The sequence below is a fragment of the Nicotiana sylvestris genome, chromosome 3 (genome assembly GCF_000393655.2).
Source record: "Nicotiana sylvestris chromosome 3, ASM39365v2, whole genome shotgun sequence".
In the NCBI taxonomy this organism is placed as follows: Eukaryota; Viridiplantae; Streptophyta; class Magnoliopsida; order Solanales; family Solanaceae; genus Nicotiana; species Nicotiana sylvestris.
This window is the reverse complement of record NC_091059.1, coordinates 210,361,811-210,432,545: the sequence shown is the minus strand read 5'-3', so window position 1 is coordinate 210,432,545 and position 70,735 is coordinate 210,361,811. Positions and strand designations below refer to the sequence as shown.

At 35.8% G+C, this 70,735-nt stretch overlaps 7 protein-coding genes across 9 annotated transcripts; 5 read left to right on the top strand and 2 right to left on the bottom strand.

Annotated features, from left to right (window-relative positions):
* Positions 1-4,953: 4,953 nt before the first annotated feature.
* Positions 4,954-10,966, top strand: LOC138888624 (uncharacterized). Its single transcript, XM_070170519.1, has 5 exons — positions 4,954-4,973; positions 8,160-8,289; positions 8,760-8,994; positions 10,390-10,830; positions 10,923-10,966. Exons 1-5 carry the CDS (start codon positions 4,954-4,956, stop codon positions 10,964-10,966), a joined length of 870 nt encoding a protein of 289 aa, XP_070026620.1.
* A 2,011-nt stretch (positions 10,967-12,977) lies between these two features.
* Positions 12,978-15,986, bottom strand: LOC104214779 (ACT domain-containing protein DS12, chloroplastic-like). Its single transcript, XM_009764494.2, has 10 exons — positions 15,443-15,986; positions 14,891-14,948; positions 14,661-14,783; positions 14,447-14,541; positions 14,284-14,368; positions 14,121-14,180; positions 13,710-13,765; positions 13,474-13,579; positions 13,316-13,384; positions 12,978-13,217 (listed from the first exon to the last, which is right to left on the bottom strand). The coding sequence occupies exons 1-10, from the start codon at positions 15,589-15,591 to the stop codon at positions 13,155-13,157; spliced, it is 864 nt and encodes a 287-aa protein (XP_009762796.2). The 5' UTR covers positions 15,592-15,986; the 3' UTR covers positions 12,978-13,154.
* A 6,131-nt stretch (positions 15,987-22,117) lies between these two features.
* LOC104214777 (mitochondrial protein pet191 homolog) lies at positions 22,118-31,126 on the top strand. Its single transcript, XM_009764493.2, has 3 exons — positions 22,118-22,235; positions 22,323-22,427; positions 30,694-31,126. The coding sequence occupies exons 1-3, from the start codon at positions 22,167-22,169 to the stop codon at positions 30,733-30,735; spliced, it is 216 nt and encodes a 71-aa protein (XP_009762795.1). The 5' UTR covers positions 22,118-22,166; the 3' UTR covers positions 30,736-31,126.
* Positions 31,127-34,171: 3,045 nt separating this feature from the next.
* Positions 34,172-44,224, top strand: LOC104214775 (protein FRIGIDA-like). Its single transcript, XM_009764490.2, has 3 exons — positions 34,172-35,266; positions 42,571-42,746; positions 42,894-44,224. Exons 1-3 carry the CDS (start codon positions 34,321-34,323, stop codon positions 43,935-43,937), a joined length of 2,166 nt encoding a protein of 721 aa, XP_009762792.1. The 5' UTR covers positions 34,172-34,320; the 3' UTR covers positions 43,938-44,224.
* An 825-nt stretch (positions 44,225-45,049) lies between these two features.
* LOC104214776 (uncharacterized) lies at positions 45,050-50,328 on the top strand. 2 transcript variants are annotated; one of them, XR_011406341.1, is made up of 3 exons: positions 45,051-46,613; positions 49,355-49,530; positions 49,628-50,328. XR_011406341.1 is itself a non-coding variant. In XM_070171438.1 (2 exons), exon 1 carries the CDS (start codon positions 45,235-45,237, stop codon positions 46,573-46,575), a length of 1,341 nt encoding a protein of 446 aa, XP_070027539.1. In that variant the 5' UTR covers positions 45,050-45,234; the 3' UTR covers positions 46,576-46,613; positions 48,076-48,590. The 2 variants fall into 2 exon arrangements, 1 of the variants encoding a protein (XP_070027539.1); XM_070171438.1 differs by lacking the exons at positions 49,355-49,530; positions 49,628-50,328 and adding an exon at positions 48,076-48,590 and having other exon boundaries at positions 45,050-46,613.
* Positions 50,329-59,434: 9,106 nt separating this feature from the next.
* On the top strand, positions 59,435-63,440 carry LOC104239324 (U2 small nuclear ribonucleoprotein A'). Its single transcript, XM_009793932.2, has 8 exons — positions 59,435-59,617; positions 59,739-59,779; positions 59,859-59,988; positions 60,107-60,312; positions 61,308-61,481; positions 62,363-62,413; positions 62,546-62,722; positions 63,108-63,440. The coding sequence occupies exons 1-8, from the start codon at positions 59,536-59,538 to the stop codon at positions 63,111-63,113; spliced, it is 867 nt and encodes a 288-aa protein (XP_009792234.1). The 5' UTR covers positions 59,435-59,535; the 3' UTR covers positions 63,114-63,440.
* Positions 63,441-63,650: 210 nt separating this feature from the next.
* LOC104239326 (chaperone protein ClpD, chloroplastic) lies at positions 63,651-70,307 on the bottom strand. Of its 2 annotated transcripts, none has more exons than XM_009793933.2 (12): positions 69,309-70,307; positions 68,060-68,217; positions 67,758-67,990; positions 67,515-67,623; positions 67,312-67,442; positions 67,113-67,214; positions 66,750-67,031; positions 66,538-66,641; positions 66,129-66,423; positions 64,654-64,887; positions 64,307-64,543; positions 63,651-64,161 (listed from the first exon to the last, which is right to left on the bottom strand). In XM_009793933.2, exons 1-12 carry the CDS (start codon positions 70,004-70,006, stop codon positions 63,835-63,837), a joined length of 2,910 nt encoding a protein of 969 aa, XP_009792235.1. In that variant the 5' UTR covers positions 70,007-70,307; the 3' UTR covers positions 63,651-63,834. The 2 variants fall into 2 exon arrangements, with proteins under 2 accessions (XP_009792235.1, XP_009792236.1); XM_009793934.2 differs by having other exon boundaries at positions 67,758-67,987.
* Positions 70,308-70,735: the final 428 nt, after the last annotated feature.

The window sequence follows — 70,735 nt, the reverse complement described above, 5'->3', positions numbered from 1 at the left end:
CAATATTTATCGGAAAATGTTTGGTGGTCCCTTAGAAAGATGCCTCGGACCTTCTCAGACAGAATACGTAATGATAGAAATACACAAAGGGCATTATGGGAATCACGTAGGAGGAAGATCACTGGTAAGGACACTAATCAGGGCAAGCTATTATTGGCCCAAAATAGAAGAAGAAGCGGAAAGTTTCGTGGCTAAATGTGATAAATGCCAAAAGTACAGTAATAATATGCATAGACCTGCAGAGTTGCTACATCTGATCACTACACCGTGACCGTTTATAAAATGGGGGATGTATATCGTGGGTCCACTACCACAAGCAAAAGGACAGGTAAAATTTTTGCTCGTACTCACTGACTATTTTACTAAATGGGTGGAAGCAGGAGCATTCAAACAGGTGCGTGAAAAAGAAGATAAAGATTTCATTTGGCGGAATATCATATGCTGATTTGGTGTACCAAAGGAAATCATATGCGACAATGGCCCTCAATTTATAGGCACGCAAATCACAGAGTTCTTTTAAAGTTGGCAGATCAAAAGAATTACATCCACACCTTATCATCCGGTGGGTAATGGGCAAGCTGAGTCAACAAACAAAATCATTATCAACAATTTAAAGAAACGTTTAGAGGAGTCCAAAGGTAATTGGCCAGAAATGTAACATGGTGTTTTATGGGCATACCGCACAACAACAAAAACAAGTACAGGAGAAACACCATGTTCATTGGTTTATGGAGCTGAAGCTTTAACTTCAGTTGATATAGGAGAGCAAAGTACAAGATTTACACAAGCGTCAGAAGAGTCTAATAACGAAGAAATGCGCATAAATCTTGATCTGCTTTAAGGAAAAAGAGAAATTGCACTGATAAGAATGGCAGTACAAAAGCAGGTCATAAAACGATACTACAACCGAAAAGCACACCTAAGATTCTTCAAAATTGGGGACTTCGTGCTCAAAAAGGCTTTTCAATCTATGAAGGCAGCTAATGCAGGGAAATTAAGTCCAACATGGGAAGGACCCTATATGATTCATGATATTGCAGGTAAAGGAGCATACGAGCTGGAAACAATGGATGGCAAGATACTACATTCACATTAGAATACTGTTCACCTGAAGAGATACTAGTTCTAAGAAATACCCACAGTTAGGTATCCGTATTTTAAAATTTAATTTTTGAATTGTTAAATTTTACTAACGATTTTAGATGATAGGCAAAAAGCTAACTCGTACTAAATGATGAGTCACGACCTGCAAGGCACATGGAATAAATTAAACTTCCCGGTCTAGAGTTACAATTATTCTGATAGAAATTCAAACGGGCTAAGCAGTCTTCATCTATAATCGTACCTCCGAGTCCCGTATGTTTTTCCTATTCAGGGAAAGGACCAAATGAGAGGAACAATCAAGTGCTCGAGGCTTCATACTTCAACGCTCAAATACTTGGGGGACTATATAATATACACAGGCATGTGTATAAAGAAAGCAAAGAAGATAGGGAAATAAACAAAGATCAAGCCTGAAAAGTTCACTCAATGAATGAGTCAAGTACGGAGCAAAGTCACGAGCTAAGCCTAAAGAAAGACCTTACCATAGCTAGAGTAAAGGCAATGTACTGAAATGGGTTATAAATAAAAACCTCGTGTTTATTTTTCTTTTAAATTTGTTATAAGAAAAACAGTTACGAGAAAGTTATAGATGTAATGCAAATACATGTAAAGTGTTATTCAAAGCTAGACAAAGTTCAAATAAAAACTTGTCAAAGTTATTTCAAGAAACATGTGTATTCCTATTTCTTTTATCGTATATTAACACCGTTATGAAGTTGAGACGTCTTCTTCATTAAGTGTCGAATATAAAAGGGGCCGCTTTTATAAATTCATGATTAATTTAAGTATTCATGAAGTTAACAGAAGCATTTTTTGAAGAGTAAAAATGCAAGTTATTTAGTAAGTCTTTAGAAATAAAGGTAAGAATAAACAAAACAGAAGTTCAAATAGTAACGAAAAATTTCTTAATTTTAAAAGGCTTAGACTAAGTATGAACTTAGTCATAAACTGAAAATTGTTTATACATATCGCCCCATAAAAGGTCTGGGGACTTAAGTTTCCAAAACAAACCCTCAAATGAGACCAAGGGTTTTAAGCACAATTTTCCAAAAAGGAAAAAAAAGACACAAAGGAATTCAAATAACTTAAACTTGTCACTGAGAAGATGAAGGAACTGAAGCTGGTACATCAACAACAGCGGGTTCAACTTTGCTTGAAGGAGTGGGGATACTCATATCATCTTCAACATTTGCGGAAGCTTCGACTAGGGGAGAAGGAAAATCTTGGTTCTGCTGAGTCTTCTTAATAGTTTCATTGATCTTAGCTAACTCATATTCCAAGTTAAAATTCTCTTGGCTAGCTTCAACAAGGGTATCACGGCGAGAATTCAAAAATGCCCAATTCACTTTAATGGCAGACTTATCTTCAAGGATCTCATAATATCTTTCCCAGTCAGCGATTTCGTTCTTTAGCTTTTCATTTTCAGCCAAGACAGATTCATAAGAAGCTTGAAGAGAGGCGTGGGAATTTTCTAAGGAACAAACCCTATTAGAAGAAACCTGGAGGTCTTCTTGGGCTTGAGCCAAATTCTGCACGAGTTCACCAGCATAGGCTTCTTTTGCATCCAAGAGATCCTTCAACTCTCTAATATCTTCACTCGCCTTGGAAAGATGCTCGGAAAAAGAAGCTTCAAGACGAGCCTTTTCCTTGTCTGCTTGACTGGAGAAAGCTTTTTCAACTGCCAATTCCGAAGTCAAAGCCCGCACCTGCTGCTCCAAGGTACTTTTGCTTTCTTCTAAGTACTCCACATCGATTTGAAGACTTTTATACTATTCCTTCCAATTATATGCCTCCAATTAATAATCACACACAAACTGCTCTGAGAGGGTAACCCTTTTCATCATCTCCGTGCCGATGAGATTGGCTTAAAAAGGGGGGAAAGGGAAGGAATGAGAATCCCAAAGATAGAAAAATGACAAAATAAAAGTTAGAAAAAAGGAATACCTTTAAAGAAGCATGCACAATGTCATTCATCAAAGTCAAAGAACTATGGCTCTCTAGCTTGGCTCTCTCAACAAGACCAATTAAAGGCTTTAGCCATACATCTGCTTGACCCGATTTCCTTAAAAGGTTGCCCTCAGCTGGGACTTCAATAATCACTTGCCTCATAGCACCACTCCTACTTGAGGAGACAACCTCAGCACGATGAGCAGGTGGAGGAGGAATTGTCGAAGGAGGAACAGTAGAAGTAGTAAAAATAGCCTGGGGAGGAACGGAAGCAGCCATAATTGGCAAAGTAGGAGTCACAGGCACGGGAGGAGAAAAAGAAGCCAAGGGAGCTTCATCAGAAACGGACCTAAACTTTCACTACCAAACTAGCGGTCAAAAAGCTGCTCAACAGAATCATGAGCAGCAACGGGAGCATCATCAACATCATCAGGGATCACTACCAGGGCTTCAACAGATTCGGTAAGAGGAATAGAACAGCGGGGGGATGCTTCTGCTTCATCATCGGAAATAATGCGTCTACGAGCCCGTGGCCTTGTTACCAAGGAACCCCCATCTTCCTCTTCTTCGGAGTCTTGGTCATCAACGGCTTTTCTTTTCGATGAAGAGCCCAGAATTATTTCTTGAGCCCTTTCCAAGGAGATACGAGAAGCCGCAACCGCCTCAGCAGTAACTCCTCGAATAGCAAATCCTGATAGAAAGAAGGATTGAGATAAGTTCAGGAAAAAAAATATGTAAAATAAAATAAAAGCTCTTACCATGAGTTTTTACTTTCCAACCAAAACGTTGGGAAAGGGTCTTCCAAGATTTTCCATCCATTGGTATAATACTCAACAGCTTTCCTACTCAATCACGGAAATTGGGAACATTTTCCACAACTCCCATGGTTGCTAGAAAAGAAAAGTAAAATTAGAGAAATCAACAAAATTGAAGAAAAAGGTACGAGAAGTTAGAAGACTCACATGCAAAATTCCACTTCTCAGGTAAGGGAACGTTCTCATCACCCACTAAACAAACAGTGGGGGCAGCAACAAACCTGGCATACCAGCCACGGTCTTTGTCATCTTTAGGGCTAATTAGAACTTTTTTGCTCCTGGATACTAGTGTAAAAACACTATTGTGAAAGAGTCTAGGGGAGTAAAGATGAATTAGATGTGGAAAAGTAAAAGGCACACTGACTGTGTTGGTCAAATGCCTCAAACAGGCAACAGTCCTCCATATTATTGGGCCAATTTGACCTAAGCAAACATCAAAGAAACGACAGAACTCGAGAATAACAGGATCAATAGCAGGTTTGAATCCTAATGTGAAAGGTACGTATAGACAAAGGAAAAACCAGTTAAGTAAGAGGTAATTCTTTGATTCGGATTGGGAATAATGATAGGAAAGTCATGACTCCAATGGCAGTCTCTATGAACTAAAGAAATCAAACCTTCAGTGATTTGAGTGGGATAGATATCGGCACGATCTAAAGAAGATACTTGATTTCTAAGAGATTCTCTGTCATTATAGAAAGATAGTTCCGCAGGAACTATCTCCTCTACTAGAGGTTCAGAAGATTCCTTACCTCTAGAAGAAGATATGTGTGAAAGAGAACCTCTAGTTCTAGAAGAAGGTCCAGAACTAGGCGAAGGAAGAGAAGAACCACGCAAGGATGAAGATCCTAAATTACGAAGCCTACCTCCTCTTCTGCTCCTACTGGGGGCATTAGGGAAGTTATCAACTATGGGGACCCTTCTAGGGTTAGGGTTTGATGAAGACATGATAGTACGAGGAAGAAACAAACAAAGATTCAAGAACTGAATATTTTGAGAACTTTATGTGATAAAGACAAAGAAGAAAACTATATTTATACTGCGAAGCAACCATCAAAGGAAAAGGTGAAATGATGGAAAAGTCATAATGAGAATTGACTCTTCATGGTTAGTGAAGCCGTAAAAAGCCCTAAAAAGTGCTACAAAGTTGCAGAACCAGTAAAAGGGGTGCCACGCGTGAAGAGCATTAAATAGAAGTGACAAATGAAGTGTTGATTCTGCTATAGCATTAATGGTGATAAAAATTCCCATTTTAATGAATTCCACTTCCCAAATATTCAATTGATGAATAAATGGCAAGTGAGGGGACTATCTGTATTGGGAAAAATTGAGTTTACATATTAAAGTGATTGGAAGATGACGTGTCATGATACGTAGACTGGTCAAAGAGTTATAATTGACAAAGAGGCACGAGTTGCAATAGATACGAGCAGAGGCATAAGAGGAGGCACGAGCGGATACTCAAAAGATTTACCTTCCGTATCTATTTAAGTCCAAGAATTAAGGAGAATGAATCTGACAGCACAAGAGAGTACATATATAGTATTTAATGAGCATTAAATACTAAAAACATTAGAGAATTTGTATTAAAATGCAATGATTATGTAACGTAGCATTTAATGTCTTTAATTGTCTATAATGGCCTTATTATGACAAAGGCAAAACGCATATTTCTAAGATAGCTATAAAAGGGAAAGAATGGGTCAATTGTAAGAAAAAAAAACTATCCGAATACATTGGTTTACCTTATCTTCTTCTAATTATCTTATTGCTAGCCAAATTACTTTCTCTTATACATTTTTTGATTATCAGTAACCCGGGTTCTTCTAAATTAAAGCTTTGACCGAAATTCCACTTTTTGGTTAAACAGTCGTATAGGAAGATTACTGTATTTTAAGGCGGAGGAAAAATATAAAAAGAAAAGAGGAAAAAAAAGGAAAAGGGTATAACTAAATCCCTTAATTGAAGGCACTAATAATGGATTGAGAGCATTTTAAGGTGAAATGTATATATTTTGTAAACAAAACTTGTGTAGGTAGGGTAATTTACTAAACATGAACATTTATGGTAATAAAGTTTCCAATAGTGTATAGGAATGAAAAAACTCCCTATTTATTAGCCTGAACGTTAAAACCGAAATAGTGTACCTTGACGAACCAAAAAGAGCGTCAAAATAATACGAGCTAGTCAGTTTTCGGACTGGTAATTGAAAAATAGTCATCGTTTACAGAGTCATTGAAAAGTAGCCACTATTTTGCTGTAACACGAAAAGTTTCAGCATAATAAACTGGAGATTGGAGCACCTGTGTATGAACTTCCAGCATAATACGCTGGACCGGTATATTATACTAGAACTCCAGTATATTATACTGGAAGTACAGTATATTATGCTGGAACTCGAGTATAATATACTGGACTTCCAGTATATTATGTTGGAACTCCAGTACATTCTACTGGAATATTTTTTGGATTTTGAACAGCGTTTTCGTTCATATTTATCTTTACATAAAAATGGCTAAATTTCGATTACTTTTAAAATTGTGGCTATTTTTCAATTATCACTTGTAAATCTAACAATTTTTGAATTTCGCCCGAAAAGATCCCAATCGTTAGACCAAATTCATCACCTGGCCCTTGGCAGCTGTACCAATTTAACCTTTAGGCTGTATGTAACGTAAAGCCTTTTTTTGGGTACATTTATAATAAAGAAAATATTTTGGGAATCTTACAGAAATATTTTTAAAAAGTCCCAACTTACCAACTTGTAACAATTAATCATAAACTTATTAAAACTAGTCAAACACATATAAAAATTAAAAACCTAAAGAAATAAGGTTCTTTCTCTCCAAGAATCACACACAAAGATCTCCAACCAAATTTTTAAGTGTGATTAGCAACATTAGATGCAAGACGGAAAGAAATTTTTATGAATAAGGTAGCAAATAAGGTGATGAAATACAAAAAAAAACTATATATATACAAGATTCCAAAAATTTAAGCAAAAGACTTTTTTCAATGGGTATGGTTGAGATTCATTGAAAATATATCAATGAGTCAATATACAAAATTTGAGGAAGATTGGAGGTGATTTGGACTGAATTAGTATCAAAATTCATAGTTAAAATCGAGTTCATAAAGTTATTCTGTGGCACATGTATCACACATGTATCTCACACACAGATATAAATGGATATACATGTGATACATATTTGATACAAAATATGATACATATATGATATACAAGTGATACACATATCATTTTTTCCATTTTCATCTTCTACTTCGAATTTCCAATTCAAATTACCTCAAAACTCCACCAAATCATCCCAAAAGTGAGATTCAATCTATTCTAATAACATCCACTCAAAGAAAGCAAAAATTTAATTTTTTTTTTGTAACAAATAGCTAATTGGCTAATATTAATAATATTTTATGAATTGACCAATTTTTGTAATAAACTACTTATAAAATGACATAATTGATATTTTTCCAAATATATTTTTATAACATTACTCTATTATTTTTTATAATGGGAACATCGAGAATTCATCATACGAAAATTTTATGCTTGCTTCAACCGATCACAGACCTCCTCCTTTATCCGATACATAATGAGCAACTTCTTCAATCACTTTCTCTTGACCCTTGGGGTAAAATAAAAGATTTACTGAAAATAGTACTTGATGTCGTGCTTGTGTTCATGTCGCACCTATTATTATTAAAACCATCATCATTATTGTTGTTATTGTTATTATTATTATTATTATTATTAATATTACTCTTAATACTTTTTTCGTTGTTGATAATACCATTTAAATCCTATTTAATTAATCTCGGTTGTAGTGAAAGTTCAATGTCTAAGTCTAATAATTAGGGGTGGGCATATATCAGTTTGAACCGAAAAAACCGACCGAACCAATTTTTTTTAAATTTCGGTTTCGGTTATTCGGTTTTTTCGGTCGGTTTCAAATTAAAATTTTTAAAATTCAGTTTTTCGGTTCGGTTGTCGGTTATTGATTTACATTTTTCGGTTAACCGAAAAACCGAACTAATACTAATATAGGCTAAGGCCCAAGTGAATTCAGCTCTTCCATACTTATATAGGCTAAGGCCCAAGTTTATGTTCCATTAAAATCAGCCCATCCCAAACCCAAATACCCAATTGCCCATCAGGCATATCAGCTGATCATCTCCTTTTCTTTTCCCATTCTTACTTTCTTAGGCAGTTCCGCAGTTAGGCAGCTAGGGTTTTTATTTCTCCCTTCTCTTCTCACTTCACTTCTCACTTCTCAGTTCGGCAGTTCCTCGCCGGCTCGCCCCCAATTCCCCAAATACGCTAGGGCTTCCATTGATAAACTGGTGGAGTGGTGGTTTTCCCAAATACGCTAGGGATCTATCATTGTCGTCAAATTTCTTGCGGAAGGTAAGGTTAATTTTTGTTATATTTCGCTCATTTCTTCTTTTTTTGTGTTCTCTACTCCTCGACCCTCGCCGATCTACTCTTCTTTCTCTCGTTTCAGTTTATTTTTTATTTTTTTCCTGTGAAAAGTAAGTATTTAAAGACTTAAAGATGCATGCAACATAGAAAGAAGTCTTGAGTCTTGACTCTTGAATGTGATGTCCATTTTCTTGTAATATTTGTTGATTTTAGTGTTGTTGAGAGGTTCTAAGTTCTAACTTGTTATTAAAACAAGAAAAGCTCACTGGTCAGTAATTTTTTTTAAGCAAGGTCATACTCATTACATTACATGGGTCATACTCACTGAGAGTTGTGTACTTGTGTTTGATGCAACATTGCATCAATTTCATCACCATCGTGTTGTTCAGTATTTTATTGTTATGTTTGTATCACTGCTCAGTATTTTATTGTTATGTTTGTATTCTTTTTTGTAGATGGAAGAAAATGGAAGTAGGGTAAGCGAAACCTGCGAAGGTGGGGGTTCGAATGATAGCTTACCTAATACTGAAGGTCTCAGTCCAGACAGTCCTGATGAAGCTCCAAAGAAAAGGAAAGTGATGCAACCTAGATCTGATGCTTGGAAACATTTTGAGAAATATGATGATCCTAGTGGAGCTAAAAGAGCAAAATGTAACTACTGTCAAAAAACTTATGCTGCTGCTACGAAAGGTAATGGTACTACATCAATGAACAATCATCTCATTAAGTGTCCCAAAATGCCCCGTATCATGGATAATAGTCAAACACAAATCAGTTTTCTACTAGCTTCAAATGGGGCAAATGAAGGGGTGCTTACCACTTGGAAATTTGATCAAGCACTTAGTAGGAAAGCTTTAGCTCAAATGATAATTTTGGATGAACTGCCATTTAGTTTTGTTGAAAAGGAAGGATTTAAGAAGTTTATGGGAGTCACAATGCCTCAATTTCAAATTCCTTCTCGTAGAACATTGACAAGAGATTGTTATGAACTTTATTGTGAACAAAGACATAGTTTGAAGAATTCCTTCAATGAAGCACGTCCTAAAATCTGTCTTACAACAGATACTTGGACTTCTATACAAAGAATAAACTATATGTGTCTTACTGCTCACTTTATTGACAGAGATTGGAAATTGCATAAAAGGATAATAAACTTTTGTCCTATCTCTAGTCATAAGGGTGATGATATGGCATCGGTAATTACTAATTGTTTGCTTGATTGGGGGTTGGAAAATGTATTTACTATAACTGTAGATAATGCTAGTTCCAATGATGTCACAGTAAGAGAAGTGTCTAAACAATTGACTACCTGGGGAACTAATATAATGAATGGTAAACACCTGCATGTTAGATGTATGGCTCACATACTTAATCTCATTGTACAAGATGGGTTGAAAGAAATTGGTGTTTCTATCAAGAGAGTTAGACAAGCTGTGAGATACATTAGACAATCTCCCGCTAGGATTAGAAAGTTTAAAGAATGTTGTGAATCTCAAAAGTTAACTTCTAAGAGATCATTATGCTTAGACGTTTCAACTCGATGGAACTCTACATACATGATGTTAGACACAGCACAACAATTTGAGCTTGCCTTTGACAAATATAGTTTCTTTGATATTGGATTGTTGCATCATCTTCGTACCTATGTTTGTGAAGATGGAACTAGTGCAGGTGATCTCACAAGTGTTGACTGGGATAATGTGAGAACAATGGTAAAATTTCTTGAAGCTTTTTATTTGCTTACTTTGAGGGTTTCTGGTTCTATTTATGTCACTTCCAATGTGCATTTTGTTGAAATTTGTGAGCTTGATCTTATATTGAAAGAGTGGATGGAACATGAAGATACTAGTTTGAAAGAAATGGCAAAAAAAATGAAAGAAAAAATTGTCAAGTATTGGGGTGAACCTGAAAAAATGAACAAAATGATCTTTATTGCATCAATTTTGGATCCCCGTATCAAGCTTGAATATGTTCCTTTTGCAATTGTGAGGATGTTTGGAGAAAACAAAGGGAAAGAATTGATTTTAGAGGTGAAAAATTATATGGATTCTTTGTTTGATTATTATGTTAAAAAAAATTCAATAGGAACATCATCTGCTTCATCTGGAAACACAACAACTACTGTCAGTGGTTATGGTAGCTTTTTAAAAAGAGGAACAATGAGAACAAAATTAGAATTTGAGAAACATAAGGAAGTGACCGGAGGTTTAGGTACTAAATCAGAGTTAGAAAGATATCTTGCTGAAGATCTTGAGCCTGAAACAGATGACTTTAAAATCTTAAAGTGGTGGAAAATCAATGAGCCTAGATTTCCCATTCTTGCGGAGATGGCTCGTGATGTATTAGCCATTCCTATTTCAAGTGTTGCATCTGAATGTGCATTCAGCACGGGAGGTCGCATTCTTGACTCGTTCAGGAGTTCGTTGACGCCTAAACTGGTGCAATCTCTTATTTGTCTTCAAGATTGGCTTAGAAGTGAACCTATTCCTATTAAAGTTGAGGAAGACTTGGAGTATCTAGAACTTGGTAATTATTTTGTGTCTTTCCTTTATTATATTACAAATAGTTTACTTAACACTGATGATGCATGACAAAGTTTTCTTCTATATTTTCCTTAGATCTGGCTGATAGTGCAAAAGATTCAACTATTATTGACATATAGTTGCAACATGTACCATGTGTGGTAACTGGTAAGTTGATAGCCTTCTGTATATTTGAAGATATAACATTGATATACTTTATTATAAATCAATTGTGTTTTTGACCTATAATTATGTCTTTTGTTGCAAAGGTTTGATCATGGCGCCTAGATGGAAGTGATGTTATAGTAAATAGACTTCACTTGTTTCATGCTACTTAATGTAATTATTTCTTTGGTTTTGAGACTTCAGTTGTTCAGCAGCATGAAAACTTTCTAACTTTTGGATTACTCTTTTGGTTATGTAATATGCTTGTACTAAACAATGGCAGCAGAGTAGCATAGATTCTAAGTTTTTTGTTCTCTCATGGGCCATGGCTGTAACTTGTAACCAGTGGCAGCAAAGCAGCATAGCTATTTTGGTTTTTTGGTTCTGTAATGTAGTGCTCTTTTGGTTGTAACTACTAACTACTCCCTACTCCCTAGTTTATATTTGTTTGTATGATTGTGGGATCTTGTAGTTGTATGGACCAAGTAGAGGTGTAAACCGTGTAATTAGCAGCACATTCAAAAATCCAGGCTTACACTGAAAAGAACATATTTATGACTTAACACATTCAAAAAGTCCAAAATTTTGGAAACAACCAACAAATTAGTCCAATTATTAAGCAGAATAAGCCCAGCCAATATGATAATGTTCAAACCGAAAACCGACCCAAAATTAACCGAACTGAAATTTAAAAAACCGAACTGAACTGAAATTATTTCAGTTCGGTTTCGGTTATCATATTTACAAAACCGAAAACCGAATAACCGAACCGAATTTATTCAAACCGAACCGAACCGACCGAATGCCCACCCCCACTAATAATGCATGCAGACCTAGTCTTAACAATATTCAAACTAGTAAGCTGGTCTAAAGTTCCAGCAATTTAAAATTTCAAGACATCGGTATATGGAAGAAATAAATAAAAGCTTTATAGTCTTTCAATTATAAACAAGACAATAATTAAAACATTGGTGCCTTGGCTTACATTATCAATTCGTTCCTCCAACGACCAGTTGATATCGTCAACAAAAATAAAATAAAATAAAATAAAGATAAAAGAGTTTTGGGATATGGTAGGAGAAGCAGAATATCTTAAATTATGAAGGCTGCTGTCTGTGCAATTTGCACTGATTCACTTATCCTTTTTCCATAAATAATATGTGGTCCATTTTTCTGTGCTTACTCTGCCCTCCTTATCCTCTCAAACTCCTCAAAATTCATTATCCCCCTTCCATTATCATAATTTAACAAGACTACCAATAAATTTGTCCGGAAAATAAAAGAAGAATTAACCCAAATAGTCGCACACTCTATCACTTAAATTAAAAATAGCTGGTGAATGTATAATTTTTCATCCGTTCACTTTTACTTGGCATATATACTAAAAATAGATTTTCATTTTTACTTGACACTTTACGCATATCAAAAGAAGACAAAAAGAAATCCTATTATACCCACAATATTTATTACTCATTTCAAATCATTTTCTCAAATCCAATAAAATATGCATCAATTAATATGGGTATCATGGTAAATTATGCACTTCATTTATTATTTCTTAAGGGGCGTGAAAAGTCAAAACGTGCCAAGTAAAAGTGAATGGAGGAAGTATATACATAATTTATGTATGATATGTGTATAATTATGTATATTCAATGTATAATATATGTATATGGCTAAAAAAGTAAATATTTAATATGGACGGCTATTTGTGTAAAAATCCCTTGGTAAAGAGCATTTTATCCCTTTAGTGAACTTATCCAATGCAACACGATAATTAATTGGATTACTGATTTTCAATACTATGCTTGTCTGAGCCGAGGGTCTATCAGGTACGCATAAGGTCTACGCATACACTATTCTCCCCAGACCCACAACGTGGGATTACACTAGGTTTATTTCATTGAATATCAAATAAAGATGAAAACTCAAATTTGGGCAGTGATGAGCCTTAACTGATAATGGGAGTAAAATGGCTCTTTCCACTTGTCGAAAGGTATATTCAAATTAAGTTGAGGTATAGAATGGTAGCATTTTACAATGTTAGCGCAGTAATGAGAACTATATTTCCAGATTTCATGCATGTTTCAGCACGCTTTTGCTGCGACAGTAAAAAATTGCATGGTTAAACCAACTGGTTATTTTCTCTCATTCTGCACTGTATTAAAAACTAGACTCTTCTGTTGTTGGTCTCCTCAAGTAATAGCGTAGACTGTTTGCCAGAACCTGAAATGTTACATATTGAAGTTTGTCACTGATTCATAATTGAAGACAAATCGCTAAATATGAGATTGGATTTGCTTTCGCACAACAACGCGAGTTACCTGTTGAAGGGGCTTGATGAGAGCTTTGTTCTTGTAGCTTACGTGAAATTTTGCCTTAGCTAGCAATCCCTGTAACAAAATCAATGTATTAATATACATTGCCGCTAAACATCCTGTAATATTTAATGATGAAACAACTCTAGTTGTAAAAGTCTGACCTCAGTATCAAACTCTCCTGATTCAACATCAATGTTTATTTCAGTAATGATCTTGACGAGATCAACTATTAATCCAGGTCTATCTGCTGCCTCTACATACAGTAAGCTGCAAAACAGCAATGTTTTTACTATCAGTCTTTCAAGTTATGCACGTAATGGCATCTTATGAGCACGCTGCGTGTTTATCAACATTAGTCTGAAGGCGAAAAATATCATAATAAACTGTATAAACGAACCTTCGGTCAGGACCATCGTCATAGACATGGATATGGGTTGCTATGTCCACATCAAGCTGAAACGATAAAAAAAAATATATATATAAATGGTTAATGTCAAATTAAAAAAGTTAAACTACTGTTTCTGCATCATTCATGTTGGCATTAAAAAAAGGGCAGCAAGGATGCACTAAGCTCCCGCTATGAGCGGGATTCGGGGAAGGGCCGGACCACAAGGGTCTACCGCACACAGCCCTACTTTGCATTTCTACAAGAGCCTGTTTCACGGCTCTAACCTATGATTTCCTGGTGACATGGCAATAACTTTACCAGTTGCGCCAAGGTTTTCCTTCATCGTTCATGATGGCATTAGGGAGAGGTATTGATGTGAAGTATTTAACAAGCATTAGGCAATGACAAAGTATTTACAACCTTTTGATTTGGTTGATAAGCACCAAAGACTTCACCCATAGCTAACAGGGCGCTAGATTCCTGCAGCAGAAATTATGCAGTAAGAAGAAGCAGCAAATAAAAGATACCACAGAGGTACTCTTAACAAGCATCCAATGTACGACGGTTGAAATTGCTGTGCTACCGGATGGAACTCAATCATATTGTTGATAATTGTCAAACGAATTGCTTCTAGTTGCTCTGGATCGTCGACCTTTCTACCAGTAGAACTGAAAAAATCGCCAAAAACAGAATAATCAGAATTTCCATAAAAGCATAAAAACATAAAGTAATTCAACATGACTTACGCATTTGTGATGCATAATGTAGTATGCTTCCCTGATGAATCTAGACAAACATTAGCTTTGACAACATTTAGTCCAAGATTTTTTAGTGCACTCATCTGTAAACACATTCAGCAATTGTTAGGCCCATACGCGAGAAAGATATGCTGCCAAATGACTCCAAATATTTACCAGCAATAATATTGAGTACTTGAATCAAGAAGAAAATGAATCCTACCGTGTCAACAAGAGCCCCAAGGCGATCACCAAATGTAACCTCCACTACAGTTGCATCAGGGTTCGAATCCAGATCTATTATGACTTTAGGCGTCGGGACTGCTGTATCTTGGGAACTTCCATCCTGATTCCCCAGTCCCATGAATCAAAAACAAATGTCTCAATTTTTGGAAAACCAAAAAAACAAGTACAATAAGCTTTTCCAATGAGTTATTGCTATATGTTATATACCTCAACAGCTGCAGCTGAGGATGCTTTCGGAACAATTGTGCTCTCAGAAAAAGCTAATCTGACATAGCAGAAAATGTTGGTTATATTCTGAGTCAGGGCACCAAAAAGTACATAGATTCCAGTATAAGGTAATTTATGAACTTCTTCCACTGCTAAATTTCAGCAAGTCCATGAGTAAAAACTCATCACATAAACTTCATTATGATTAACGACGGATTCCTGATTATTCCCATTGCATCTCCATTTTAATCAAACAGCCCTTTATTATAATTTGAATTATTTTACTTTACTACCTGTTTCAAATATCCGCGACAAGAACCCCGAGACAAAAACTTCAATACTGCTTTAAAGAGAAAACAAGATTCTGAAACTACCACTGAAAACAAATAAGCATCAAATTGCAAACAGAACATGAAAGATAACTAAATGAATGCACACAAAAACTCCAACTAAATGGATAATTTCAAATGTTTGGTATGCCAATTAATTAATCAAGTTTAAATAGAAACAGATAACAAAGTAGTGAGACTGAGGAAGGAAGTAATTAATTACCTCTTAGGAGCAATGCATATTCTCTGTATAGGTTCCAAACCAAAAGAACCCCTGAAGAGACCTGGACTTGATATTGGCAGTTTCTCAATTGCTTTTAAATTAGTGTGAATCCCAGAAATTATCCCACAAGAAGCCATAGCCACAGCCATTTTAGTTCAAGAAAATTAAGAAAAATAGTAGCTTTGAAATACTATATAAATACTAGGAACAGTAAAAAGTTATTATTCTTATTTTTTTTTAGAATGTGTTGCTTCTTGAAATAATATACTACTATTAGAGGAAGGAACCAAAAAGAATCACGGAAATGAGAATAGAAGAAAACAAGCTGGTTTTAAGAGAAGAAGCAATAACCTTGCTTGTTCTAGTAATATCCGCCATTATAATGGAGCTGTCTTTATAGTAGTAGTAATATTTTTTATGTAACGTGAACGGTACAAAATTATGGGCCTTGTTTGTCTTTCTTGATGAAAGCTGAGCCTTAGATTACTTCAATTTTATCTCACCTTTTTGTAGTGTGAAGCTGTGATTGATTGTGTTTGTGTGTGAGAGAGACAAGGCAAACCAAGAATGAGCAAGATATCAATGATCCTCAAAGCTACCTCCTCATCTTTTTTTATCTTTTATTTTTTATTTTTAAATTACCTTCTCATCTTTTACCTTCCCACTAAAAAAGAGTCTAATAATAGTGACACTATTGGCTATCAAAAATAGGACCTTCATTATCCTATCTATGACGTGTCCTATTTTAATCTTTCCCTTTTTTCGTTTTTTTTTTTTTTTTTTTTTGAGTCTTTTCCTCTCACCTGTAATTGGATGTTCACAAGGCACGTGCCAAAATATGTGTTCTACGCTGGAAAATTCTGGTTTTGGGAACTAATTTTAGTACAAAGGTATCTAGATAATGCACACTTTAGATTTTAACTGGATATATGTAGTTTTCAAAATATATTGTTTAAAAAAATTTGTGAACTAAAATATGCTTTAAATATTTATGTGAATTTGGAAACTTCAAACCCATTTTTTTCTGCCTATACAATATTTAAAACTTATTTACCACAATTATTCAAATTTATTTGTATATTACCCCTTAAACAAGTTTTTCTTATAATTTATATACAATCCATTATTAGTGCCTTAAATTAGGGAATTCTTTGTTTGGAAAAGGGCGTAACTTAAAGGAATGAAGTTCAATTGTCCTTCCATCTAAATAAAACTCCTTCCATATGTATGTTACTTATTTTAAGTCATAATTAGCGCAACCTTTCTCTCTTTGCCATAATTACATGTGTTTAAGAAAAGATTAATGTATGGTACAACACACGGGAGCAACTCTGCTCCGGTACATTTAGCTCCGGTAAGTGTCAATACTCTTTTAAATGGGCAAAACGTGGATTTTGGTTTGATATTCTAGTCAATTCAAGGAGTTAAGAACCGCAAATGTTTTTGGCAATAATATGCTTTGATTTATTCCAAATTTTCTTGGTTGTCGAACTTTGTTTTTGTGTGGTTGAGATTTTGATAAATTATTTCAAGAATATCATAGTATTAAACTATTAACTGTGAATGATATACAACCGTTACTTCGAGTAGGACAAAACATGAACATAATGTTATTAAACTATATTTGTAAAATAAATTTTGGAAACTTTAACAAAGAAAATAGAAATGAAGAAGAAGCAGAATTATATCCGAGCACATTGAATTCACAGTGTTTCATTAAGAAACATAATCCCCTTCGTATATCCGAGATTTAGGATTATTCCTCCCAAGATAGAACGGATAAATCACACTGGTATAGCGATACTTCACACACAAATAGTGGTAGTGAATCACACTTATTTTATTTTTGTAAGAAAACAATGCAAAAAGACAGAAGAGATTTAAAATTTTATAAGGAAAGTGTGAGAGAATGCCATGGTATTTATAGCGAATAGGTTGGGTTCAAACAAGAGATGCATGCAAGGCCTTTCGCGTAAATCGACTATAATGAAAATGGCAAAACCGAATGGAAACTTAAATTACCGTTACAGAAATAATTGATTTAGATTAAACTCTTAATATAACTTTAATATATAACAAATAAAGTTGGTCCAAAAAATTAATCAATTCGAAGTCGAGCAACCGACGACAGCGAGGCTTGACTTCTTCTCAACTCTATAAGAGCGAGAAGAAATACAATTATATATATAACAAATAAGTTTTTCTCCTCAAATATGAGATAATGCACCTTTGTAAAGGAGAAATATTTAAAATTTTATTTTCTCCCAATTTCCCATCCACGTTATTTTTTTAACTAAAAAATATAACTTGTCACGATCCGGAATTCACATCGTTGGGACCGTAATGGCGCCTAACATTGTACTCGCTAGGCAAGTCAACGTTAGAGTTTTAGTCACTTTTTTCCTTTACATTTTATAGTTAAAACTAACAAAGTTAAATCAAACGGAAATAATTGCAGAAGTACATAATTTACTAGTTATCCATATGCTATTAAAAACACCGAAAACTCATATCACCCAGAAATTGGTGTCACAACCCACGAACATTCTATGAATAACTACAAGTTTGGATTCGAAAGAAAAATACATCTGTCTCGAAAGAAAATAAAACAGAAAGGAGGTAAACATAGGAGGGGACGCCAGGGCCTGCGGATGCCTACATGACTACCTTAGGTCTCCTGGATGAATTCCTGCAACCGACCTCTCGATCAGCCACAACCAGCTCCAAAATCTGCATAGAAAGTGCAGAGTGCAATATCAGTACAACCAACCCCATGTACTGGTAAGTGCCGAGCCTAACCTCGACGAGGTAGTGACGAGGTTACGGTTGGGCATATACAATATAACCTGCAACAATATATAATAAAACAAAAGGAAATACGGAACGAATTGAAATAGTAACTTGCAGCAAAATAAATACGGGACTCAAATGTCTTGCCAGTACTCAGTTATAACCAATCCTTAAGAGAGTTATAATACTACAAGAATAAATCACAATAGAAGAAAGATACATAAACAACAAATGATGCGGCGCGAATCCCGGTCCCACTATATAATCAATAACAATATGAACATTCACCCTTATCACTCCTTGTTGAGGCGTGCAACCCGATCCCACCAGTCCACCCTTATTACTCCTCAATATATATCACCCTTATTCTTCATGTTGCGGCGTGCAACCCGATCCCACATGTCTACCCTTATTACTCCTTGTTGCGGCGCGCAACCCGATCCCACCAGACAATTACATTTTTCCCTTATTCCTCTTGTTGCGGCGTACAATCCGATCCCAACATATCGGTACCAATCACACAACAATGATAAGTATTTCACAATTTAGCTCAACCCTCCACAACATTTATGCCTCCAACCAAACCAAACGGAAGTCTATACATATATGAAATCTCATCAATTATCACTACACAGCGAGACCAACCAAAAAGTATCATGAAACACCAATAAACCAATTTAAATCAATAATGTAATATAATGAAACTACGGAATAATTGACACCTTCAATAAAGAAAATAATATCTAACAAGAAGCAATTAAACATGGAGGCATCAATAGGCATGAAACAGTTAAGACAGGAAGATAATATATTGGAAACGGGAAAGGGAACAGGCTAAACAAATAATTTGGCGGCACATAGGTACTCGTCACCACACCTATACACCACGCACATGGAATTTCACATAGCAATCAAGCCGGTGATCCCTAATTCTTTGAGTCAAAGTTAGACCAAACACTTACCTCAAGCCAACGGGCAATTCAAAGCTCAATTACTGCTTTACCTCTCGATTCCACCTCCATTCTACTCGTATCTCGTCATAATTAACTTAATAACATCAATTATTGCTAAAGAAATCGATTAAAATGTATAATTATAGGTTTCCCAATATTTTCCCCAAAAAGTCAAAAATCGACCCCAGACCCACTTGGTCAAAACCCGATTGTCCATTCACCCCCGAGCCCGAATATATATTGGTTTTGGAATCCGATCTCAATTTGAGGTCTAAATTCCCAAATTTCGAAATTCCTAAGTTCTACCCAAAAATCCTCAATTCCACCATGAAAAACCCTAGATTCCAGGATGAAATCTTGTAAAAAGAAGTGAAAGATTGAAAGAAATGAGGTAAGAATCATTTACCTATGATTTGGGGAAGAACTAGCCCTTGAAAATCGCCTCTTGAAGTTTAGGTTTTGAGAAATGAGAGAATGAATGAAAAATCCCGTCTAAGTCCCATCAACTGCAGATATCGCATTTGTGATTCGAAGAACCATCACAATTGTGAAGTCATCCACATTTCTGTTGCCTTCGCAAATTGCGAAGGTAAGTTTGCAAATGTGAACATGATCCTCTGCAAATGCGATGAAATGATCGCATTTGCGATCCCTGCCCTTCCAAGTTTAACTTCGTAAATGCGAAGAAATCTTCACAATTGCGAAGACTGCTTGGCCCAGCCTTCTTTCGCATTTGCGATGAAGGCTTCGCAAATGCAACCTCCACAGTAGTTGCAAATGCGAACCTTGACCTCGCATTTGCGAGGTCTGAGACCTGCAACACTGCTTAAGAACACCAACAACTTTTCTAAGCTCCAAATCATTCTATAGCATATCCAAAACTCACCCGAGCTCTCGGGGCTCCAAACCAAACATGCACACAAGTCTTAAAACATCATACGAACTTGCTCGCGTGATCAAATCGCCAAAATAACACCTAGAACTGCGAATTTAGCACTAAATTGCATGAAATTTTCAAGATAGTTTCAAAACTTCTATTTTCTCAACACAAGGTCTGAATCACGTCAAATAAACTCCGTTTTTTACCAAATTTCACAGACATGATTTAAATATTATATTAAACCTATATCGGGCTCTGAAACCAAAATACGAGCATGATACCAATGAGATCAAACATTAATCAATTTCCTTAATTCTTTAGATTTTTAGTCTTATAATTTTCATCAAAAATTCATTTCCTGGACATGGGACTTCGGAATTCGATTTCGGGAATTCGCCCAGGTCCCATATTTTACTACGGATCTATCGGGACCTTCAAATTACGGGTCCGGGTCCGTTTACCCAAAACGTTGACTGATGTCAACAAAAATCACTTTTTAAGCCAAAAATTGTTATTTCATAAATTTTCCAAATAAAGGCTTTCCGGAATCGCGTTCAGACTGCGCACGTAAATCGATGAGAAATAAGAATAAGGTTTTTAAGATCTCGGAACACGGATTCAAGTTCTAAAACAGAAGATGATCTTTTGGGCCATCAAAGTAACACATAGTGCACTGATTTTTTTTATTTTTACGTCGATATAAGTTTTATTTACTTTGAAATACCGTTTTCGAAATTGCTCGGAGATTTTGTACCTCTGTTTGCACAAGTATAAAGTAAGTGTCACTTTTAAAGGGTGCCTCAGTTCGTTCAGTTTATAGTATCAGTAAAAGATTATAACCAAAATAAGAAAAAAAAGAACATGTTAGAATAATCTCAGCCTTTCATATTTATAAGTCTACGTATCATCCATCTAAAAGCATATTAACACTTACTAGAGCTAAATGTATTGAAGCAGAGTCGCTCCTACACAACATACAAATTAAAAATAAATTTCATACATATTTAATACAAAAATTAATATATCTACAATAACATACATGCTAAAAATAATTTTCATGTAACTAATTATACAATATTCAACTTATTTATAACTTATCTATAACTTTTATACATCATTCTTACCCAGTTAAATACAACTACAACATTAGACAACTTAAATATAATTTTCATATAATTTTTTACAATATGTCTTTTGTAAGTATTTTGTATATAATTTGTATATATTTTGTATGTGGTGTGTTCTTCTACTTCTTCTTCGAATTTCAATATGAAAATCCAGCCAAATCAAATCTAATCTTCACCAACTATCCTCAAAATCAAAAAATAAACTCCATAAAATATTCTCAATCGTTTGCAACAACATCTAATCCAAAAAAAAAAATATTTTTTGAAAACCCAAATTCGAATTTAAAGCTTAAAAGCTTTTTAATGATTGTCAATGGTAAAGAGTCAAATACTTTCAAAATTTATTGATTGACAATTTCAATTCGAACACCAATTGTGCAACATGAAAGAAAATTGCCAAGTTAAAACTCTATATTAAAGCAATTAAAATTTATTGATGAATTAGAGAGGATAAAAAGTAGAGAAAAACGAAGGAGGAAAAATTGGAAAGAGAGAGATGAGTAAATAACTGATTCCCTATTTCATTTCTACATAAAGAGATTCTAATAAATACTAATTTGTATATAATTGATAAATTATATATGCCTATGTAATTAAGTTAAAACTTAATTACGAAGGATAAATAAGTTTCATATATAGTATAGATAGGTAAAAATCGCTAATTTTTAACTTTAGACCCACCTATTTGAAGTTAATTCTATGTCAGCTAAATTCAAAAAGATTTTGTAAATTTTAGCTATTCCTTAAAGGGTCCTAAAAAGGGCTATTTATGTACTTCGCCCTTTTTGTTAAGAGATATGGGCCATTTTCTGTCTCGGTTACCTACCGAAGCCCAAGACCGATGGACAGCCCAATTAAGCCTCTCATGAAGTTGCTGGGGGCCTGGCCCTATATAGACCGGAAACATAAAAGAGAGAACGGGGTTTTTGAAGGAGGGGGGACTAGCGGGGAGGAGTCGAAGGGGTTTAGTAGAAATGGCGAAGTCCTGTAAGGGCCTTGCTATGGAACTCGTCAAGTGCCTCAGCGAATCCGATTGCGTTAAGGTATCCTTTTTTGTTGTTTTCTCGTAAATATTTATTAATTTCTGTAGTTTCTGAAACTCTAAAGGATCATGTGGTTTAATCCTTTAGGTTGAGAAGAAGTCTTTCAGGGAATGTGCAAAAGAAAAGAGTCCATCAATTCCGAGTGAATGCGTAGGACTAAGGGAAACTTACTTCAATTGCAAGAGAGGACAGGTATACTTTATTTTCCCCTAAAAAATTTTGTAACTTAGAAGTTGAGATCCTTTTTCCCCATTCCATATAAAATATTACTGTATATTTTACTGCTCGTTTTTTCACCTGGCATGTGCTTTCCCGTACTATTATCTTTACAACTCTTCATGTATGCTATGATCAGATGAACTTGTCTTGCATAGCTTGTCTATGTCTGGACTTTTAAATTTTTGAAGAGTTATAGCTTGTTTGGTCAAGCTAGAAAAATCAGCTTATTTTGAGAAGTGCTTTGGGAGAAAAGTAGTTTGTGTTTGGCTAATCAATTTGTAAAACACTTTTGAACAATAATTTGTGTTTAGCCAAGCTTTTCAAAAAGTACTTTTATGTGTCAAATTACAAATAAGGACATGAAGAGATTTGCTTAATAATTAATATTATATAAGTAGATAACTAATTACAAATATTTATTATTAAAGATATAATTAAGTTTCTTATTTTATTTAAGTAAACTAGTATTAGTACCCGTGCGATGCGCGGACACAAATCATGTTAAATTGTGATGTTAGTTATTTGAATCATGTGCAAATAACCTTAAAATATAAACCTCTCAGATAAAAATTATATAACATTAGATATTAATTATGAAGTAGGATATGAAATTATTGTTCAAATCTCGTAGTGCACAACCTATTTTGTTTTTTATTTGTAGCAACCTAACTACTTGATTTTAGTACTTGCACTTCGTTTTGCTGTCAGTATCAAAGAATACTAAACATATCATGTTGCGATCTGTCTTGTTTGAGCACATTAGATCATATTATTTTAACAAACTTCTTACTATCACTTTGTTTTTATCTAAAAGTTAAATATGTCTTATTCATCACATTATTTTTATGCAAATTCTTTTTTTTTTTATAGTTATTGTATTATTTATTATTTAAAATTATTTTACTATCATATAATTTTTTATTATCTTAATTAATATCTTTCTTATTATTCTTTTAATAGTCTTTAATAACTATAAATATTTTATTCTTGAAATTTGGTATATTTTTATGCATTCAATTTTTTTTAATCATTTAAACTTATTGTAATATTTTTAAATATAATTAAATTTTTTAATTTATTATTTTTAAATTAATTTAATGTATAAGTATCCTCACACTATCTCTATTGTTTTACTACATTCTCTTCCCTACTATAAATTTTAATTATTTTTATATTAATTTTTTACCTTTAACCAGAATAATATCATATTTTATTTTAAATTGTAAAATTGAATTAGTCTAAAATATTAATACATATATTTGATGATTATGTTACAAATATATTGAGTTCTCTTATAACTATTTTTGTATTAGATGCAGTTATTTTTTTTAACTTTAAGATACAAATTTAATTTTTAATTTTCATTAGTAAAATTACCTATATTAGAAAGTTATTTATATTATTAAAATTTTATTTTAATCATAGAAAAATAATTTCTTAATTGTTTGAACATATTATATATATGTAGTAATATGTTTATTGTCATTTTATTTCTTTACATAATATTTTAAAAAATAAAAACTTATGAAATAAAAAAAATCTCATCTCAAATTCAAATAATTCTTATCATTCTATTTTCTAAATTGGACCGCATTTTTAAAATATTATACTATATATTCAAACTTAAACTAACTGCACTCAATTCAGATATTAATCATAGAAAAATATTTTCTTTGTTGTTTGAACACATTATATGTTAATGTTGTAGTAATATTTTCATTATCATTTTATTTCTTACGTAAATTTTCTTTCTTTTTTAGATTTAATACAAATTTAATCTTTAATTTTTATTAGTAAAATTACCTATATTAGAAATTTATTTTCTATTTTAATATTTTTTCATAAATAAGACTTCAATTTCGTGATATTATCCATAGTTTGGACATTCTAATCGTAGTTTTAACAAATTTCTAATTTCAAATTCAAATAGCCTTTCCCTTTCATTTCTAATAATAATTTTTTAATAATTTTGCTAATTTTTAATCTATTATATAGTCTTATTACGTTTTATGTGGCTTTTCATTAACTTATAATTTTTTTTAATATCATTATAATCTACTATTCTTTAATATAATATAGATAAATATATAATTTCTAATCATAAAATAAATATTTATTTTGTTTTAAAAATATTGCTCGAAAATTTTAAATTATTTAAATTTTAATAAGATTTTAAGCATTGTATATTTAATTTATTTTATTTTTTAAACTTATGATTTATAAATATCTCATATTATCTCTAATTTATTTCTATTATTCAATATTTTTAGTTTTTGATTTTATCCATTAGACTTGAGTTACGTGGACTTATCCATATTATGAATTTTCTTATCATAATATAAAAAACTTTCCCATCTCAAATTTAAATAAGTTTTACCCTTCTTCTCTATGATAAAAAATCTGAATTTTTATTTTTTCTCTATTTATTATTTATTTTTGATATTATATTATTAAATACCTAATATTATTACATTGTCATGTGGATTTTTATTAGCTTGTTTGAATTTAATATTTATTTCTACTACATTCATTCTAATATAATATAGATAAAAATTAAAAAACTTTCTCAAATTCAAATAAGTTTTATTATTCTATTTTCTATATTTGACTACATTTTTAAAGAATTATGTTATACTTTCAAACTTAAACTTACTGTACTCAATTCAAATATTAATAAAAAAATATTTTCTTAATTGTTTGAACACATTATATCTGAATGTTGTAGTAATATTTACGTATAAAATATTCGTTTGCCCGATTTATCAATATTAATATGACTTTATTATTCTTATTTTTAAAATATTTTTTTACTGATTATTTAAGTTTTTTCTTACCTTATAAATAATTTATATACTTTATTTAAGATCTTATTTTGCTGCTTGAATTTATTTAATTTTTAAACTCAATATATCTTTAATAACTTAAGTAAATTTTAATTTTATTTTATATTTTAACTTACTCTAATGTATAAATAGTCGTAGGTTATCTCAATTACGTATTTCTATATTTTTTTATTTTTTTCGATTAGAATTTTTAATTAATTTTTACCTCCAATATCTCTAGCTAATAAAAAAAATAATCTATGGGTGAATCAATATAGATATAAATATACTTATAAAGATAAATTTAAATGTAGATATATAGATTAAATTTGTCTAAGATCTATTTAGATTAAGTATAAGATTCATTAACTACTTCCATTAATTATGTTTCCATTTATGATTCAAATTTTTAATGTTGTCTTTAAATTGCCAAGTGGCTTCTTTTTAGCTTGCCACTTGGCTTAACCACATGCTTCACTACTCTCCTTTTAATATAATATAGATTATAAAAATAAAATTGAAAAGTACTTTATTCTTTCAAGATAATTTAAATATATCAAAAAAATATTTAATAAATATGAAAGTTCATCCCAAAAGTCATTTTATATTACTTAATAGTTTAAACTAAGTAAGGTTATGTTGGTATATATAATATTTTACAAAGGGTATTTTTGGTAGGAAAAAAAGTCAATACTACTTCTGCTTCTGGAGAGAAGCTACTTTTTTCTGCTTCTTCAAAACTGCTTCTAGCCAAAATCACTTTTTTTTTCTTCAAAAAAAAGCACTTTTGGCATGGTGAGAAGCTTGGCCAAATAGGCTATTAGTTATATACTAATCGTTAATGCAATTAATTCTCTATTTTAATCTTGGGAATGAAAGAAGGAAATGTTTTTTTTTTTATCGAAAGTTACCAAGTGCTGCCGGAAATATCATGTCTTATCCGAGGAAAGAATGCAAGGAAGTGATTAGAGTGGATTCATATAGTCAAATCTAACTAGCGCGGGCTTGATGATTAGTAAAAGCAAATTAATAAATAGATCTCTAGCATCAATTCCTCCTCCCTTCTCACTAGGTCCTCCAAAAATACTAGTATTATGTATTTGGTAAATTTTCATCATTTTTCCCGTCTTTTTGTGTATATAAAACTACATGTATTGTTTCTCTTTTCATTTCTGGTTTGGCGTTTTGGGTATAAGTCCTCAAACAATTAGAATATACCAGTACAAAAAGTTTTCTTTAAATAATGCATGAGTCTCAATTATTACAAGATCATAGAAGAATCAAGAGATTTTTTCTCGCGAAGTGATTGTAGAGGATATTTCAAAGACAGATATAAACAATTCTAATGGAAATTTTGAATTTCTCCATGACAACTCTTTAGATTACATTGAGGCACTAACAGATAATTTTTCTTTTCATCATCACACCATATTCACGTGCAAATTCATTAAATAGCCAAAAGATGTGTAAATGAGTTATCAAAGATAAACGATCTAAATATTCAAAACTTCTTTATGTACAAGAGTCTCTACAAAGAGAAATGCACTACATAGACGTAATGCTCATAGTTTCTCTAAATACATGAGTTTTTATATAAAGTGAGGTTTTACAAAAGCTATAAGATGGCCAAGACTACAAAATAGAAACAAATTTTACAGAAAGGTTTTTTCCTAATAACATTGGTATGTTGTATTTCATATCACCTTTGAAGTAGAGATATAGCTTCATTAACAAACATCAATATCACAATAAAGTTGAATAGTAAATTCATTTAGTTGTTGTTTCTTGACACTTTGTAGTTGTTCTCACCCTTAGCTTTCATCACCTCAACTATGCAAGATTGCAAAGCCAGAAGCATGTGTTTGAGTTGTTCCACTTTCATCTCATAAAAAGATGTTTCAATTGTATCGCCTTGGTGGTTGAATGGGCCAATTGATATTGAAGGGATTGAATAACTCTAAAGAATTTGAAGTTTAAAACATTTTAATCTTGACTATTAGGAGGTTTATAGCATAGCCAAATATCAAATCCACCTTTGTCGACTAGTTTTATTAATTTCAAATTATTGTCATTAATGTGAGGTCTTGGATTATCTTGTTAAATAAAAAATAGGAGCCATTCACCTAAAATTAGCCATTTTGATCTAATAGTTGAAAGAACCTTGTCTATTAAAACAAGCTTTAATGGTATCTTTAGTCATAGATTATTTGTCTTGTTTTCAAAGTTATTGCAACTCGATCTTTTGCTAATTCATTTAGTTGCCTCTTTGACCAGGAGGATTCTTATCTTTCCCAGAAACAATTCAATTTCATTTTGATCAGATTTAGGGCATGCAACAACAACTTTAAACATAACTTTTGTAATGAAATTCTCGCTTTTACACTATCTTAATGGTAAGAGCGCAGCGTGTGATGTATGGGTCAGGCGTACTTCACAATTTTGAATCCCGTTGTAGACAAAAGCTTAGTATTTAAGTGGAGAAAAGTAGCGGGGCAGACCTATTGTTCATCGAATTTTGAACCGTGAGGTACGCCTTTAGGGATTTCTCGGTTATATAAAACAAGATAGTACCTTTCATATTTGTATGAACATAATTAAACTATTTTAAAACAATGAATTTGAATAGAGTGTACGGCTCAATATTGATAGACATAATTGGAGCCTTAGCCTCTTGTTTTCCTCTTTCAAATAAGGCTTTGTAGCGTTGGTATGTATCCTAATGACACCTTCTTTGCTATGTCGAGAAAGAGTTGTCATTGACGTGTCTATAACACAAGCTAAAGTTTGAATATCTAGTCGAAGACAAAGAAGAGTTTCATTTTTAAGATTTTTCTTAAGGTAAGGTATTTATTAATTGTAGTAACAAGAGGGTACAACCAAATTACGAAAGTTGAGGAGCAAGCTCCCAACTAATTACATTTTATGAGAATTCAAAAGTTTCTTCATTTATCAGATTAATGTTAATTTAACTTTTTTTTCCTCCCAACTCTTCTTGTAACATTCGATATCATATCATCGAATCCTGCCAGTAAAGTTGGGAGGAAATGAGTTGAAACCGGTATCAATCTGTTAAAAAAAAAACTCTTCTTAATCGTCGAACAGATATTAGATCTTTAGCTTGTGCTTGTGCCATGGAAATGTCAACAACTCTTTTTGGCATATCAAAGAAGGTGCTATTGGGCAACATATGAATGCTATAAAGCCTAGAAAAAATCAAAAGGTAAGGCTCCAATTCACTTTATTAATAATTAAGCTGAATACACTCTATTCAAATCCAATATCTTTAGATATGTTTAATTATGTTTATATTGATGAAAACGGATTTTTCAACAGATTTGATATTAGTATCCTATCCCTGAAGAACAAAAGTTTGACTCGTGTGGATCACGTAAAAGTAAGAACTTCTTTATAATTGTTATGTTTATTGCTGCTATTGCAAGCCCTAATTTTTATCAAAATGGAGTTGGGTTGTTTTCAGTAGAAATATGAATTTTCTCTCGTGATCAAGGAGACAACTAAACAGAATAGTAAAATCGAGCTGTAGGTAGTTTGGAAATAAAACCTATTTTTCCTATGACTAAATATACCATTAGGGCTTGCTGAATTGCAAAATGTTCTTCAAATGATAAATGATTAGGTTAAGATGACCAATTTCATATTCAAATGTTCTTATCTTTATTCAACTAGATAATATTAGACGTCACATTAATGTCAATGGTTTAAAATATAATGAAGCTGCATAGCAATGTGATTTCTTTTTTATGAAGGCGTGACAAGGTAAATTTTATTTTCAGCTATGCGTTCAACTTCCCAATATCCAGATCTAAATGTTTTAGATTTTGGATTCTTTAGAGCTATTCAATCCCTTCAATGTCAATGACTCCTTCAATCATTGATGAATTAGTAAATGCAGTTGATACATCTTTTAATGAGAGGAATGTGGACTCAATCATGTGTTTCTAACTTTGCCTTGCATGGTTGAGTTGAGAATAGCTAAAAGGTAAGAGCAATAACAAAGTGCCACACATGTTGAAAGAATGACTAGAAGGAGAACGAAGTCATCCTATTCAACTTTGTTGTGATGTTAATGAGCTATTGTTCTACTTTAAAGATGATATGGGATACATATATGTCAATATTGTTAGGATAATTGCCTTTCGTAAAATGTATCGAACTCCTTCTTAAACAACATCGAATTAAACCATCTTTCCATAGAGTTTTCTTGCCCCCTATTTGCATGAAAATACAATAGATGAATAGTCATTTGCTATAAAATTATTTATGTGAATATCTTACTTACTATCAAACTAAGTAAGGAGAGTATTGAGAGAAAGTTCTGAATCTAGGGGAACACTTCACTATATATTAATATGTTGGAACCCCCTTTATATTATTAAAAATAATATAATAATATAATTTTTAATAAAGGGCGGCTTTATTCTGTAACCTTGGCCATCTTGTTGCTTTTGTATGACCTTTCTTTTTGTTTATGCTCGTGCATTTAGAATTTTGGAGAATGTATCAACATTAAGTCTATGTAATTTTATCTCTATTTGTAGAGACTCGTGTACATAAGAAGTTGTGAATATTAAGTTTATGTTTATCTTTGATGGTTTTACATTTACTCATCATTTGGTAATTTAATAGTTTTGCACTTGGATATAATGTGATTTCTGAAAGGGAAAATTTTTAGTTAAAATAATGTGATGGTACCTTACATACTAAAAAATCGTGATGAAAATTTACAATTTGCGTTTTGATTTTCTGTCTTTGGATACTTACCCTAAAATCATTCGGCCGGAGATAAACTTTTGTTGTTTGTATTCTATGATCCTGTAATAGTTGGGAGTTGGCCACTGTATGAGGAAAACTTATGTATGTTGATATTCAAGTTGTTTGAGGACTTATTCCCAAACCAGGAAGACTGACATGAATCATCTTCTAGGTACCAATTATTTTGTGGACAAGCTAGGAGAGTAGTTTTCCATGTTTGTGCATTAATTTATGATTTCTGATTCTGGATAATGTTGTGATGTGAACACTATAATGGTTTATCTTGGCTTGGTATATCATGCATTTGGTTAGGTGTGCATATTTCACTGTTGAGGTAGGTGCTCAAGTGCTTTAGTCTTACAATGACAATTCCAGAAGTTCTTCTTATGATGTAATGCACAATTGCAATGACATACATTGCATTTTTGTGTGGTATTACCAAAAACAAAGCTGATAGGAGTAAAACTTTGTTATGCTGGAGGATCTGATGCGCCATGTGAACTTCGGTTACTTATGCGTTGATTCCCATATAACCTTAAGTAACATTACATGCTTCCTGGCAGCTGGATCCGATATATGCACTGTGATATTGACCTATCTTGTGCTTGTCAACACACTGTCTGACCAACAATTTTCTGTTTCAGGTGGACATGAGAGCTCGAATTCGGGGAAATAAGGGCTATTAATTGGTAGTGCTGGTGCGAATTCCACATATAGGCAGTATGATATGTTCCTGACTGGTCTGCATGTGTTGTACTCGCAGTATCTTTGTACAAATTGCAATCGACTATTTTCTGTTCGATAGCCCATACACAAGCTTCTTGGATACACAATTTACTTGACAGACTTTATATTTGGTCCTTTGGACACTTCCTAATTTTGAATATCGTTGATATTGGATGAGAAGTTGTGGAAGAGAGTTTAATTCTCACTTCTCATCATGAATGATTAATTTGTTTTTCTTTCACTGATGTGCCATGCTGGAGAGACGATTTGTTTATCTATTTCTTAACAGAAGTTCTTTGTCGGATTATATGTCCTCAATTGAATAAAATGATCCTCTTCGTTGTTTTTAAAGTCTTACGAATGAAAATTTCAAGAAACTTATGTTTCCTTGGAAAGAATGTTATGCTTTCCCTGGTAAAGAGCCAAAGGTAGTGGGAGGAAGGGAAACGTTAGATAAATTATTGGATTCACTCTTCAAGATTCTAAAGAGGGAGATGCGAGTGTAGTCACATCATATGTTCTTAACAATGGGTGAGAGAACTCCCTCGTGTTGACGGGAAACAAAGGCTTGTTTTGGATCTTAGTTGCTGAGAATAGATGAGAAGTTATGGCATTGCTTGGCAAGCAATCCCCAATTCTTCTATCATATGGTGAAGGTCTTAAGTCATTATAATGGCTGACAAATTTTCAGACTTCAATCCAATTTCAGTATATAAGAAGTAATTTCTTGCACTTAATAAAATAAGTTTTCTTCAGCATATTATAAAAATATAGGAATATAATGCAAATAACTCCGGTGAAATTAAAAAATAGCTTGATTTACAAGTGGTAGTTGAAAAATAGTCATAGTTTCAAAAGTAATCGAAATTTAGCCACTTTTCACGTAAAGAATCTGAACTAAAATACTGTTCAAAAATCCGAAAAATATTCCAACATAATATACTGGAGTTCTAGTATAATATATTGCACTACTAATATAATATACTAGAATTCCAGCACAATATATATACTGGACTTCCAGTATAATATACTAGTCCAACATAATATGCTTGAAGTTCATACATAGATACTCCAATCTCCAATATATTATGCTGCAACATTCCGTGTGTTGGAGTTCCGGCATAATATGTTGGAAGTTTATACACAAGTATATCAATCTTCAGTATATTATGCTGGAACTTTCCGCGTTGCAGCAAAATAGTGGCTATTTTTAATGACTTTACAAATGCTAGTTATTTTTCAATGACTGATCCAAAAACTGACTAGCCCGTGCTATTTTTACAAAGAGATTTTTTTCATTCCTATACACTATTGGAAACTTTATTACTCCAAATGTTCATGTTTAGTAAATTACCCTACCTACACAAGTTTTGTTTACAAAATATATACATTCCACCTTAAAAGGCTCCCAATCCATTATTAGTGCCTTTAATTAAGGGAGGATTGACAACCTAAAAACTACTAATTGATAGATGCAAAATAGCTAGAACTGATGATCCATATCGTATGTTTTTTTTTTCGCTTATCAATATTAATCACATTCTCATTTAATTTAATTTAGTCGATCGTGATTTCAACTACAAGAAGCGTAATCTGAAGACTCTCCTAGTTGATAGGATCCAGATGAAAAATAGAAGAAGAAAGTACAACTGAAAATTTGTCAATAATTAATAAAATACAAAAGTATAGTAAAACTGAGCACTCTGAGAAAAATTTGAATATGGAAGTCCATCTTGAATTCAAGAAGAAGGAAATGTTGAACGTGAATAAGATGAAATGAATGTTTATTTTCCAATTCTGCCTCCCCCCGATAGTATTTGGTAAAATAATTGGTCTGCCTGCTTAGGCCAAAATTGCATTCTAAGATTAAGCTGAGTTTGGTCAAACCTACTTAATAATAAACTTCCAATCTTTGTCACATTCAGGATTGTCAACAAGTCCAAATACTGCAATTAGAGAATGAAAATTAAACAAGGACGGACAATTGGAAAATAGAGAGAACTTGTCGTTACTTCTCTTCCACAATATATTTTTAATTATAATCAAAGAAACCTCTTACAGTAAAACAATCATGTAAACAAAAGAAACAAGGAATCTGCAAATAGGAAGATTAGTCCTTCGACAGGGGCATGGATAATTTTACATAATACAAGACAATTTGTGAAAATTAAGGAAATTAGAGATCACTAAGTTGTTTAAGATTCACGGGAGATATATATTTGGGGTCACCCTCCAGCAATTGTTTGGCAATTATAAGGTTAGCAGCTGCGATCGGAAATCTATCGAAGATGGCGTCAAATCTGGATTCTCTCCAAAAGCTACACGTGAAGAAAGCAGTGTACGTCGACGAAGACACCTTTGCCAAAGCCTCTCTCACCTCCTAGTTATATACAACTACAATATAATACCACTTAAATACAATTTTTATACAAATTTTATACAATGTCTTTGGTATATTTTGTATCTAATTTATACATAGTAAAAACAAATTTCATACAACTAATTATATATTATACAATTTATCTACAACTTTCACATATTATTTTTATCCAGTTAAATACAACTACAATAACATACAACTTAAATACAAATTTTATACAATATGTCTTTTGTATATTTTGTATCTGATTTATACATAGTAAAAATAAATTTCATACAACTAATTATATATTATACAACTTATCTACAATTTTCGTACATTATTTCTAGTCAGTTATATACAACTACAATATCATACAACTTAAATATAATTTTTATACAATATAGTTCAACTTTCATACAATAGTTAAATAAATAAATAAAAAATATATAAACAACAGAATACAATTTTACTACAATATGTCTTCTTCTTCTTCTTCTTCTTCTTCTTCTTCTTCTTCTTCTTCTTCTTCTTCTTCTTCTTCTTCTTCTTCTTCTTCTTCTTCTTCTTCTTCTTCTTCGAGTTTCAATATGAAATTCAGCCAAAATCAGGTCTAATCTTCACCAAAACCCCTCAAAATTAAGATATAAACTTCAAACCATATTCCCAATTTTTTGCAACAACACCCAATCCAAACAAATAATGATTTTTGAAAACCTAAATTCGAATTCAAAGCTTCAAAACTTTTTAATGATTGTCAATGGTGGAATTGCTGCTCTCTTGTGCAAGATACGTGGGGAGGGGGTGGGATGTGAAGAGAGAAATATGGGGGAGTGGAAGATATGTTAGAGTAATTTTACGACACTAATTATTATTATTAATTCTCTTAAAATGTACATAAATAGTAACTGGGTATATAAAATGTAATTATACTAAAACTTGAGTATGAATGGTAATATAATTTGACATAATGTATAAGGAATGTAAAAATTCCTATTCATATAATGTAAAAATTCCTTTTACAAATAACTGAGTTGCTGTACCCGAAAGAAGCCCATGTAAACACACTAAAAGAAAATGACGAAGGCGTGGATTGCAGGAAGAGGATTGTGAATCAACAATCAGAGACGCATTAGGAATTTCTGATTCTTGTCGATTGTCAATTCTCATCAGTTCTACTCCGACTATGGCTAAACCAGCAGATACCGCCGCAGCTGCGACACCTCAATCACAACAAACACTTAACGATTCGCTGCAGAATGTAACCAAACAGTCGGAATTTCAGCAACCACCAACACATTCCCAGGATGACTCAATTTCCAATCTCCGCAAACTCACCGACTCCCTCTCAGCATTCCAACGCTGCTTCGCTGACCTATATCAACACATTGACTCAATTCGAACCATAATCGACTCTATGCTTCCCCCACTTACAACCAATACTACTCCTTTACCCACGTCATTACCGCCACCAGCCCCAGCCGCAGAGCCGGAACCATCTTGGGAATCTGACCCCTCTGAAGAAGAAGTAGAAGGAGAAGGAGAAGGAGAAGAAAAAGAAAAGGAAGAAGAAGTGAAATCCCCTCCTCATCCAGAGCTGAAATCCGCTCATCTTGCAGAGCTGGAGAGCCTCTGCAAAATGATGAGTGGTCGTCATCTACGGAGGTACATGGGAATGCATCTCTCAGATATAAAAGGACTGCTGGAACAAGTCCCTAAGGCATTGAGACTCTCCCCCAATCCAGCAAGGCTTGTATTGGAATGTGTCGGCAAGTTTTATTCTCAAAAGGGCAGTGTGTTTGTTAAGTACTCACACATGGTCCGTTCAAGGCTGGCTTCTGTATTAGTTTTGGAATGCTTCTTGTTGATGGGAATCAACGACGAGATTGAGAAAGGGGTGAAGCAAGAGGCGGAGCGGGCAGCTTTAGCTTGGAGAAAGAGGTTGATTGCCGAAGGAGGTGTACTTAAGGCTAAGGAAATTGATGCCCGGGGTTTGTTGATGCTTATTGCGTGTTTCGGGATTCCAGGAGGATTTAGAAATGAAGATATCAGGGATTTGCTTCAGGTAAGTTGCATCAAGCGGTATTATCGTGCCCTCCGGAGATCAAATGTCCTCGTGGCAAAGATTCCAGGTCCTTTTTCATGAATCCAATTTGTCATTAAGCTACATTTGCATTTCATCATTTGCTATTCATGTGAGATGGTGCGTGCTGTTGACAAGTTTAGTGCCGTTCCCTTTGATAGGGTCTGATTGAAGCAAAATTACGTAGAAGCAACAAATAAATGCCTAATGTACAGTGGTGATAAAAATCTAGGGCAAAACATTATACCTTTAGAAGTGGTTTCATTTGGTCGGATTGTCGTGCATGAAGCTTCCCTAACTCAGCATTACCTTAAAGAACTCTATGAAAGACTTCCTGAGCTCCTTGCATACTTAGAGGGAGAACACATCTGCTGTATTTTTGGAGACCATCAGCACTTGCTTGGTACTGTTCTTTTGGAGGGAAAAAACGCACTTATCAAACAAAAGAAAAAAAAGGTTTTCCTTGCCTTCTATTTACTGGTGCCTACCACAATTTTGTGTTGTTGCTTTCCTCCTGCTCCTGTCCTGCCCTTTTTATTCATCTCACTAGCTTCAAAGGCACTTTTGCCTTTTCCATCATCATGCCCCAAAGAGACACGAAGAGCTCCCACCATGTTCATTTATCCAATTTGAAATGCCAATTTTTGTTTGAGATTTCACAAACAGTTGTCTGAGCACCAGAATCCCCATCTTCTAGTACTTTTGGACCATAAGTAGGTCTTTGAGGACAACAGCTTCCCGGATCCTCTAAGGTCCTTCTACAGTTGGTCCACAATGAATCATAATCCATGATGATGATTATATTTTTGTATAAGAACGTAGCTATCGTTCATTTGATTCATATCTTTCCTGGCTAAGATTTCATGCATAGAACTTCTTAAACGGAACAATTATTTAGAATTGGTAATTATATTGAAACTAAGGAAATGCTAAAATATGTATATGCGAGCAAACAACCAAAAGAGAAATCTTTTCTAATCTTGCATGGATTCTAAAACTTTTTTAAAAAGATCTCGTGCATAAATGAAAAAATCATGCAAGACTGTTGACTCAAATATACGTGATAAGGTTCATTGGGAATAGTACTGTATTACACAGTTGCTAGTTGACCGGAAGGATCATGCTTACAATTTTATGATCCTGGATGGTCTAATTCACTGGTTATTTCTTCATTTGCTTCGTTTGTGTTTTTTGGTAGGTGTTAGAAGCAACTCAACTTATTGAGCCAACTTCAATGAGTTTATACATTTTGTTGTTGCTTCTGCTTCGTTTGTGTTTTTTCTTAAGTACTAGGAGCCACTCAACCATTTGAGCTAATTCGATGAATATAAATGTCTGTAAATACAGTTTTCTGATAAAAAAAGAAGAAGTTTGTATACAAATATTGAATAACACAACACCTTGCTTCATCGAAAAAAAATATTGAATAACACAATTGAATAAGTTGTTTATTAGTGCGATAAGTGCTTTTATGTGGAAGTGACTGGTTTATAGGCCAAAGCATAATCTGGTGCTGATAATATCAAGCAGGGATTTGAAGATGAAAAGGATGATCATTTGGTCTGGGGCAAGCATAATCTACAACAACAACAACATACCCAATATCATCCCACGATGTGGGGTTTGGGGAGGGTAGTGTGTACGCAAACCTTACCTCTACCTTTTTGAAGGTAGAGAAGTTGTTTCCAATAGACCCTCGTCTCAGGAAAACATAAGCACCACACTAATTAAAAGACAAGGAGGGACAACACCAAAAAGCCATGTAAAAGCAGCATAAAAATAACACGATAATAAGATGATCAAAATGAAAGAAAACTATGGGTGGTCAAAGAAACCTACTACCAACAAAATGCGAGAGTGCGTACTAATACTACCAATATGAACAATATAGACCACCTACCCTACTACCATAATCCTCGATTTCCACACCTTCCTATTAAGGGGCATGTCCTCGGACAGCTGAAGCTGCACCATGTCTTGCCTACTCACCTCTCCCCACTTCTTCTTCGGCCTACCTCTACTTCTCCGTAAGCCTTCCAATGTCAACCTCTCACACCTCTCACCGGGGCATTTGTGCTCCTCCTCACATTTTCAAACCACCTAAGCCTCGCTTCCCGCATCTTGTCCTCAATAGGGGCCACATCTACCTTGTCGCGAATAACCTCATTCCTAATCCTACCTAACCTGGTGTGCCCGCACATCCATCTCAACATCCTCATCTCTGCTACCTTCATCTTCTGGACATAGGTGGTCTTCACAAGCCAACACTCAGCCCCATACAACATAGTCGGCCTGACCACCATTCTAGTAGAACTTACCTTTAAGTTTTGGTGGCACCTTCTTGTCACACAAAACACCAAAAGCGAGTCTTCATTTCATCCATAGACCCAAGATACTTAAAACTTCTTCTCCTAGGGATGACTTGCGTCCAGACTCACCTCCCCTTCCCCTCCTTGTGTCTCACCACTGAACTTACACTCCAAGTATCCTGTCTTGGTCCTACTCAACTTGAAACCTTTAGACTCCAGGGTTTGCCTCCACACCTCTAACCTCGCGTTCACACTGCCTCGCGTCTCGTCAATCAATACAATATCATCTGCAAATAACATGCACCACAGTACCTCCCCTTGGATGTGGCGCGTCAGAACGTCCATCGCTAGGGCAAACAAAAAAGTGCTGAGTGTCGATCCCTGGTGCAACCCCATCATGACCGGAAAATGATCCAAGTCCCCTCCCACCGTCCTCACTCGGGTCTTCGCTCCATCATACATGTTCTTTTTTTTTTTGATAAGGCCCATCATACATGTCTTTATCACCTTAATGTAGGCAACAGGTACACCCCTAGCCTCCAAACATCTCCACAAAACCTCCCTCGGGACTTTATCGTACGCCTTATCTAAGTCGATGAACACCATATGCAAGTCCCTCTTCCTCTCCATATACTGCTCCATCAAACTCCTAACAAGGTGAATGACCTCTGCAGTTGAGCGTCCTGGCATAAACCGGAATTGGTTCTCAGAAATAGACGCACTCCTCCTCACCCTTAGCTCCACCACCCTCTCCCAGACTTTCATAGTATGGCTAAGCAACTTGATACCCCGATTGTGATTGCAATTTTGGATATCGCTCTTGTTCTTGTATAAAGGAACCATCGTGCTCCACCTCCACTCCTCGGGCATCTTCTTCGTTCTAAAAATGACATTAAATAACCTAGTGAGCCACTCCAAGCCCATCTTGCCCGCACTCTTCCAAAACTACACCGGGATTTCATCCGGCCCGGTCGCTTTGCTCCTGCTCATCTTACGCATAACCCTCTCAACCTCCTCAACTCTAATCCGCCTACAATACCCAAAGTCGCAATGACTCCCGGAGAGTTCCAAATCACCTAGTACAATGTTCATGTCCCCCTCCTCGTTCAAGAGACTATGGAAGTAGGTCTGCCATCTCCCACGGATAAGCCTCTCATCTAACAAAACTCTACCTTCTTCGTCCTTGATGCACTTCACTTGATCCAAGTCACAAACCTTCCTTTCTCTCACCTTGGCTAACCTGAACAACCTCTTACCCTACATCGGCCCTCGAGTTCTTCATACAAACGACCAAAAACTGCAGTCTTAGCCGCCTTAACTACTAATTTCGACTCATTCTTAGCTAACTTATACCACTCCTTATTCACCCTTCTCTCCTCCTCGTCTACATTTTCTACTAGCTTCGGATACACCACTTTCTTGATTTCCACTTTTCCTTGCACCTCTCCATTCCACCATAAGTCTCCTATAACAACACGATAGGGGATTCAAGAGTTACTAAAGAAAAACAAGAAAGTCGAGAAACGTGCGGAAGCTAAAAGAAAATAAAGAAACGAAAAAGGACGGAAAATTAAAGATAGATTGAATTCAAGAAAGGGTTTCTTGAATTCAAGAAGTCTATTCTTGAAATTGAATCCTAACAATAACAATTAGCTAATAAAGAACTAATCGCCTTTGGTAGAGAATTAAAAACAAGAGATAAAATTGTGAAACCCGACCCTTTAGAATAACAAGAACAACAATAAGCTTAAACTTATCACCTTTCTTGAATACCTAGAAGTGATCTAAGATTTCGAAAGAGTTTAATCTTACCACCTTAAGTTGAGTCTTGAAGGTTGAAGAATAAATCCAAGAGTAGCCACACACAAGAGTGCAAGAAAAATCTCACAATTTTTATTGATAATAGTCTGAATCATCTAAGTCTAAAAACAAAAAAGACATCCCTTTATATAGGTAAGGGGTCACGAAATTGAGCCTAAAAACAAGAAAATAAAGTCCTAAACTACTTTGGACAACAAGTCCAACTACCTTAGGAAAAGGAAAATTCTAGGAAGCAAAAACCAAGTCATTCTTGGAAAGTAATTCCAAAAATCTTAGTAAAAAAAACATAACCTTAACTAACTAGGAAAACAATAAATATAATCCCATAATATATGAAAATAAGTCCCAAACCAATCTTGGATAGAATTTTGAAAATCTTGAAGGAAATTTGCAAGCAACTTGGCACCAACTTGCACTCAACATCTAGCACGACTATTATATCCTTCTTGGATATCAAGTAAGTCCTTTTTATACTATAAAAACGTGGCTTTATGTAGGACTTCATGGGCTGCAAGTTTGGACACATTTTAGGTGCCAAATTGGTTCAAAAGTGGATTGACTAGGACCTTCTTCAAAGGATGTCTCTTGGGATCCAATCCTCCTCTTCTTGGACATAAATTTGAGCCATAAAACAATTGTAATATCTAGCCAATTCATATCCTTTATCCTTGAGCTCTTCATCCCAATTAACAACTTCTTTATTTGCACTTGAAGTCTAATGACCTTGTTTGGCAACTCTTTAGCTCGACATCTTGTTAAAGGCGCTCTTTGAGATTCCAAAGCTTCATTCTTGTCCTTGAATAGATTTGAGCTTCCTAGGATGTTATCATCCTCTGTATCCACCAGAGTAACCCTTCGAGATCCCTAATACCTCTCTAGCGGCTTCCCTAAATACACTGCGCAGTCGTGGTCCACATAGCACTTGCGTCCCCACTACTCCTCCAAGACCTCTAGTCATCAACTTAACCCCCAACTCCTGCACTTTGGCTTCCGTCAAGGCTCCCCACTTGATCCTAGGTTGGCTATACACCACCCTCTTCCTCGTGATCTCAAGGTCCATGACCATGAGCCTATGAAGGGTCGTGAGGTTCTCACTTGGGATAACTTTGCAATCTGCGCAAAGACCTCTATCGGACTTCCTACAGAGAAGATAATCAATCTGAGTCACGGCCACCGAACTCCGAAAGGTGACCAAGTGCTCCACCTTCTTCGGGAAACTCGAGTTTGCTATCACCAAATTAAACGCTTTCGCAAAGTCCAACAGAGAAGTTCCTCCTTCGTTCCTATCTCCAAAACCGAAGCCACCATGCACATCATCATACCCCCCAGACTTCGCTCCAATGTGGCCGTTGAAATCTCCTCCTATGAAAAGCTTCTCAGTGTGCGGGATACCACACACCATCTCATCCAAATCCTCCCTGAAACGCATTTTGACTTCCTCGTCCAAGCTTGCTTGGGGTGCGTACGCAATGCTTATGTTCAAAATAATTCCTCCAACAACTAGCTTAATAGTCATCGGTCTGTCGTTCACCCTCCTAACCTCCATCATTAGATCATGGAGGTCCTTATCAACCAAGATACCTACCCCGTTCCTGCCCCTCGGCCTTCTAGAATACCATAGTTTTAATTTGCCCACATCCCCGCACCTTATCTCCTACCCATCTAGTCTCCTTTATACAAGCTATATTAATCTTCCTTTTTTCGAGAATACTTGCTAACTCTATAGACTTTCCAGTCAAAGTTCCTATGTACCAAGACCCCTTTCTCAGCCGGGAGGCTCCCTTAGCCCCCTTCCCCCGCCAGGACACCCCCGAGGACAAGATCTTATCCTACCATCGTTCACCAAAGCCACTATAATCTAGGAGACACTACGCAAACACTACCCCGAAAACAAGCAACAAAAATAAAATGGATAACCGAAATATAATCTCTAACTAATATTGACAAAAAACAACTAGAGGTCACAGAGAAAATGGGTCGGGCCAAACATAGTCTGGTTCTGGTGTTGATAATATCAGCCAGGAATTGGAAGATGATAAGGATGATCGTTTGGTCTGGGCTGTGCAAAAAATGGCTAATTTACAGTTAAATCTTGCTATATCTTCTTGGCTTAAGCAATTGGTGTATAATCTTCTTGGCAATGAAAGGTTATTTGGGGCTCCAAGGTGCCATATGAAGTGGCATACTTTTGCTGGGTTTTGGCTCATGATGGTCGTTTAACTCGAGCAAATTTGCAGAAAAGAGGTGTTCATATGTGCAGCAGGTGCTTCTTTTGTGAAAGAGATTTTGAAGACAGTAAGCATCTGTTATACACTGTGAAGTCACTGGGCAACTTTGACAGTTATTTTTCAATATTTTTGGGTTCAAATGGGTCATCCCAGCAAGAGTTTCTTAATAGCTGGTTGTTCTACAGAGGCAGCAAGGAGCTGAAAAAGATTTGGAGGTCTATTCCAGGTTGTGTTCTTTTGGACTATTTGGAGAGAAACCAGAGATATTTGAAAACAAAGGTGTCTCTATCCATATGTTGAAGTTTAGATGTTTGCGTAACTTAGCTTCTTGGTGTAATCTAGCTGATATATATGATGAGGGTAAGTTGATAGAGTTTATTAGCTCCCTGCAGGAACAACAATGATGTATAATCTCTGGAAGCCGAGCACTATCTTATAGCTGGTGGCTTTTAGTTTCAATAAACTTTTACCTTATAAAATAAAAGAACTCTAGCCAGGGTGGAGGATCATGCTTACTTGAGACTCAAAGACACAAATATGGAATGCAGCGATATTTAATGTCTGAAATTGAATGACAAAAAATTAAAGCATTTGGGGAATATCTCGGCGTCATTATTGGAGAGAAAAATTAACTAAGCTAATAATTGAAATAGAAAATCCTATGGACAGGAACGAGCAGTGAATACTGGGACGGGAGAATGTTTGTCGTTTCTTTCTTTTCACATTCTATGGGGCAACTTTTCACTTTAGGGAAACTTAAAGTTCAAGTCAAGAACACCCTTTCAACCTCATAATCTGCTCGGTAGTCCGCCTTCTGATTATTTGTTTTCGTAGTTCGTGGTTTCAGAGAAGAAGCCTCATTATGTTATTGCATCTTACTATGATTTTTTTTCAGTTTTGCATACCTTTTCTTTTTCAGAAATATTACATTTGACCTTGTCGTACTTGCTAATTTATCTGTCTGCTTAACACTGGATTATGTAAATCTGTGACAGAAATAATAGAGGGGATGCTGAAGCAAAAGATGGAAGTTGACGCTGTTCATATTGCCTATACTTTTGGATTTGAGGACAGATTTAATCCTCAGAGACTTTTGACATCATTTTTACTAGATACTAAAGAGTCATTGAAGAAAATGAAGGAAAACTCACATGGTTCACATGCTGCTGTGGTAATTCTTGAATTTCATTCCAGCACTATTAATCCATACCCCATTTATGGGATTACACTGGGTTTGTTGTTGTTGTTGTTGTTGCATTCCAGCACTAATAGCCCTCCTTTTCTCAAGTTAACCAAGCATTTTGTTATGATTAAGCAGAATGAAGCAAAAAGGAAGCATTTGTTTGCTCTGAAATATCTCATCAAATGTTTGGAACGCCATGATACCGATCCTTCAAAACTTCTTCCTGGATGGCAAATCAATGAGCAGATAATGAAGTTGGAGAAAGAAATTGTTGAATTAGATAAGCAGACAGGTGGGAAGATGGCACAAAAGAGAAAACGTGATGAAACTGAGTCGTCGAGAAGGTTCAGAAATAAAGAAGCAAAACGGTCGCGTATTCCACCATGGCTATGGAAGCAAAGAGTTGTTAATCATGTTGATAGTGACTGCACCTTGCTAGAACGTCAAAATGCTGGCCATGTTCATGGTTATACTGTGTCCTCATCAGTATTGCATGGACCTGTTGCCGGCTCGATGCATGAAAATGTTGTTGGCTCCCTTGCAGGAACTGTGGCCATGGGTCGAGATGGAGCAGGGATATCAGCAAGTGTCGATGGTATTCAAGCAGATATATCAGAAGGCATGGAAATTGTTCATCAAGGAGCTTCATATGCTGGAGGTCATGGAGGGACTCTAGTTGATCGTACACCTGGGCAAATAGGGATTCATACTGGTCAGTCATATGGATGGCGTGGGAATGCAGCCGTGTATGACGGACTGGCCTCCTGCAGCTATGCTTATAGGCCATCATCATACGTGGAAGGCTCTACGGGCTTGCCAAACAGCCAACCCAGTGATCCTCATAGGTCACCACCATACTTGGAAAGTTCTGCGGGGTTGCCAAATGCCACACATAGTGATGCTTATAGGCCACCACCATACTTGGAAGGTTCTGCAGGGTTGCCAAATGCCACACATAGTGATGCTTATAGGCCACCACCATACTTGGAGGGTTCTGCGGGGTTGCCAAATGCAATACCTGGTGATGTTGCTAGCCGGAGCTCTGCATCTGATATCTACCAGGTTGCTGATACTGTTACAGCAAATGAACTATACAGGAGCCGTGGTTCAGGAGCAGTTGATGTTGTTTCATCTGCTGCGTCTGCTCATCCTTCGCCTTACTTGTACTGGCCAAGATAGTTTTGCCTTGGCCGCTCATTACTTTCCACCTTCGTTTCCCTTTTTGTAGTATAGCCAATCTAGAAGTGATTTCACTATGGTCTCTTAGGGGACACAGTCTCAGTAATGTTTGTGTTCATTAGCTACTGAAAAACATTGGCCAATTTCCTAGGCTTAGCATAGTGATGTCTAAACTTTACCTGGTAAAAATTCATTTGTCTGGAATAAAAACCTTGCTTTTATACTCCACGCGTTTGAAGCTTGTGTTGTATTGCTGAACAATTAATACACAAATGGGTTTTGATTTACTGGAGTTAGTGTATCTGTCATTTTTTCCCTTATGAAGACCTTGGTCATCTTCCCTTTCTTTCCTGACATGTTTTGAGAAGCTTACTAACGATATGTAAAATTACGTAGGCATTTCTTTGAAGTCAGGCCAGCTTCCTGCAGATTTAAATATTGGTGATTACGATGTTGCTGCTAAAGGACGCCAACGAAGACAAGATGGTAACAAATGGCGATGATAAAGCTAATGAGATGCAGGAGGAAACTGTAACTGAACAGAGAACTGACGGTCCTACAGATATGGAGTAGGACAAGATAACTTTCTTTTCTCTTATGTTGCTGCCTCTATCATCTGGAACTGGTTGGTATTTGCATTAGTTGACAACAAGAATATAATTTTGAGTAACATGCAGTAGCTTGTCACTGTTGCAGCGCTTACCAAACAAGATGATTGTTACCTATTGTATGATATTGTATTGTTACTTTAAATATAATATTTTGATTGTTTGTTAAATTTTATTGTATCGTATTGTTAAATTCGTACCACTTTATGTAACGATATTTGGTGTGATGTTAGATGGAGCCAATTATTACCACCACACATTAGGGGCAATGTACAACTAATTAATGCAGCTGCATGAATGCTTTGGCACCTCGTTCTCCATCCTTAAAGAAGCTCACCTAGGGATTATTTGTTGAGTTCTCTCCAACGTGAAAAATAAAAATTCACATAGTTAGGGTTCAATTTGAGGACACAGCAAGAATTAGAAGCGTGTCTCGGTAACTTTTATTTTATTTTATTTTATTTGTGACTATATTTTAAATACATTGCAAATAAATGGTTACATTTTAAACAGCACCACTAAACATGCTACTGGTGCGAATAACCTCACAAAAATGGCGAAGGCGAGGATTGCAGGAAGAAGCGTCCGTTTATGAATTGTGCAATCAGCAATCGGAAATGGCGACGCATTAGGGGATTCTTACACTTTGTCCATTCTCAATAATCGGGTTCTCTACTTCTAAACCGACGATGAGTAAACCGGTAGATATCGTAGATATCGCCGCAACTGCCACGCCTCAGTCGCAGCAGCCACCATTGGCCACCCAAGTCCAAGCACAAACAGTAAACGATTCGCTGCAGAATGACTCAATTGCCAATCTCCGCCAAATCTCCGGTGCCCTTTTGGCGGTCCATCGCTGCCTCACTGAGCTACAACAACACGTTGATTCCATCCGGACCTCAATCGACTCTATGCTACCCCCACATACAACTAATACCACTCCTTTAGCCACGTCATCACCTCAAGCAGCGGCTTCCCTAGCCGCAGACACAATATCAACCCCAGTCCCAGTCCCTGAATCATCTTGGGAATCCGACCCATCTGAAGAAGAAGAAGAAGAAAAAGAAGAGGAAGAAGTGAGATCCTCTCCTCGTTCAGAGCTGATATCCACTCATCCTTCAGAGCTGGAAACCGTCTGCAAAAGAGAAGACAAAGAAGAAGAGGAAGAGGAAGATGTGAGATCCCCTCCTCGTTCAGAGTGCGATAAAGAAGTGATAGAAGAAGACAAAGAAGAGGAAGACGTGAGATGCCCTCCTCGTTTAGAGCTGGAGAGCCTCTGCGATAAAGAAGTGATAGAAGAAGACAAAGAAGAGGAAGACGTGAGATGGCCTCCTTGTTCAGAGCTGATATCCACTCATCGTTCAGAGCTGGGGAGCCTCTGCGAAAAAGAAGTGAAAGAAGAGGAAGACGTGAGATTTCCTTCTCGTTCAGAGCTGGAGAGCCTCTGCGAAAAAGAAGTGAAAGAAGAAGATAAAGAAGAGGACGACGTGAGATTTCCTCCTCGTTCAGAGCTGATATCTACTCCTCGCTCAGAGCTGGAAAGCCTCTGCGAAATGATGGATGGTCGCGGTCTGCGGAGGTACATGGTAATGCATCTCTTTGATATAAAAGGACTGCTTGAGCAAGTCCCCAAGGCATTGAGACTCTCCAGTAATCCAGCAAGGCTTGTATTGGAATGTGTTGGCAAGTTTTATACTCAAAAGGGCAAGTCATTTGTTAAGGGCTCGCAAATGGTCCAGGCAAGGAAGGCTTCTGTATTGGTTTTGCAGTGCTTCTTGTTGATGGGAATCAGCGACGAGATTGAGATAGGGGTGAAGCAAGAGGCGGAGCAGGCAGCTTTAGCATGGAGAAAGAGGTTGATTGCCGAAGCAGGCATACTTAAGGCTAAGGAAATTGATGCCCGGGGTTTGTTGATGCTTGTTGGGTGTTTCGGAATTCCAGGAAGATTTAAAAATGAGGATATCAGGGATTTGATTTGGGTAATTTTCATCGGGCAGGGGAGAATTCGCAGAAATTTTATTTTCTGGTAGCCTCAGGAGATCAAATGTCCTCATGGCAAAGATTCCAGGTCCTTCTTTCATGAATTCAATTTGTCACTAAGCTACATTTGCATTTCATCATTAGCTACTCTGGGACGTGCTTGTTTGGTGACCATCTAACTAGTCTGATTGGACATGATTACCTAGAAGCAACAAATAAATACCTAATGATCTCATTTTCAAAGTTCTTTATTCCACAACATAATTTTCTTACTTTGTATATTTCTTCCTTTTATGTCAGTAGATGGATGTAAAACCTAAAATTAAGATAGGAAAAATGAAAATGAAAGAGTGTTACGGAAGTGTCATGTGAGAAAAGGATGTCTAACAAAGTGGAAGACAAGTTCTGTAGAAGGGTTTTAAGACCAACAATTTTATATGAGAACGAATGGGCCTTTAATTACCAACATATCCACAAAAATGAAGAACGTAAAAATGTGGATGTTAAAATGAATATATAACTCTATAAGATTTGATTAAGTTAGAAATAATCACATCCAACAGATGGTGCAAGTAACGCATAGAGGAGAAAATGAAAGGTCAAAATTGGTGAGTAGACCTCCATGTGCCCGGATGGTAGGTGTAATAATATGATGGCTGAACGTGATAAAATTGGACTTACTAATCATAAACCCCATGGAGGGAAGTTGTCTTAAAGGACCTAAAAACTTACAAAATCAGTGCATATTTGGCTTAGAACATATCAAAATGAGAGGATCCATATGGGTGATACCAATTGATTGAGATTAAGGCTTAGTTTTTGTTGTTGCACTTACAGCAAGTGTAGGGATAAATGTATAATTTTGAGAATTCATAGTATTGGAATCCTAATTTGTCGGTGGTAGTCAAATTATTTAGTATTGGAATGAAATGAACCTGAATAGAGCGCAATTGACGCAAGTATTTTCATATAATTGAACCCAAGTACCCTACTAGGTTGAGATTGAGGCATAGTTGATAAAGTTGATTGTTTTATGTAACTAGTATTTCTTCGATGTACTGAGATGAGGTTCCCATACATTATTTAGTGGCAAAAGTATAACAGAATATCTTGGTCGAACGCAGAAAGAAGAGACTCAAATTAGGACAAACAAGTAAGAAATTCGGTATATATGTATTTTTTGCTTTAATTGTTGATCTGTAAATTAAAATCGGTTTGCGTGTTAAGGATTGCTGACTTTATTCCATGTTTGATCCAACGAGAACAGTAATATGAATTATGGTGGTAATGGGCTAGGGGACTTCAATTTTTGATAAGTATTAGAAGCCACTAAACCAATTGAGCTAATTGCTACTGCTCTAAATATGAAAGAGAAGAGAAAGCTTGCCAAATTAGGGGAGTTAATGCATTCCTACCCCGGTGGCTTGAAACTTGCTACACCTCTAAAGTACAGAGCATTTCCTAGCTGGTTCACTATGTTGAAAAGGATGAAGGGCCCATTGCTTGCAAAAAATAAAAATTCATATGGGAGTTCTCTTTTTCTTATACAGTTTAGCGAGGGTGGCCAGGAGATAATTATTGAGGATTCACCAACAAGCAGGAGAAGCTCTTGGGGTTCTAAGATGACGAACTTACTCCTTTACACTGATGACCACATCATCATTCCATCAAATCATGACTGAATTTGGTGACCTTCTATTTCGGAGGATGTATTGGATTACTGGTTACAAAGAGGGTTTAGGCTTTGTGCTTATTTGAGTACTACTTCCCTGGTCCAATTTTTACTGCTTTTCCATAATGGAGCTGAAACTGATGGTGACGGTGAAATAACTGCTGTTGCTGGCTGTGAAACAGGAATAAACAATGATCTAAAAGCTGGCATGCTGCATGATCTGACAAGTTTTGGAAACATTTCCAGCACACAAATAAGTGAAGCTGAGGAGTACTGTTATCATCTCAAAAAAAAAAAAAAAAAAAAGTGAAGCTGAGGAAGTATTATCTAGCTTATCTTGAGAAGATCTGTTAGAACAGGAAGTTTGGCTCATGAACTTTTTCATAAACAGAAGACTGATATTTGCATCATTATGCACACTAGCGTAACTACTAGAGAACCAAAAGTTGTAATTTAACTCATTGTTGTCTGGATTTCCTACCTTGAACCTTGAGGACAAGGTTCTTATTGAGGATGGGAGTATTCTTGCGAACGAGCAAGTGTACCAAGCTGACTATGATTCCATGACGGATGCCACGGATGAAATGCAAAATAACTTTATGTGGGACATAGGCTGAGCATGTGAAGTTGAGCAAAAGTGTGGGTGAGAAATTAGTTATAAACGTAGCAAAAGGGCTCAGAGCATTTTGGAGGTTGAAGTTGCCAATGGTTTGGCTCTGTTTTCTCATCTCCTTTCATCTATGTTCCTCATCCCCTTCTGGTTACTTATTTCTCTATTATTTCCAGATTCTCTTCTTAGTTGCGATCTGTTAGAAATCGTGTTGTTACTCTTGTCAGTTGTAATTTTGGAGTTCTTTAATCGCAATATAAATCAGTGGTTGGTGTTGAGATTTGCATTTTTACACTTTCCAATTTATGTAAACTGTAAAAGTGATGGACCTCTTTTCAACCTCATATCTGCTTGGAGGTTACATTCCACCTTATTTGTTTGTTTTCGTTGTTCCTGATTTCAGAGATGAAGCCTTATTGTGTGATTATATCTTTATATGATTCATTTTGTAGTGTTTGATACCTTTTCTTTATCTCAAATAATACATTTGACCTTGTCGTAGTTGCTAATCTATCACCTACTTAACACTTATGTAAATCTACGGCAGATATAATAGAGGAGATGGCAAAGCAAAAGATGGAAGTTGATGCTGCTCATATTGCCTATACCTTTGGAATTGAGGACAGAGTTAACCCTAAGAGATTTTTGACATCATTTTTACTTGAGTCTGAAGAGTCATTGAAGAAAATGGTGGAACAATCACAAGGTTCACTTGCTGTTGTGGTAATTCTTGAATTTCTTTCCAGCACTGATAGCCCTCCCTCCCTGATTTATCTCCTGATCTGCTCAGGTTAACCGTACATTTTGTTATTTTGTACAGGATCAAGCAAAAAGGAGGCACTTGTTTGATCTGAGATCTGTCATCAAATGTTTGGGACTTCATGATATTGATCCTTCAGAACTTCTTCCCGGGTGGCAAATCAATGAGAAAATAATGAGCTTGGAGAAAGAAATTACCGTAGGTGAGAACCTTAACAACAAAAAAATTGCCAGAGGTGCGAAGATGGCACAAAAGAGAAAAATTGATGAAACTGAGTCGTCTAGAAAGTTCAGCAACAAAGAACCGAAGCACTCACATGTTCCAAATCCATGGCTACAGCAGGAAAGAGTTGATAGTACACCCGGGCAAATAGGGAGTCATGGTCAGCTATATCGATGGCCTGGGAATGCAGCGGTGTATGACGGATTGGCCTCCTGCAGCTATGCTCATCCTTTGTCCTACTTGTACTGGCCGAGATAGTTTTACCTTGGGCAGTCATTACTTTCTACCTTACACTACTAGAAATTAAACCTGCGGCAACCCTTTCAAAACCGTACCTATAGATACTGAAACCGTCCCTGTAGGGATAATGGGACAGTTTGGGACGTGTTCCAAGATTCAGCGTTACAATTAGGGAGGCTCATGGTTCGGTTTGGATCGGTTTTTCCCTAAAAAGAAACCAAACCAAGTAAGTCGGTTTTTTAAATATTAGAACCAAACCAAATCAATTAAGTCGGTTTCTCGATCGGTTTTTTCGGTTATTTGTCGATTTTTTCTCAAATATAAGACATACACTACCAAACACATTTTGGCGACCACATTTTCAACGTAACACTATCAAATCAATTGCCCTTTGAGAAATTTATTAGTTACCAAGATATATTGATGATAATTGAATCAAATAGTGATGAATAATTTAAGGACTCGATTACAAAAATATTATTTTTAACATGAAATAGATTTTTACACTTAACAAAAGAAAACTACCAATTAAACTAGAATGTAAAGGTAAAGAATTGTACTAAAAATGCAAACGATTAATATTTAGTATAAAATTTTTAAAACTTTGTATAAAAGTATACATATATATAGGTGTAATAATAATAAATTTAAAAATAGCTACTCTTATATTCGGTTTGGTTCGGTTTTTTTTAATTAAAACCAAAACCAAACCAAATTTGATCGGTTTTTAAATTTCAAAACCAAAACCAAACCAAACAAAAAAGTATCGGTTTTTTTGGTTGGTTTGGTTTGGTTCGGGTTTTCGGATTTTTATGAACACCCCTAGTTACAATAGGTCAACTAGAACGGTTATATGTAACGGTTTTCAAACCGTCTCCGTATATGGCTATTGTAACGGTTATAACTGCAACCAATGACCACTCTATGGGAACGATTTTCTGTTGTGTTGGAACGGTTATAAACCGTTGTGTTATAATTGTGCTAACGAATTTTTAAGTCTTGTGACGGTTTTCATGATATATTGTAACGATTTTGTTATATATTGGAACAATTATCTATATCCTATTGCAACGATTATTAGAGGGATACTATTGTTCTTTTGCTAGGTCTACTGGAACGGTTATATTGTCTGTTGCAACAATTCACTATTGTAATTTCTAATATTTATGGAAGCAAAATGAGGAATATTTTCCTATGCAATGAAATTTTATACATCATAACTTGTAGAAACCACGAAATAAGATTAAAATATCTAACTCGCATTATCCATATACAAAAACAAAATATGAATGCATTGTTTGATCAACAATTCAAAAGTCAAAATAGATGAGTTTTAATTTGCATACAAAAAGTTCTAAACCAAAATATCCTTGATGATAGAATGTCTAACAACGATCAACAAAAGTCAAGCAAGGTCTTCATCACTGCTTTCATCCGCAATCGATGCACCTACAAAATTCAATCACAAATAATTAAACAAAGAAAGTTTTAAGAAAATTGAATAACAAAGTGTTGCTAATTAACTGCTCTTCTCCAGTCTTGTCCTACATTAGAGTGTTGAATGACCAATTTGATAACTCCAAAAATTTCTAACTCTCTAAATTTTTAAAATTTTCGGCAGAGTTTCTTTTGTAAATAGGACTATCCCAAAAAATTTAACCTGTTCAAAACAACATTATGCTATACACAAGAGTAATTTTCAACTTTCCCGTCTGTTACAATAATATTTAATCTCTTTAACAACATACAACAAACCAGAATCAACAACAGACAAACCATATCAAACAACTCTCCAGTCTATTATTTTTTAAGCAAAAATCTGCCGTAACATCTTCGAATACTATTACATCACAAAACAATATCACATCAACTTGGTCATTCAATAATAAAGAAATTTTTTGAGTTATCTTTTTTTTTTTCTTCCTAATCCAACTTGTTTTTAAGATCATCTATAATCCAATAAATTTTAGCAGAAAATCTCTCTATGAGACATAAGTTTCTACTTAAGGAATCTCTTTTCTATGCATAGTAACTTACTAATGCTTTATTTATGTTTCTACTTTGACTTGATTCAAGCAGGGCTACCAAATGGAATGGCTGTATTGTATATGGGAATCATTACTGGTATGATGTCTGCTATTATTGCACACAGAAAAGAGATATAGTTCAAGAATTACAAGAGGAGTTCAATGTGAAAGAGATTGCTACTGATGGCTATGAAAAGCCAAATCTATATAGTCCCTCCCTCTATGTCAGCTGTTGAGCCAATGTCAAGAAATGTGTTTATTGGGTATATTAGATCTCAAGGACTTGGGAGGCTTTGATATAATGTAATTTTACTTATTTATTTTCGCAACATTCACAAATTATTATTTAGTATTTATATGACGGAATTGTATTAGTTTATATCGCACTAGTTATGAATATAGTGGATTATAGTTGTTAATGTGATCAATCGTGATGCATGATGTCAAAAGGAAAGATGCATCAATATGACTCATATATGAATTTAGTGTACCTGCATATATCTTTTGATCTACTTTGAGGATTTTCGAATAAAGCTTATTTACCTTGAAACAAATTAAAGAAAATATGTTTTTTTTTTAATTCGTAGAGCTTGAGCACTTTCTTATATGGGAGTAGAAGATGTTTGGGGTTTAGGACTACTCCACCCATGAAGGGTGCTAGGCACATTATTATTATTATTATTATTATTATTATTATTATTATTATTATTATTATTATTATTATTATTATTATTATTATTATTATTATTATTATTCCAAACCCAATAATTTATATACTAACTGACCATACCTTTAACCTAGCAATTGAAAAGATTTTTCAAACTTCAATCTTCAGTCTTGTTATCAAAATCTAACATTAGACTGTTGAATGACCAATTTGATAACTCAAAAAATTTCTAACTCTCTAAATTTTTAAAATTTTTGGCAGAGTTTTCTTTGTAAATAGGATTATCCCAAAACGGGTAATGAAAAACGGATAAATTATCCGACCCGACCCATATTTAATACGGATAAAAAAAGGTTAATCGGTGGATAATATGATTACCCATATTATCCATGACTTCTTGCATATGATCACTTTTGTGAGAATTTTTAGTATCCCTAGCTTGAGTAACCCCCAATTTGAAGCTTTATAAATGTAAAAGTTAGACTTATTGGTTACCCATTTTTTAAATGGATAATATGGTTCTTACTTCTTATCCATATTTGACTCGTTTTTAAAGTTTATTATCTAACCCGTTTTTTAGTGGATAATATGGGTGGTGAACTGTTTTCTTTTAACTATTTTGTCACCCCTACTTAAGACGTACATAGTCTCAGAAATGTTTGCGTTCCATTAGCTGTTGAGAAACTCTCGCCAATATTCAAGGCTTAAATAATGTCTCAAACTCTACCTAGCAAAATTCATTTGTCTGGAAAGACTTAAAATTACATTATTAATTTGAGACATGATTATACCCTCCTCTCTATTATTTACTTGTTTATCTCGTTCTCCTTAAATTCACCAGATACATTTTATGTTTGCTCCCTTCCTCCTTGTTTCTTTATCTCATTTTGCTTAATCCAAGAGATCAAAGCTTAAATTCATTTGTCCCATCAACTGACCCGTAAAATAAACAGAAAAAAGAAGATAAAAGAGATGATGGTGTCTTTGGTATTTATTTTCTTGAAAGATGTTACTTGCGCTGTTGTGGTAAAATAGATTAATTAGAAAACTTATTTGTTGGTCATATTTTGGTATTCTGTTAGGCAAAAAAGTAACTTGCAACTTATTTGGATGGTTGTTACCTATTGTATTGTATCGTATTGTTACTTTAAATACGATACTTGTTTTGATTGTTATTTAAATTTTATTATATCGTATTGTTAAATTCGTCGTTACGACGAAATGTGCAACTTTATGTAACGACCGATTTGGTATGGTCGCGTCGTTACCTTGTCCTTTTCTCTAATCTCACCCTTCATTATTATTAAATAATTTTATTTTATTATTTACCTTACCTCTTTATATAATAGTTTTACCCCGTATCAGATTTTTTTTATTATAATATTACAAGTTTATTTTTCATATTGTTGATGCGTGATATCATAAAACAACGACAAACAATATAACTTATTCAAATATTGTATTCATCAAATGATACAATACAATATAATACATTACATTATGAAACGATACGTAACTGTTGCGGAAGCCAAATGTATATAGTGTGAATAAGTCACAACTACTATACCAAAATTATGACAGCCACCAAATAATAAATAAGACAATAAAACAACAATAAAGGGAACACCAGAATTTACGAGGTTCGGCTAATTTTGCCTACTCCTCGGACACAACCAATATTTTATTTCACTCCAAAATACAAGTGAAATAATACTAAAGAGAGAAGATACAAATGCCTTAAACAGATGAGAAGGCAAATGAGAGGTGTGTTTCAATCCTAAACATTAGGCCTTCTTTTATAGGGGAAAAATCCCCCCAAACTTAACTCCCAACCAATGTGGGACTTTGGCATTTTGCCAAACTTCAACAAATCTCCACCTTGGCAAAATTCCACATTTTCAATTCTCTCTCAATAACAAATTTTGGTTGTGTCTTCATCTTCAATCTTCAGTGTTCAACAATGTTGATCAAATCCAAACAATGTTGAAACTTGACCGCAGTCACCACCTTTGTCAGCATATCAGCAGGATTCTCTGTAGTATGAATTTTCTTCACCGTGACTCCACCTTCTTCTATGATTTCTCGTACGAAATGATACCGAACATCAATGTGCTTCGTCCTTGCATGATAAACTTGGTTCTTCGCTAATTGAATAGCACTTTGACTATCACAAAAAATTGTGATACCTTTTTGTTCAACACCAAGCTCCTTTAGCAATCCTTGAAGCCAAATTGCCTCTTTCACAGCATCTGTAATAGCCATGTACTCTGCCTCTGTTGTAGACAAAGCAACTGTTGACTGCAAAGTAGACTTCCAACTAACTGGTGCCTTTGCAAAAGTAAACACATAACCAGTAGTTGATCTTCGTTTGTCCATATCACCCGCAAAATCTGAGTCACAATATCCAACTACAAACTGATTGTCTTCCTGCTCAAAAACTAACCCGACATCTACAGTATTATGAATATACCGTAGAATCCACTTCACAGCTTGCCAATGCTCCTTCCCTGGATTGTGCATATATCTGCTAATAACTCCAACAGCTTGTGAAATGTCAGGCCTTGTGCAAACCATTGCATACATCAAGCTACCAACAGCATTTGCGTATGGTACCTTTGACATATACTCTCGTTCAGCTTCATCCATTGGCGACATAGTAGTACTTAGCTTAAAATGGGAAGCAAGTGGAGTACTAACTGGCTTAGTCTTGTCATCTATGCCAAAACGTTGAAGTACTCTCTTCAAATATTCCTTTTGAGATAAACAGAGTTTCTTTGAACGTCTATCTCTAATTATCTCCATGCCAAGAATTTTCTTTGCCTCACCCAAATCCTTCATCTCGAACTCCTTCTTCAGTTGAATCTTCAACTTATCAATTTCTTCCGAATTCTTGGAAGCTATCAACATATCATCAACATATAGGAGAAGATATACAAAGGAACCATCTTTAAGCTTGTGCAAATACACACAATGATCGTATTTGCTTCTCTTGTACCCTTGCCGCAACATAAACTCGTCAAATCGCTTGTACCATTGTCTAGAAGATTGTTTCAATCCGTACAACGATTTTTCAAGTTTGCACACCATATTTTCTTTTCCAGCAACTTTGAATCCTTCTGGCTGAGTCATGTAGATTTCCTCCTCCAAGTTTCCATGTAAAAACGCAGTTTTTACATCCATCTGAACTAGTTCCAAATCCAATTGTGCTACCAAAGCCAACATAATTCTAATGGAGGAATGTTTTACAACTGGAGAAAACACTTCATTGTAATCAATTCCCTCCTTTTGAGCATATCCTTTGGCCACCAATCTTGCTTTGTAGCGAACATCTACTTGGTTAGGAAATCCTTCCTTCTTTGCAAATACCCATTTGCACCCAATTGCTTTCTTTCCCTTCGGGAGATTGGCCAATCTCCATGTATGATTCTGATGAAGGGACTGTATCTCATCATTCATGGCAATCCTCCACTTATCTTCTTCTGAACTTTGAACAGCGTCTTTATAAGTAGTAGGAACATCATCAGCTACAATTGAGGTTGCACAAGCAACCGTCTCTATGAGACGAACAGGTTTCGTTATTGTTCTTTTTGGCCTGCTGGTTGCTATTGATTCAAGTTGTTGTTGAGATTCCTGAGTTGGAATCTCCTCTACTGGCTCTCCTTCCAGAGGGTAATCTTCATTTGTTTCCTCCTCTGCTTCTTGTGTAGGAAAAATAAATTTTCCCTCAAACTCCACCTGCTTAGAAGCACCTTCATTTTGTTTGGTATCTTCTGTTACCTTATTTACCATAGCAAATTCATCAAAGGTAACATCTCTGCTGAATATTACTTTCTTTGTCATAGGACACCATAAGCGATATCCTTTGACTCCAGAAGTAATTCCCATAAAAATAGCCTTCTTTGCCCTTGGATCCAATTTTGACTCCGTCACATGATAATATGCAGTTGAGCCAAACACGTGCAAAGAGTTATAATCTACAGCAGGTTTTCCGTACCATTTTTCAAATGGTGTTTTGCCATCAATAGCAGCAGATGGTAGACGATTAATGAGGTGGCATGCATATGTAATTGCCTCAGCCCAAAATTCTTTGCCCAAGCCAGCATTGGACAACATACACCGTACCTTCTCCAGCAAGGTCCGGTTCATACGTTCTGCCACTCCATTCTGTTGTGGTGTATGTCTAACAGTGAAGTGTCGGATGATGCCATCATTTTCACAGACCTTATTGAAATGATCATTTTTGTATTCACCTCCATTGTCTGTGCGAATACACTTGATTCTCCTGCCTGTCTGATTCTCCACCATCGTCTTCCATTTGAGAAAAATTCCCAACACTTCATCTTTGCTCTTCATTGTATACACCCATACTCTTCGGGAAAAATCATCAACAAAGGTTACAAAATAGTGCTTCCCACCCAATGAAGGTGTTTTGGAAGGACCCCAAACATCAGAGTGTACATAATCCAAAATGCCTTTAGTATTATGGATCGCTGTACCAAATTTAACCCTTGTCTGTTTCCCTTTAACACAATGCTCACAAAACTCCAAGTTGCAAGCCTTTACTCCTTTTAACAATCCTTGATCTGATAGAGTTTTCAAGGATTTTCCTCCAGCATGTCCCAAGCGCATGTGCCATAGCTTGGTTGCTTCTGCCTCTTTGTCGTCACTGGATGTTACTGTCGCTGTCCCAATAATTGTACTGCCACGATAGCGGTACATATTATTATTCTTCCGATTAGCCTTCATTACCACTAGTGCACCGGAGCATACTCTCATCACTCCATTTTCTGCAATGATTTTGAACCCTTTTGATTCTAGGGCTCCCACAGAGATGAGATTCTTCTTCAAATCCGGTACATATCGAACATCTATCAATGTTCTGATCATTCCATCATGGTTCCTTAATCGTATTGAACCAATGCCATATGAGGTAAGAGGGCTGTTATCCGCTGTGTGGATGACTCCATATTCTCCTTCTTGAAATTCCACGAACCAGTCCCTGTTGGGACACATATGATAGCTACAAGCCGAGTCCATCAACCATATGTCTGATGATGTTGATGACTCTGTTGTAACTAATGAGAAGTCTGAATCATCACAATCAGCTACATTTGAATCCATAATAGCCTTTCCATTGTTATGTTTGGCCTTATTCTTCAACTTCGGACAGTCTTTCTTCCAGTGCCCTTTTTCTCGACAAAAGGCACATTCATCTTTGCTGGGTCTGGATCTTGACTTGGATCTTCCCTTCTTTGTCCTCGTTTGATTTTGAGGACGACCCCTCACAAACAGTGCTTCTCCTTCTCCGCCCTTCTGTTTTTCTCGCTTTCTTTGTTCATAGCTGTACAAAGCTGAACAAACTTCTCTGAGAGAAATTTCGTCATTTCCATGGAGTAGAGTAGTTTCAAGGTGCTCGTACTCATCAGGAAGTGACGCCAACAACATTAAGGCCAAGTCACCATCATCATAAGTTGTATCCATATTTTGCAAATCTGTGACCAACTTATTGAAACTGGTGATATGTTCATTCATCGTGGTACCAGGAACATAGGTGAAGTGAAACAGTCTCTTCTTCATGTACAATTTATTTTGACTGTTTTTCTTCAAAAATTTATCCTCCAGTGCTTTCCATAATTTACTTGCAGAAGTTTCCTTTGTGTATGGATATTTCTGCTCTCTAGCAAGGTAGGATCGAATGGTACCGCAAGCAACACGGTTGATAATTCTCCAATCTTCTTCTCCAATAACATCTGGTTTCTTTTCTTCAATGGCCAGATCTAGCCCTTGTTGAAAAAGGACATCTAGAACCTCGCCTTGCCACATCCCAAAATGTCCGGACCCGTCAAATATTTCGACCGCAAATTTCGCATTTGACACAATTCTTGTCATAAGCGAAGATGCCAATGATGACGTATTGTTGACACTTGATGTAGATTCTTCTTGTTTATTGTCTCCCATCTTTGACACAAATATTATTTAATAGCTGACGACACAAATCAAGATTATTTCCTTTCTGGTGTGGAAGATCAGACTAAGCTGCAACCACAGAGCATACTCAGACAGAACCTTGACTCAGTTACCAAGATAAATCTTTTCTGATGTGGAAGATCAGACTATGCTGCAACCACAGAGCATACTTAGACAGTACCTTGGCTCTGATACCAATTGTTGCGGAAGCCAAATGTATATAGTGTGAATAAGTCACAACTACTATACCAAAATTATGACAGCCACCAAATAATAAATAAGACAATAAAGCAACAATAAAGGGAACACCAGAATTTACGAGGTTCGGCTAATTTTGCCTACTCCTCGGACACAACCAATATTTTATTTCACTCCAAAATACAAGTGAAATAATACTAAAGAGAGAAGATACAAATGCCTTAAACAGATGAGAAGGCAAATGAGAGGTGTGTTTCAATCCTAAACATTAGACCTTCTTTTATAGGGGAAAAATCTCGCCCAAACTTAACTCCCAACCAATGTGGGACTTTGGCATTTTGCCAAACTTCAACAGTAACAACCATCCAAACAAGGTGTAGAGTAAATTGTAAATGTGAGAAAGATATTATAAAAGTGATGTATTTTGATAGTACTAATACGTTTGACAACAATATTTATGTTTTTGCCGAAGAATGTAATGCGGAACAACAACCGAGTGCGTAGTGTAATATAATCCGAGCAAGGGCAATATAGTAAACTTATTCTCCTCCAGGCTTAGAAAAACCTTAAGCAGTGAGAATATAGGGGTTTTTCTTGCTTCGGCTCCAGGGCGAGCTGCAAAAGCAAAAGCAAAAGAAAAAGGAAAAATGGTGAGGCTAACAGCGGATTTGATTTGGAAAAGTCCTCACTTCTTCAATGCCATTCGCGAACGCGAGTTAGATCTTCGAGGTTTCTTCTTTAAACCTAAACCCTAGTATTTCTTTTTTAGCTTCAAACTCCAACTTGTAACTTTTTGCGCGCGCTGTGGCAAAAGCTTAATGTTTAATTTTATAACTTATTTTATGCACAGGAAACAAGATTCCTGTTATTGAGAACTTGGGTGCTACTGAGGTCAGCTTCTTTTGCTTCTTGTTTTACTTTAAGATTTTTATTTATTGGGAATAGTTTCAGAAATTTGTTTTCTTAACAGGGTCAATTCGACACAATTGATTTATCTGATAATGAGATTGTTAAACTCGAGAATTTTCCATATCTGACTCGGCTTGGAACCTTACTAATGAACAACAATAGGATTACACGTATTAACCCCAACATTGGAGGTGAGATATTAGGCGATTCAAGTACTTATGTTCCATTCTAAATGTCGTAAATTTGTTGATTTTATTAGGCTTTTTATTTGATGAGAGATTTTTTTATTGTTGTTTTGTGATGTTGCAGAGTTTCTGCCTAAGTTGCATACTTTGATTCTCACCAGCAATAGACTTACAAATTTGGTTGAAATTGATCCGCTTGCGTCTCTACCAAACCTGAAGTTTCTTAGTTTGCTTGATAACAATATCACAAAGAGACCAAATTATCGCCTTTATGTCATTCACAAATTGAAGTCCTTGCGTTTGCTGGATTTCAGGAAAGTCAAGCAAAAGGTTAGTTTTCTGGTTCCTTCCGTCTCTTCATTTGAACAATGTAGGAACTCCTCAAATATGTTGATAGTTCAGCTTGTGGTTTTAGGTAACATTTTCTTGCTGTACTTGTTATCCGGACTTGAAATATGGTGCCATCCTGAATTTCCTCAAACATGCTAGAAAAAGTATAGTCAGCTTAAAAAAGAAACAGAGAATGGGTTCCCGATTTTGAAACCATATGCAATTTCATTTTTCATCCTTGCAAAAGGCTCCTTTAATTAAGTGGGAGGTGTTCAGCATGCTGTCTGAACCAGTATAGTTGCATAAGATAGTGCCAAGTTTGCGTACATAGAGAAATGACAGACCCACTAAATCTGTTTGCTTGAATATTAAATGGAAATGGAGAAGATAAATGTTAACCTCCTTGAATTGGTCGGACCCCAAGATAAGGTGCCTAAATGAAAAATAGTATCAGGTTTAGGGTGTCGTCTTTGTATTTGGCCTTCTTAGTATCTGAATTTTATCATTTTAAAGAAGTTTTTTAATTATATCTTAAAGCAGAGGACATGGCCAGTTGCCACATATAGATGCTAGTACAAATTCTATTACCCGTCGAAAACTTAATATTTGGTTAGAAAAACTCTTACTGTCTTGGATTTAATTTGTAGCTGTTTGCTTTATGAGATTGCCAATGATTTAAGCGTTCTTTTATTGAGATATTCTGGGATTAGACACTTGACCTTAACATATGTAATGTTACTACACACTCTTTTTCTTGTCTATATAAACATACAACTATTTTTTCCAGCAATATATGTAGGCTCCCTCATCTCTTTATTTGCCGATGCTCTAACATACTACATACAAATGCTTTATGCTCTATGGCATGAATATATGATTAACCAATCCAAATGTTATGTTTTCTCCGTTGGGGTTGGAGGTGGGAGCGGAAGCACCCAGAAAATTACTTTAAACAGCTGCATATTGAGCTGTCAGATTTAATTTTGTTGATATAGGAGCGATTGGAAGCAAGTAATTTATTTGCATCAGAAGAAGCTGAAGAACAGGCTAAAAAGGAATCTGTGAAGACCTTTGTACCTGGTGAGGTTCCAGCGGCACCCGAGGAACCAAAGGAAGATGAAGCACCAAAACCAGTTGCTCCTACACCTGAGCAAATTATTGCAATTAAGGTATAATTTGCCATTTATCAGTTACTGTTCCTTAGCAATTCTTCCTCTTCTTCGATTGCATTTTAAGGATTAGGATAGGTGGAACAGGTTGTTTGGATATGTCTATATGTCGAGGGAATTTGGTGTTATGAAATATGGATAGGGCCAACCTATACACTGTTTATGTAAAAGAGGTTAACTACTTACTCTCTGCGTTATGTTTTGCAGTTTGTGTTTTTGGCTAGCCTTCAGTTGCAAGCGCCAATCAGTCCATCCCCCCCCCCCCCCCAACACCCCCGGCCCACAATAAACAGTACTCCCTTTGTACAGCTCTGTGAACAACACTTTGCCCATATAAAGCTCACAAATCAACTAGTTTCAGCAACACAACCAATCCTAAAATGAAATGTTTTTTGAGAACAGTGGTTAACAAAGCAATCTTCAATATATCTGGTCATAATAGAGCAGAGCATTAGAAAGAAAACTATAGACTGAGTCATAGAAGAACAGTACTTTCTGTGGATAGTTTGTTTGAATCTTGTAAGAGAAGTCATCAGACTCTTCCAGTGACTTTTAGGTCAGAGCTCAACTAGTTAGCTCTTTTATTATTATAGGAGCACGTCATGTCCACTGAATTTTTTGTGTCAACATCAATGGACCGTTGCAAAAGAGAGGCTAGAAGGAGCTTAAACTTATTGGTCTTGATGCACTAAGCTTTTCTCATTATTGGTAAATTTGGTCTAAATATGGATTTTCTTGATTATGGAACCACACCCAGTGGATTGAAGCATGCCGAATAACTCTCCTCATGGATTTGTGAAAAAGAGACCACTCCAAAAGTGAACAGAACAGTCCTTTCCTTTTGGCTAGTTCAATTAATTTGTTTCTTTTTGCATGTGCAGGCTGCCATTGTGAATTCCCAAACTCTTGAGGAGGTTGCTAGACTTGAACAGGTGATACATAAAGTTTTGATTTACTAAATTAGTATATTTGTCAATTGTTTCCTTTATGAAGACCTTGCTCATATCCCCTTACTTTCTCTAATATGTTTTGGGAAACTTACGGTGACGTGTAAAATTGTGCAGGCATTGAGGTCTGGCCAGCTTCCTGCAGATCTAAATATTGGTGATTACGATATTGCTGCTAAAAAAGAAGACGCCGAAGAAGACAAGATGGTAACAGATGGCGACGATAAAGCTAACAAGACGGAGGAGGAAAATATACCTGAGCAGAAGGCTGACGGTCCTACAGATATGGAGCAGGTGCAAATTATTCTATTATAAAACTTGATGACTTTGTCTTTCTTTTCTTTTATGTTATACTGCCTGTTGTTTAAGTTTTCTGGGTTATCATCTGGAAATGGTTGGTAGTTTTGTACTTGCATTAGCTTACAAGAATATCATTTTGGTCAATGTACGTGGTTACTTAACTGTTGCATGCCTAAATTTTGGAACAGTGAGCCAAAATTTTGAGATCACCCCTTGTTAAATAAACCATCTAGCTTAACACGTAATTGCATTAGTAGACTTGTCTATTTGTTTATGCCCCTTGACTTTCACAATGTATTCCAGAAAAACTGCAGTGTACTGTTTAAGTCGCCTAATTTCCTCTGCCCTTTTTTTTTTTTTTGCTTTTTACTTTTTTCAGGAGTAGACACCCGGGATTACCATGTGTGAGGTGGAACATTCCGATGCCAGTACCGTGCCTTCAGTCATGTGCGGTTGATCTGCGGATGAGGAGCTCTTCTTTTTTAAGAGATAGGGATTAACTAATCCATGTAATCAAAGCCATTGTATTCTGCTGTGTACTAAGACCTTTTCTTGCATTTTGATCTTAAAAGACCGAATAGCTGCGAAGTTTATATCTTAGCTTGAAAGCATCAGGTGAGAAAGCTGAATTAATGCCGAAAGACATGTCAAAGTTGTATTACTGTCGGTTGGATCAGAGAGAATGTAGAAACAACAAAAAAAAGTTTGGTTAGTCGTGTCTTTTCTTTGTTCTCTTCTTTCCCTCTGATAAACTAAATGAAAGTACGTGATGATTAACTAAGCACGTATCCCATAGAAAGAATATCCGACAACCAAAGCCGTCTTGGTTGAAGCCTCATTATTCACTTGATTAACTAATTCTATCTTCGTAAAAAAGAAGGTGAACTATGGCTAGCTTCTTTCTCTTTTTAGCAGAGTAAAATTTGTAGGGTTAAATACATGATCATCAATGCATTATGACGATCATAATAGTTTATACATTGTTGAAAGAATTCTGTGGCATGTCTTTACATGTATGAATCAGCTATCTAAAACTATACAAAAATTTACTCATATACAGGGAGCTGCATCGTACCGTTATACCTTCCAACACACATCCACCGGCTTCACCGGTTTGTGACAACTGGATTTCCGTTCGCATCAGACAAATGGATACTCTGGGTTGACTTGTTAGCGACAACAGGATTTCCAGACTCATCTAAATTAATTATAGCAACATCACCAGGCTTGAGATCCCCAGAAAGGAAAGATTCACTCAGGAGATCTTCAACCATTTGAGTAACAGCCCTCCTAAGAGGGCGTGCACCGTAGTTTCTGTCAAATCCTTGTTGGCATATAAGCTCCATTACTGCTTCTGACACCTCCAAGCTTATTTCCAATGAAACAAGCCTAGCCCTCACCTCCTGCAGCATCAGGTCTAGTATCTGGAGCATCTGAAAGGGAAAAAACAAAGCAGTTACTCGCAGTAGCCGACTGCTTTCTAAAGAGATGTGCCAGAATAAAAGATCACCCCAATGTACATTCAGTTATCAGATCAATGCAACTTTCCAAATCAAACAAGAGGTATATTATACGAACCTGGGGCTTCTCTAGAGGACGGAATACTACTACTTCGTCTAGCCTATTCATCAACTCAGGGCGGAAATATGTCTTGAGCTCTTCCATCACTATTGCTTTCATACCAGCATAGGAGGCTGCTGATTCATCATCAGCAAGCAAGAAGCCAATAGTATTCTGTCTACCCTTTACTATGGCTGTAGAACCCACATTAGAAGTCATCACTATCAGGGCATTCTTAAATGACACTCTTCTTCCCTGTTGAATCAAGTTTCATAATTATCAACGCCAATCTTCCAAAACAAGGTTTACACCCCATATTGTGGAACATTCTAGAACAATAAGCCAGATGTAAAAACGGATCTAACCTGAGAGTCTGTTAGGTGACCATCTTCAAACAACTGAAGGAGAATATTGAATATGTCAGGATGAGCCTTTTCAATCTCATCTAGCAGCACTACAGTGAAGGGCTTTCTTCTGATAGCTTCAGTAAGTGTTCCTCCTTCTCCATAGCCTACATAACCAGGAGGCGATCCAATTAACTTGCTCACAGTATGCCGCTCCATGTATTCACTCATATCCAATCTTAGCATGGCAGATTCCTGTGCAACACAAAAAGATACTTCACTGAGTACATAGAAATTCACAAAACCAAGTGATTGTTAAACTGAAACAGAACCGAAGATAGCAAATATAACTCTAGCAATTTGATGATGAACTTCTAAGAAAAGTAGATGCATAACTCTTGATGATGAAATTCTTTTTGATAAAATCCTAGCCACAATTTTCATCTAGAAGGTTGAACAGAGAATGTCGCTCAGATGAATTTGATTTGATTCAATCTCTGCACTGAAGTCACAAACCGTCTACGACCAAGAGATCCAAATTCAGTGTGATGACAAGATTAAAAGCAGCGCTAACTATATGACTATGATCCATTATCAAAGCTCACTTAGTACTTTTCATTTATTTTGCCAAATTACGTGCCTCCACCATAGGTGATTAGAGACTCCTTCTGTTCTTTCTTTTGGGGCGGGCTGAGAAGGGGTGGAAGGTGCAAGGATCTAGTAAATGTAACAGACTTATCAGATATATATACAATGGTTGACTTCATTTCCCATTGAAATGGATGAAGGAATAATCTGATCCTGGCAACAGGGAAAGAGATTTGAAATAAGCCAGTAATAGAGCACTACCTAGTACCTAGTATGTCTAAACTTGAAGTACTTATTAGTGCCCACCAATAATCAGAAGTCGTGCTCCAACAAGATTAATTGGTGGTATTTCCAACGCTACATTTGACCATGCCGCAATAGCCATAGAAACCTAGAATGGACACACAGCACAGCCTCCGGTACCCTTTCCTTCTCTCCTTTTGTTTTTATTATGTGTGTCCGACCACCTAAAACACAGTCACCACATCTTACTATCATAGTATAATACTTTCTTTACCCGAATCACCACTACCAACAACATAGAAAATTCCCAAGAACACCAGAACCAAAAAAAGTCCTGAGAACACCAGTACTATCACCAAAACCTATCCATTGTCACTGAAGTGGCTGGATTGCATAACTTCAGTGGCAAAACATGGTGACTGTCTGGTGAAACAATTAAGGCATCTAGAATGAAAAGATGAAGCACATTTCTTATCTTACATAATAATTCTTCTCAAATTTAGACAAACTAAAAAGAGCAAGATTGTGTTTGTGCAAATTATGCTGCCAGAACTCTTGGTCAACACGATTCAATTTCAGAGTTCCACAATTTCTACTCAATTGCTTAATCTGGAGACGCATCTTTGGAGGAATAATGCAAAACAGCTCATTTTATTAATACTTACAGAACCAAAATAAGACGCTGCCAAAGCTTTAGCTAGTTCAGATTTTCCAACTCCAGTAGGACCACAGAAGAGCATTGCCGAAATTGGTCTATTTGGGTCCTTAAGACCAGTTCTAGATCTCTTAACAGCCCGACAAATGGCTGCAACAGCCTCATCCTGACCAACAACCCTTTTTTTAAGCTGCTCATCAAGACCAACCAGAAGCATTCTTTCATCAACAGTAAGCTGCTTAAGGGGAATGCCTGTCCAGAGTGAAGCAACTGCTGCTATTTCCTCAGGTCCAACTACCGGAGGTCTAGAGTAAAAATCAAAGGATTTAAGTTAATTTACTTCTGATTTAAATTTATGACTTCAGACAATCTTTATTCTACTATAATGCCCTTGTAGGAACATGGAGGCAGATACGTACTCATCTTCATCAGATGTAGAAGGTGATGCTGGCTGTAAATGAAGTTCACTGCCATCATTCAAACGAGATGCATCATCATTTTCTGTCAGCTTGCTTGCCAAGATCTGTTTATGGAGGGGGCACAGGTAATTGTATTTAGACCACATAAGGAAGTTCAAATTTTTCAAGACGTGCAAAATCTAGAGAGTTTGTATAACATTGAGTACTATTACCACTTCATGCATGGCTTGAACAGCTCTAATCTCCTGCCAATAATCACTTGGTGATTGTGAGAGTACAGATATCTGCTGTTCCTTTCTTCTTTTGTGAGCTTGCATACGAGATTTACTACCAGCCTCATCAATAAGATCAATAGCTTTGTCAGGAAGATACCTATCCGGTATATATCTTGCTGACAGTTGCACAGCAGCATTTATGGCTTCCAAACTGTATATACACTTATGATGTGACTCATATTTCTCACGCAATCCCAACAGTATCTGGACAGCATCCGCCTATATAATTTAGGAAACAAGAATATCTGTTAGGGCCTTAGACACCCACTTGAGCATACACATGCATAGAGTATTATTCACCTGACTTGGTTCATTAATCAAGACAGGCTGGAATCTTCGGGCAAAGGCCTTGTCCTTCTCAATATGCAATCTGAACTCATCCATGGTGGTAGATGCAATACACTGTTACAAGAACAAAATTTAAGCGCAGAGTCCATAAAAGCCAACATTATGAATGCAACTACATGGAGTAATGCATGGAACCAGAATAGGAAATTACCTGCAGTTCGCCCCGCCCAAGTGCTGGCTTTAGCAAATTAGCAATGTCAAGACCAGAACCCTTATTTCCCCTTCCAACTGTACCAGCACCAACAAGGATGTGGACCTCATCTATGAATAGAATGATATTGCCTGCAAATTATGTCACAAGCTAAGCCAATGATCTAAGAATTTGACCAAATTTTACTTCCATTCTATGCTCACCTGACTTTTTGACCTCCTTAATTAATGTAGTCACACGCCCCTCTAGTTCGCCCCTCTCCTTTGCACCTGAAATGAGTAGGCCAATGTCTAAAGACATTACCCGCTTTTTCTGTGTATATAGCAAATAACCACTAGTTAAGTAGGTGCAGCAGCTAGTGGAACAAGAGTATAGGAGATGCATATTAAATTACAAAATAGTTCAAAGAATCCCTGGAAAAAAAATGAATTCATTGAAAAGCCCACCATTAAAAATGCAGGAATATTTCCCTCAGCAATGTTTATCGCCAGCCCTTCGGCTATCGCTGTTTTCCCAACCCCAGCTTGACCAAGCAGAATAGGATTGTTTTTGGTTCGACGGCAGAGAATCTCGATAATTCGCTGAACTTCAATCTCTCTGCCAATTACTGGGTCTATAAGGCCCTCACTCACACGGGCAGTAAGATCTACACAGAATTGCTCCAGCGCATTTTTCTCTGCTGGAAATGAAATGCATTTGAGACAGCGTGCCAAACCAAACACTAACAAGAGAGAGGAACTGGCCATACCTTTTGCTTTCTCAGCGGATCTGTCGATAGTTATTTTTCCAGGAAAGGATTTCTCACGCGACCTTTTGAATGAAATTGGCTCTCTACCATCTTTAGCAAGCTCTCCTTGAAGCCTGGAAACTGCCTCAGCTGCCAAACGATTTACATTTACTCCTAACCTGAAATTAGGTCAGTCGACCATGCAAATCTTAATTTCTTATATAAATAGCGTGTAATAGATGACAGAAAGATAATCATATTGCAAGAGAGAAGGCATATTAAACTCAATCAGGAAGGTGAAGAAGGATCCTATTCCCAAGCCAGTAGCATTGTAAGATAAATTATGCAGCAAAAAGGAAATCCGTAAGCATTTGTTTATTTATTAACAAGTACATCAGTATGCTTGGTTTAGAGCACAACATGTGCTCATGCATAGCGTTCCATCAGAAACAGAAATTGCTTATCAACAGGAGGTCAAAATATTAAGCTAGGGTTGTCAGGCGTACAACTTGAAAAAGAATATGTACACATACATGTACACAACACAAGAAGACACCAAAAAAAAAAGAGAGGCAGATACCATTCATAAGTTAAGAACAGAATACTAAGGTAACAACAACAATCCAGTGTATTCCCACAGAGGATAAGATGTACGTAGCCTTACCCCTACCCCGGAAAGGCTGAGAGACTGTTTCCGGTAGACCCTTGGCAAACCAAAATATCTCTTGGTATTTTGTATACGCTTGGGAGGGAAAACAACACCAAATGGAATGTAAAATATGGCAAGCAAGGATAAATGAGTGAAGGATAAATTCTACCAATAAGTTCATTGCTTCCTAGCAACAGTGGGAGACAACATCTCATTCCTCCTCAATTGTAGAAGCTGTTTTGGACTCAAAATAAGCAACAATAGCTAATCTATTCATGATCCCAAGATTGTTTCAGCTTACCAAAAGCCTATTACTTTTGTTCTTAATAACCTCATCATCCACTACTAGAGGCAGATGTAGTGCTTGAGTTAAAGGTTCATCTAAACCCATTAACTTTGGTTCAAACTTGTATGTATGTTAAAATATGCACCAAATAAGTACAAATAATATATTTCAAACCAAGAATGGGCTGCGGAACGCATATTCAAATCGTTGATCTGCCTCTAACTACCTACTTGCTCTACCAAAAAAACTAGCAGTTCCTATACTGAAAACAAAACTACTTGCCAAAAAAAGTTAAGAAAAAAAAAAAAGCATTCTTGACTGACTATCTGTAATACCTCTTGAGCACACGAGTGGCGTTACCATCATCAACAGTAAACAAACCAAAGGCCATATGCTCGGGAGCAATAAAATTATGCCCCATGGTCCTTGAATACTCAACCGCAGCCTCAAAAACGCGCTTCGTACTTGAAGAAAACGCCACATCAGTAGCCGACGTAGCAGAACCGGAGTCCTGAGAAGCCAATTTTTCTTTATCATCCTCCACGTCATCATGCCATATGCTCCGAACAGCTTCGCGGGCTTTATCAATTGTTATTCGAGAACCAAGGAATCCACCAGGGCTACGATCCTCTGCGATCAGACCCAGCAAAAGATGCTGTGTATACACCATATCTTTGCCCAAAGCCTTTGCTTCTTTTTGAGAAAACATCACAGCTTTGATTGATCTCTCAGTAAATCTCTCGAACACTCCAGAGACAATATACAAAGAGCGCTTGATTTTACGAGGAATTGAGCTGCAGGGCCTATGAGAAAGGGAAATTCCAAAAAGGGACGAAGTAGAACTGCTAGTACTACAAGCAGCGGTAGTGGCGGTAGTAATAGTAATATGAGAGGAGGAAGAAGGGCAATATGGGAAAAGCGAAAACACGGTTTGACATCTCTTGTGAGGGTACACAGAGCCATAGCGACGAAGCTGAGGATTGAAGCTGATTGTTGAGTTCACAGAAAGTGGAGAAGAACACGTTAATTCCATTCAAAAAATTCTTCAGAAAAATATATATACAAACTAAAATCAACACACAGAAGAAAGAAAAAGAAGAACAACAGGAGATGAAGAAGAAAGGAAAAGTCAAAAGGAGAGGGTGAAGTACTTTTTAAGAATTTAGAAAGAGTATATTTATATAAAGTTGTGAGATTGAAAGATTCTTTCTGGAATTGGAGAAGACTACACGTTAAAGGCACGTTTTCGTAAAAATTTGGGGGAGAAAATGTGTTAGATATGTTAAATTTCTGTTCAAAAGAGTCTGTACCCATACCCAGGAAAAATGTGACTTTTCCATTAACATGCCCAAACCTGTCATTTTATATCAAAATCAAAGAAAAAAAGAGTACAAGTTGTGCTTTCTTGTTTAGAGATTATCTTTAGCGTCTTATTATTCAAAAAAAATGTTTTTTTGTTTCCCCTCCGGTACACATATTGGAGCTTAATTATATTAGGATTCACGCCACGTAGGATCCCATTTGAAGTAAGCACTTTCTACCAAAAAAAATTTCATACGCACGAGAAGAACAACCCATCAGCCGCACACTATTCAACTTTCACAATTTACAAAATTGAAACTTATTTATCAAGTAATTTTAGACCATATAATATTTTTATCCATTAAGTTTACTTTTAAATTATTTTTGGATAACTCTAATTATTTTAGAGGGGTTGGTATGATGGTAAGCAACCTCCCCTTTTAACGACGAGGTTGTGAGT

What these genes read in the sequence shown, in the direction of transcription:
- LOC138888624 (XM_070170519.1), top strand. Translation starts at nt 4,954, where the DNA reads ATGAGAATTGACTCTTCATG. An exon ending in CGTCAAATTTCTTGCGGAAG is followed by an intron (nt 8,290 to 8,759) that starts GTAAGGTTAATT and finishes TCTTTTTTGTAG; the next exon opens with ATGGAAGAAAATGGAAGTAG. An exon ending in CTTGGAGTATCTAGAACTTG is followed by an intron (nt 10,831 to 10,922) that starts GTAATTATTTTG and finishes TATTTTCCTTAG; the next exon opens with ATCTGGCTGATAGTGCAAAA.
- LOC104214779 (XM_009764494.2), bottom strand. Translation starts at nt 15,591, where the DNA reads ATGGCTGTGGCTATGGCTTCTTGTGGGATAATTTCTGGGATTCACACT. An exon ending in CCTCAGCTGCAGCTGTTGAG is followed by an intron (nt 14,784 to 14,890) that starts GTATATAACATA and finishes CTGGGGAATCAG; the next exon opens with GATGGAAGTTCCCAAGATAC. An exon ending in ACATTATGCATCACAAATGC is followed by an intron (nt 14,369 to 14,446) that starts GTAAGTCATGTT and finishes CGATTTTTTCAG; the next exon opens with TTCTACTGGTAGAAAGGTCG.
- LOC104214777 (XM_009764493.2), top strand. Translation starts at nt 22,167, where the DNA reads ATGGCGAAGTCCTGTAAGGGCCTTGCTATGGAACTCGTCAAGTGCCTC. An exon ending in GCGAATCCGATTGCGTTAAG is followed by an intron (nt 22,236 to 22,322) that starts GTATCCTTTTTT and finishes TTAATCCTTTAG; the next exon opens with GTTGAGAAGAAGTCTTTCAG. An exon ending in TCAATTGCAAGAGAGGACAG is followed by an intron (nt 22,428 to 30,693) that starts GTATACTTTATT and finishes TTTCTGTTTCAG; the next exon opens with GTGGACATGAGAGCTCGAAT.
- LOC104214775 (XM_009764490.2), top strand. Translation starts at nt 34,321, where the DNA reads ATGGCTAAACCAGCAGATACCGCCGCAGCTGCGACACCTCAATCACAA. An exon ending in CCTCGTGGCAAAGATTCCAG is followed by an intron (nt 35,267 to 42,570) that starts GTCCTTTTTCAT and finishes AATCTGTGACAG; the next exon opens with AAATAATAGAGGGGATGCTG. An exon ending in ATGGTTCACATGCTGCTGTG is followed by an intron (nt 42,747 to 42,893) that starts GTAATTCTTGAA and finishes ATGATTAAGCAG; the next exon opens with AATGAAGCAAAAAGGAAGCA.
- LOC104214776 (XM_070171438.1), top strand. Translation starts at nt 45,235, where the DNA reads ATGAGTAAACCGGTAGATATCGTAGATATCGCCGCAACTGCCACGCCT.
- LOC104239324 (XM_009793932.2), top strand. Translation starts at nt 59,536, where the DNA reads ATGGTGAGGCTAACAGCGGATTTGATTTGGAAAAGTCCTCACTTCTTC. An exon ending in ACGCGAGTTAGATCTTCGAG is followed by an intron (nt 59,618 to 59,738) that starts GTTTCTTCTTTA and finishes TTTTATGCACAG; the next exon opens with GAAACAAGATTCCTGTTATT. An exon ending in TATTAACCCCAACATTGGAG is followed by an intron (nt 59,989 to 60,106) that starts GTGAGATATTAG and finishes GTGATGTTGCAG; the next exon opens with AGTTTCTGCCTAAGTTGCAT.
- LOC104239326 (XM_009793933.2), bottom strand. Translation starts at nt 70,006, where the DNA reads ATGGAATTAACGTGTTCTTCTCCACTTTCTGTGAACTCAACAATCAGC. An exon ending in TAAGGAGGTCAAAAAGTCAG is followed by an intron (nt 67,443 to 67,514) that starts GTGAGCATAGAA and finishes CATAATTTGCAG; the next exon opens with GCAATATCATTCTATTCATA. An exon ending in TTCAAGCCATGCATGAAGTG is followed by an intron (nt 66,642 to 66,749) that starts GTAATAGTACTC and finishes CTCCATAAACAG; the next exon opens with ATCTTGGCAAGCAAGCTGAC.